Raw genomic sequence first — 71,114 nt, 5'->3', positions numbered from 1 at the left:
TCATGGATTAATTTTTCGAATAATTTGATTGTTCGTTCCAGTTGATTCACTCTTTCGTGGTTCTTATGCTAATGGTTTTACTTGGGCGAATTGATTAGGGGAAAAACAAGAAAAGGAAAAGGCCGCGAAGAAGCTTCAGGCAAAGAAGAATAAGATGAAAGTAAATCTCTCTCTCTATTAAATCTAGAAAAAGTAGAATTTTCTGCTTCGTTGATTAACAAATTTTGAAGTTAGTGGAAGAGATTGATTATTGTCTCTATTCGGTTTACACTTTTTAGTAATTTGGAAAATTTGGAAGAGATCGATTATTGTTTCTATTCGGTTTACATTTTAGTAATTTGAAAATTTTATCATACGAGTAATGTTCTAGTTTTCACACATACTCCATTAACAAAACCCACGAGCATTTTGTCCACTGGGATTGAGGAGTTCAATGACTTCCTACTGCATGATTTTTTGGGCAATTAGGCAATATTCGATGGATTTGAAACAAGTTATGTTTGCTTGTGTGCGTGTTCTTTTAATACCATTTGGAAGTTTCATGATTTTCGTGTAATTATGTTCTTAGGTTGATGGTAGTGGAAAGAAAAAGAAGGGTGGAGGTGGATTTCAAGTTGGGAAGAAAAAGGTGAAGACCAAGTTGACGGCTGCAGCAAAAGCAAAAGCTTCCCAGGCTATGGAGCTTGATAAATGAGGTTTGATTTGTATATTTTTTAGACCTGTATTGGTGAATTGATATATTAATTTAGTTTTTTGATTTGTAATAGAAAGAAAGTCCTCTATTCATAGTAAGATCTGATCTTCACTTACCCTCTTTTAATTTCAAATGTCTTGAGTACTGGATTCGAATCTGATTTATATGAGCTTCTTATACTGATATGCTAATCTTTAATTATCTAATACGAAATGCTAGAATGAATTTAAAGAAATTGTCCCATCATTTGAACCCGGAAGCTTGTTTCTTCTGTCTTTCTTTCTTACTTGGACATGGTCAGAAATAGCACCTCAACCCTAAAGTAGTTAAAGTTAAACTAGGTTTTCTCAACCACCAAGTTAAAAAAATTTACTATTTACTTTTTCTAATTTATGGATTGTTTTGGCCCTTTCGGGCCTTTCTCGGAGGATGTAAGTCGAGATGTTAGTAATTTTTCCAAATATTAGATAATCTATCCAAATCTAATCTTATATATTTTCAAATTTCTCCAACTTCAATTATCTTTACCAAATACTATATTTGGTGTTGGTGTAATTTTAGGCCAATTTCTGTTTCCATGATTATATGAATTTCTAAATTTTCAAATGAATTTACCAATTAGATTTTTCAGGCGATTGCATTTTGATTTTTAAATTTTGGAAAAGATTATATTTTGCCAAAAAGAAATGAAAGATATGGAAAATATATAAAATCTAGGTATTAATCTACCTGAGAATTCACCAATCTCGATGTTAATTTGCCCGAGATTTTATATATTTTCCATATTTGATCTTTTTTTGAAAAATTTTAATATAATATTTGATAAATATAATTGAATTTGGAGAAAATTTGAAAATATATAAGATTTAAGAAAATCACATAATATTTTTGAGGAAAATCATAAGAATCTTGGTGTAATCTCTTTAAGATGTGGTTCAAAAAGGTCAAAACAGTTGACTAATTTTTTTTAACTAAATTTCATGTTGATCTCGTCCGAAATGAATCTAGAAAAGCTATTTGAACGAATTTTTAAAAAGGGTATTAGTTTTGTAAGGTGAAAACGGACAATTTTCCTCCTAGGTGTACGAACAAAAAGTAAACCCATCTTCTCTAACATTGATTCATGTTACAAGTTGTTTCGAATCATTTAATTTCTTCATGGGTGTCTTCTAACGTGAATGTCTTTAGAAATTTGAATTACAATGTATTTGGTTGCCTAATTTGAACTGAAAATCATGCTTTTGTCGTTTGATTGGATGAAACTATTTTTATTAATTATCTAGAGATTGGCAATGGTGGCAGTGGCAGAATCTTCAGGGCTCCCATTAGCCCTTCAATTTGGAGAAAATCTGGTGAAATGAATTTTTCATTATTTGCACTCAAGTAATTTATCTATCGGGGATCGAACATTCTTCTAATTCTTTTAGATCAGAGTCCTTTCTTGTATTGTAATTTGGTAGAGTTCTTTTGACGGTTTTTTCTTCTTTTTGGTATGTCCTTGTACATTATTTCATTGTTTTCAATGAAAACTCGGTTTTTTTGTTAACAGAATAAATTTTTTGGATAAAGAGATCATATGCTATTGAGCTGCTTGATCTTTGCTTATTGTTAAGTCTCTTGAGCCTTATTACTTTCACTTTCCCCTTTTCCTTTCTGAAGGGCACTCTAAAATAGAGCCAAGAATTCTCATTGTCATAGGGTTGGGCATTACAAATATTTTCCTTCCCAAAATTACCCTTAACGACGAATGGAGATTAATATATTGGTTTGCCTTCAATTTGTCCACAATTTTTAATTTCAACCAATCTATTCAGTAACAAAATTCTCTCCATCGAATACTTTCAAATTATAGATGTCCTATTTCATCATCATATTTGTATTCAATTGGTACAACTCGAGTAACATATTATCTGCATATTGTATATAATAGATGTATATAAATTTTGTCGGTAGAGTTTCAGTTGGTTTTTAGCACTTGTGTATAAAAAATTGTTTGTTTCTCGAATGCCATATACGTATGAATGGTAATTCGATGTATCTCTTCTCTTAAAATTTTAAACAAAGCCATCTTCTTGCATTGCATGAATCATTTCAAAAGAACATAAAAGAAAAACAAAAACAAAAACAAAGGGTAGAAGACGTTTATGGAGTGAGCATTTAAAGGGCAAAATTTAGGCAGGTTTCTCCTCTTATTTATCTCATTAAGCTGTAGATTAGAAGGTAATGCATGAAAGGGTTATTTTGTAACAGAAATAGCGAGGTTAATGGCCAACCAAACAATAGGAAGACATGGTCAAAATAACCTTAAATATAAAATCTAAATATTGACCAAATATAGAAACAACATTAAAAGCATCAAAATCCACAACCCTTTTACGTGAAAGACATTAACTTTAGAAGGCTAGTCGGACAAGACAAAGCCTAAGGAGAGCCAAAAAAAATTTTTTTAAAAATCTCTTCATTTTCTCACAGCTCAAAACTCTCCTTCCTCTCCCAAAAAAAAAAAAAACAGAAATCTCTCTTTCTCTGTGTTTTTCATTGGAGGACATCAGAAATCAGACATTATGGTATGTTTCAAACTCTTTCTGTTTCTCTTTCTTGATTTAGTTTGTTTGTTTTTCTTTTATATTTGTTCTTAAACTGTGAAGGATGTTTTGTTTGCAATTTTGAAAGGCAAATTCATCATCAGGAATGGCAGTTCATGATGAGTGCAAGCTCAAGTTTTTGGATCTGAAGGCCAAGAGAAAATACAGGTTCATAGTCTTCAAGATTGAGGAGAAGATCCAGCAGGTCACGGTTGAGAAGGTCGGTGGTCCCGACGAAACCTACGATGATTTTACCGCTTCCATGCCTGCCAATGAGTGCCGTTATGCTGTCTATGATTTCGACTTCACGACGGATGAGAATTGCCAGAAAAGCAAGATTTACTTCATTGCCTGGTATCATCTCCACTGCATATTTATCAAACTCGTTGAATTATTAAGATACATCTACATATTTATCATATTCGCTGAATCGTTAAGGTCTTGTTTGATAATTTATTTTTTAGTTTTGAAAAACTAACTCACATAATTTTCATAAAAGAAAATAACAAACAAACGATTATCAAATTGACTCTAAATTTAATTTCCCTACAAAGATTCAGATTGGCTCGCTAAAACTTATGGAAAAAAAAAACGCAAATGCAACTAGGTAGGAAAAAATTAAAATTACAAGTTTATATTTGGTCTTTTGGAAGAACTTTCAATTTTGTGCATGAAAAATTTCTGTACTTTAGATTATTTCTAATAAGTCATTTATATATTCTTTTTTTTCCCAAAAATATTAATTGTTGATTAATCAGATGTAAATTTTAATTTTTGGTCTAATTGAACTTTACAATTTTATGTTGGGAAGATACGTGAATTTTCTATACTCGGACTTATTGAATATAAAATTAAAAACTTAAATTTATTGGTCATAAAAGTGAAAGTTTAAAGATCTATTTAGACACTTTTGAATGTTTAATAAGGAAATAGACATAAACTTGAAAATTTAAATGGATTATTTAACCAAAAAATTATTTTGTAAGGTTAAATTATAAGTTTAGCTGATAGGCTTTCATCTTTGTATTATATATGTTTTGAAATAAACTTCTTTTTTTTTTATTTAATAGGTTCTTATCATAAAAATGCATGTGTCCTTAAAACTTTCTAGGTCCTTCATTCAACATTTTTTATAAGAACTTACAAATCTATTGAATACAAATTTGGAATAATCAAATTATAAATTAACTTCATCAACTTTGAAATTTGTGTCAATTTAGTTCTTAGAATTTTAAAATTACAAGTTCATTCTTTCAATTCATAGATCTACTAGACATTGAAATTTAAGGCTCCATTAGACATAAAACATAAATTTATATCTGATAATCAATCAATTAATTTTTTTTTTTAATTTTCTAAGAATTCGTTAGACACGATATTAAAAGTTTTGGAACTTATTAGATGCCCAATTTAATTTGCTACTTAACCTTGAAAGTTTAATCTTCCTATTAAACACGAAATCCAATTTTATTCCTAATAGTTTGCTAAATTTTAGAAATGTTAAAAGGCCACATTTGTTGACCATTTTGCTTTTAGTTTTGCCTTTGAAATTTATGCTTTTTTTTCCTTAAATTTCATACAATTGTCTTATACTTTTCGAAGAAATGAATTCTTAGTCAAATTCTAAAAGAAAAAACAATTCTTTGATAACTATTTTTTTTAATTAAAAAAAATTGCTTAATTTTTTAAAACTAAGTGGATAACAAAATGAAAAAACTTATAGAGATGGAAGGAATATTTATAAAATCAATTTTCAAAAATAAAAAACAAAAGAGAAATTTTCACAAATAGAAAAAATGTCAAACTATTTATAGAAATAGTAAAAATATACTGATAGACATTAATAGGTTTCTATTGATTTCTGCCATCGATAGACCTTGATAGACATTATTAAACTTCTATTAACTTCTATCAAAAAATATTGAAATTTTACTATTTTGTGTGAATAATTTTCCTTATTTTTCTAATTTTTGAGATTCCCAACATAAAATGGTTATCAAACCATATGCCGAGACCTATTAAACACAAATAAGGATTACTTAAACTTATGATTCTAACTTTTAACTTTACTATAATATAATTTATGGGGTTAAAGTTTTGTAATTTGTTGATGTTGTAGGTCACCAGACTCTTCAAGAATAAGAAGTAAAATGTTGTATGCCAGCTCCAAGGATAGATTCAAGAGAGAGTTAGATGGAATTCAAGTTGAATTACAGGCAACAGATCCCAGTGAGATGAGCCTTGACATCATTAAAGCAAGAGCTCTCTAAATTCATCCAAACAAAAATAAAAGAAAATTTTACTTTTTCATTTCAAACCAAAAACATTCATTATTTTCTTTTTACCTTATATTATATTATTTTATTACCCCTTTTTATAACTAAGCTTCCATTCTCTCTCTCCTTGTTTGTCTAATTTTACACTTGTCATTTATTATCTTTTTATAATGTAGTTTATTATGCTATATAATTTCATTTCTTAATCTTTGGATGTTCGAGTCAGTTTATATGTACCTCGATTAATTTCATGGAACAACGTATCATATCCTACAATATTTCTATATGAAAGAAAATATATAATTTCTTAAACATCCAAGTTGTAGAGTGTTTTTTTCTATAGTTTTTGTAATTTTTCATTTCCATGGTTGAGCGTTTTCAATTTATATGAATTACTTTAATGGAGAGTTTGTAATGGTATATATAATGATTAATTGCAAGTTTAGTCTTTGAACTTTTAGAATTTTATCTAATAAATTTTTTAAATTTTATTTTTCTATTTAATTTTGGTTTCTTTACATTTTAGACATTTAAGAAAAATTCATTATAGATGGAAAATTGAAAGTTAAAAGATATTATTATTATTATTTATTTATTTTTAAGGTTAAGAAACTTGTGTATGGTAGTAAAAGTTGAGGGATGGATGAAAATAATGAAAGTTTATAAAGAGAAACATGTAAGATTGTTATATGACATACTTCTCATTTAAGCTATTAATTCGATTGTACGAATTATTATTTTTTTTTTTCTACTTCAACAAATGCGAATAGAGATCCAAACATTCGTTATATCTTAACTAATCAATTGATTAAAAAATTTAAAATCACAATCATAATTTGGTCATCTTCTTTAGAGGTCGATAGAAGTCTATTAATAATAAAAACTTATAGAAATCTATCATTGATACTGTGTGAAGTTTATCAATGTCTCTATCAGTCTTTTTTTTTTTTTTTTTTTTTTTCTATAAATGCTTTTACATTTTTTCTTAGTATTTGAACACTATTAAAATATCCTATTCCTATTATGCTAAAAAAAACAAAAATGGGTTCCTATTGGATTTATCATTTATATAGGCAAGTAATCCTATTGATTCTTAACAGCAATTTTCGTGATATAAACTGCCCATTACTCAACTATTGATAATAATTACTAATTCTAATTAATTTACAAGTACAGAATTGTTACCTACAAAAGGAATTAAATGGCCCATGAATGAAAGCATTGGGACTTAAATGATTTTCAAATTATTCTATTTTAGTCTTATAAGGAAAACTTATTTCTTTTAAGATAAAATACACCTAAGCTTGTGGTTGGTGTCAATTTATGAGGTTTAAAAGTGTATTTTTCTTTTCGTTTTTATTATTTTGAGAATATAAAAAAAAATAATAATCGGGCAACCCATGTCAATTACCTCTCTTGGCCATAAGGTGGGTGCTGCCGCAAATTCGGCAACGTATTTATTGTAAGAGACAAAACGCAATAAATTACACAGGAATTTAATTAATTAATTAATTAATTTTTAAATATATCTTCGAATCGCTAACATAAGCTATATTTATTTTAACTAGCGAAATTTTATTTTAGAGTAAATTGCAAAAAATATTATTTAAGTATGGTCGTAGTTGTAATTACACATTCAAACTTTTTATTGTAAAAATTGAGTCCTCAAATTTTTGTAAATATTAAAATTGAACCATCAAATTTATAATATTTGTAGAAATTAGACTTCCAAGTGATAAAAATTCAATTTTCATATTTATACAATTGTTGCAATTTCTATTATTATTTAAGTTTAAAAGTCTAATTTTAAGAACCGCACAAGTTTGTGGGTTCAATTTTTATTTGAATGTATAATTGCAACTACCACTGTACTTCTAGGATAATTTTTACCTACCTTTTATTTTATATAAAAGTGGACAATGTCTTTTCAAAATTTTACGTAAATTTTAGAATACGAAAGAATCCGTATATGTCAATTATCGTAATTTGTCCTAGTGAATTTCACCCGATAGTAATTGGCATCTCCTTGATAATAGATTCGATCTTTTATTCTCATAATTATTATATTAAAAAGGTTAGGGTAAAGTGTTATTATTTAGGTCATCATATATTTGGGGAAAAAAAAAAAAAAAAAACAAAGTAATACAGGTACATTCATTAGTTTTTTTTTGTTTTTAAATTCTCATTAAAAGATACATCTAGGGTGTAACAAAGATCTTGACAGATAATCATATATATATATATTAAAAAAAAAAAAAGAAAAAACCACTCCTTCCCACAACTTAAAGTTCTCTTAGTTTGTTGAATTCAAATAAATAAATCTCTAATATAAAGTATAAACTTAGAAACTAACTACTTAGTTCTAAACTAATATACCTAACTTTTGAAATAGATGCATGTGATCCAATGCATATAGGGAGTACCAAAAAACTTGGCCAAGAAATAACTTCCTTGCAAACACTACCTTTTTTTTCACAATTTTTTTTACTACAACTTTCTCCATCTAATTGAATCTCATATTCTATATAACTAGTGAAAAAAATTAAATTAATCCATTTGAAACCAAAAATAATAAATTAACATTTAGTATCATTTGAGTATAACTCAATAATAGTTAACATATACTATCATTATTGAAGTTAGAGATTCGCATCTTTCTATTGTTAGTAATGACTTTAGGCTTTAGCCCATAACAAAAACACACATAAAAAGGGTGAAAGGTAGTTTCTTGTCCCATGTTGGAAGATTTTGATTTGACAAAGGGTTTCTATTTCAAGATTCACAAGAGAGTTTTCAGGTGGAAGTAGAAACTTTTCCCACATACGCATGCTGCCATTGCTACTTGTTGGTCGGACCAATGAGTTTGGGTAATTGTGTGAAAAAGGAATTATATTAGACCCATCTCTTCATTTTTTAACCATTTTGTTAAAAACAAATATACAAAACATGTATTCATTTTCTTCCTCTCTTCTCTATGTTTTTATCTTGTTTTCAGGGCTTTTGTCGGTTCTAATTCGTTTTTCGACGAGTGCAATTAGAATTCGGGGGTTGTGTTAACCTTGGGAGCAATCGACTTTTAGCGATTTAGCACTAAGATTATGCCCATTTTGCTTTCGAGGTAGTGGGTTCCTCCACCGATCCACGACACAACGATCTACATTTGGTCATTCATCTATTTCATTTGTTATACTAAAAAAAATTAAATAAATAAGCAAGACATATATGTTGAAAATGACTTGTCATTGAAATGACTTATACCTTTATGTTTGTGATCGTTTTAATGTTACAACTAAAATAATGTTTTGATGGTTACAATCCTAATGTTTTAATATGCTTAATCGTTACAAATTTAAAACTAATTTTAGATCCAAAATATTTTCCTATAAGTTGAGGACAAGAATTTCGAATTGAAAACATAGATTTCTTTTACTCTCTATTTTTCTCTCTTTGATTTTCTTTAAGTTTTTTTTTTTCTTTGCTTTCATTCTTTTCTCTAACGAGTATACGTTTGAGATTTGAGATTGTATAAATTTTGAGGAACAACCGATAATTACGATTTAACACTGAAATCGTGACCGCTTTTACTTTCAATACAGTATATCATTCACAACATAACGACAATCTATATTTGAAACTTCAATCCACTACCAAAATTAACCGGATGTTTCAAGATTCATTTTTTATTATTGAATCAAAGAATAAATAAGCTATTTAATAAAAAAAATACTTCAAAAAATAAAAATGCGCAATTTTTTTAGTCTTTTTCCGGGAGATATGTTGGTCAAAAACAAAAATTTCTTTAATAATGGGCCCCGCCAGTCGGGTCGACCACGATCATTATAAATAAAGCAATTATTCCGCCTAATACAATCGTTAAACGGCGACGTTTCACGTTGCCGACACCTATACATCGAATCTAACTGACGTGGCAGAATTCCATTGATTACCACGTTTTAGCTGTCCATAAGGTACGATTAAAACGCGTAGTCGATCCCAACGGATCGCCAGAACCACCCGCCAACACTAACCGTCAGATCAAAGTTTGACCACAGTACTCAAGTAGTCAAATAAACCAACGGCTGATAGATAGGCGCTGCATCGACAATCATGGACCTCACCTGCAAAACCCACTGTCAGTTGTGAAGTTTACACCACCACCGTTTTTTTCATGAGCTCTCTGAGCTCAGAGTGTATATATATAGAGGCCCACAACGGATAGAGATTATCGTTGTTGAAAAATTTTGGAGAATTTTCCTTTTTAATTTTTTTTCCTTCTTTGTGCGGTACGAATTTTGAGGGCGATGGTTTCTGCGCCGGAAAATTCCGATTCTACTCCGGCTCCGGCTCCGGCGCCGGCGTCAGTTCCGACTGAAGTTCCAATTGACGCTTTGGAGAATAAGGAAAAAGCTATGGTTCCAGTGCCTGTCGTTAATAGTAACCTCTCTTTCTTTCTTTCTTTCTTTCTATATCTGGATATTATCTGTTCTCGTTTGTATGTGTTTTGATTGTTGCTTTGCGATTGCGACGATATCGACTTCATTCTATCTCATTTCTTTCCTTGATCGGATATTTTGATGGTGATTGATTTATTACAATATTAGATGTTGAAGTGCTTGAATTATACGCTTAGGTGATTTGTGACTGTGAGATTCCTTTTTCTTCATCGAGCGCGTACTGTGCATAAATTAGGAATTCAGGCGTTCGTATTGTTACTTTTTCTCGTTCTGTTTGGTCGTCGAGAAATGGATATAGTATACTTGAGGAATAAATTCTGTTCAAATTTCGTGTTGGAGAAAGCTTGGCTTAGTAGAGTTGCATTTTACTCTGAATTATACCAGAACGAGTAGATGAGGAACGACTGGGAACGTATGGTTTTCGATGTGATAGGCCCTAGGCAGAATCGAAACGCATGGAAAAGTAAAATGTCAATCGAACAACATTTTCCGAAGTAAATTATATATAGTAACAAATGAAACGCCAAATGTTTTTTTTTAGTGGCAAGTTCTTCAAATTTTTATGTTAAGTATGTTAAGTTATCGTCTACTACTTTTAGTTCTAGCACTTGCTATCTTGGAGAGAGATTGGCAGTGACGTTGATGTCTAAACATTTATTGCAATTCAGATTGATATGGACTCCATATCATATTGATATTGTATCTCAATCATATTATCTTCTTTCTCATGATGGCGTTGCATTGAGAAAAGTTAAATGTAAGCCCATAGACTTCACATTTATGGAAGTTTTGAATAATCCTTGTCCTCGACATTAATACACAGCAAATATTTTTTTTAAAAAATAGTATTGTTAATTGTTGGTACATTTATCTTTCGTTCATAGTTAGTACTTTTTTTGGGTTCTCTCTGTTAAGCATTTTTCTTTCACACTTCTATTGCCATTTACAGCATAATCTTACTCACGGAAAGTCTCCTTTCACATTTTTTCTGAACTTCCAGAGAGGAAGAGAAATAAGTTTCGGTGCCTCTTGAATAGTTTTTCCTCCCTTTGTTTTGTTATTAGTGAGATAATCTGTACTGGGTCCACTGGCGTTTCTTATATTCCTTAATTTTTTGTTTTCAATATGCTTAAAGTTGTAGATAAACTTTCTTAAAAAAAGTTATAGATAAATTGAAGATCATGTTTTAGCTTTTGATTACTTGCTTCCTTTACAGTAAAGGAAGATATTTTTCAAAAAGAAACTATAAACATATACTAATTATAGCTTTTTCTTGAATGATTATTGATTATTAATCAAATAGTTGTTCGGGTAAGGTGGAATCAGGCTCTTTGTGACTTTGTCCTTATTATATACTTTTAAAGATGCTAATGATGCATATTACAGCTGTCTGTCGTCACCTTGAAGAAAGACATCTCATCTCTGTTCTTTATGCCATTTGATTTCTTTTATTTCTCAAAATTGGCCAAAGAATTCTATTAAATTTGTTTAAGTTGCAACTTAACGACAGTCTACCTTATGGTTTTAACTTGCCATCTATAATCTGTGTATATTAACTTGTCATCTATTTAATTTTCCTAGTAAATATTGATAAGGTGATAGGGTTCAGGTGGGTCATATTGATCCTCTCAGTTGTCAATTCACCATTGAAGTCTCTCTGGTTTTTCAATTATCATCAAAGCATACACATCTTTATTATCAATTCAACATGAATGAACAAATGTTTCGCCATTGTGGTGCAAACTTTACATGGAAAGGAGAGCAGGGGATAAAACAAAAGTGATTTCACGCGGTTAATTTTTTACTGCGTTTATTATAAATTAATTTAGTTTATATTTCTTGTTGAACTTTTAATAATAGTAAAAGTTACTATAGCATTGCCCTTTGTCCCACCTTGACAACTTTATCTTCCAACTTCCATTATAGCTAGTGTGATTTTCCTTCTGAGTTTAATGGCTTTACATCGTCTGATACTGTTACCTTTATTGCTTTAATCAGCCTGAAAGCTTTAACAATGGGAGTTTTATCATTTAACCTTTTTTTTGCTCCCTCTATTTTCGGATCTTAACAGAAACTAAAGAAGATCCTGAACCAAAGAAGGCTTCTGGTGGGTCTATTGATAGAGGTGAGCATACAGCACTCATCTTACTCATTCTATTTCATCTAATTTTACAACAAGAAAATATTTCAAAATCATGGTGTAGATGTTACAAGATTGACCTGATCCTTGATTGTTTTACTTAGATATTGCTCTTGCGGAGGTTGAAAAGGAGAAAAGGTTCTCCTTCATCAAGGCCTGGGAAGATAGTGAAAAATCAAAGGCTGAGAACAAGTAAGGATTTGAATGGCGCAGTTTCTATTATGCTTGTCATTTGTCAAGAAGACCAGTGTCTGATATTGGGAAGCTAACTGGATTTGTTAATTCCCAACATTCCTTGCTTTTAATTCCAAACTATCATAGAATTCAACTTTTTGCTGTATCACATAACTACTGTCTATTCATGTCTGTCATGATATGAACTTAATGAGTTATGACATAAATATTTGTCTCTTCACTAATTAATAGGGCACAAAAGAAGCTCTCTTCTGTATCCGCATGGGAGAACAGCAAAAAGGCCAACCTGGAAGCCAAGTTGAAAAAAATTGAGGTAACCATTTTATTACTTCTAGAGGTTTAACAAGTAATATTTAAATTGACTAGATAAAAAAAATGTCATTTTTATTTAAACTCTTTTGATTAAAAAAAACTTTTTAAATAAACTTCCAAAGTTACTTTGAATAATTGTCAAAACACTTTTTTAAAATTACTTATTTTCAAAATTGAATACTTGAAAAACAAAACGCATCCTTAATCGAGAAGCAAAATCTCAAATTAGGGGAACCAACCTCTCATAATAAGTGAGTTGGTCTTAGGTTCCTCGTTTCCGTCATGCCTCGATTAATAGTTAAACTCTGTTCTTGAGTCAATCTTCCAAGTCTTTTTTGTCTCGAAAATTACAGGAAGACTTGGAGAAGAAAAAAGCTGAATATGCAGAAAAAATGAAGAACAAAGTGGCTTTGATTCACAAAGAAGCAGAAGAAAAAAAGGCAACAGTGGAAGCACAAAGGTCAGAGGAACTGCTAAAGGCAGAGGAAACGGCAGCCAAATTCCGAGCAACTGGAACCATTCCAAAGAAATTTTTGGGGTGTTTTTGAAAGGTTTTATTTATGAATGCTCTGTTACGTATCTATTTATTATTCATATAAGTAACTAGTAATGTGAATTTTCTTCTTCTTCTTCTCTTTTTTTTTTTTTTTTTTTTTTTTTCTTTTTTGGAAATCTTCATGATGCTTGGTCGTGGCCTGTGGGTGGGGTTCTTCTTTGTAGTGTTTTGGCCGAATTGTCAACTGTTTATTGTTTTTGTTTTTGTTTTTGTTTTGTTTGTATAAAATGTGAGAGAGAGTGTGGTCCTTTGGCATTTTGTCTTTCTTAGTTCTTCCCCTCTTCCTATGGTTCGATGGTCAAAATTCAAAATTGTTTTCAAAAGGAATTAAGAAGTATTTTGTCACGAAATGAATACAGTTTCTTTATGCTTTGGAACTGTTTGGGTGTTTGGGAGGTTGGAATATAATAAGTATTACCAGGAATTAGAAAAATGTCGAAATGCGTAAAAAATCAAGAGAGGAGCAGAAATGAGAATGTGAAAGATAAAAAAGTGAAAAAGAGAATTGGATTAAAAATTGTGGGAATAAAATGAGTTTTGTATACAAATTGAGATCAAAATACTAATCTAAATATGGGTTTTAGATTACATTATAAGTTCGTTTTATTATGAGTCTTCAAACAGTTTCTTTTAGATTTTACACTTGATTTTTTAACAATATATCAAAATTTTCCTATGAAAGAAAAAAAAGGAACATTATACCAATTATACCAATTACCTATCATGAGAGTGTATTCAAAAGATAACTTTTAAATAAAGTTGTGTTAAATTCATGAAAAAAAATTTACTCATCCCTAAAATTAGAGATCGATATTCAATTTTTGTTGATCATGACCTCTTGTGAAGAGTATATGTGTTGACATTAGAATACATGGTTAGGAAAATGAAACGTTACAAGACAGGTTGTTTTGTTCTCAGGAAGAAAATAGCTTTCAAAGTATCAATTTTAAGTTGAGATGTTTATATTTACATATCAATAATGAGATAACTATGAAGCCAGGTTAAAATTCTCTTAATTTTTTTTTTTTATATTTTAAACGAAGATTTTCACTTTTTTTTTAAGTTTATGATCATGATATTGAATTTTCGTCAATATGTGGATAGTATCATATTTATAATAGGTTCAAATATGCAACAAAATGTCAAATATAATATAAATAATTAATATAATAAATTGTAAAAAAAACATTTATTTATTTATTAAAATACTCTCTTGACTTTTTCCTTTTTTTTCTTTTTTTTTCAATAATCTTGAAACTATGCATCAAGATGATATTGATCTTATCAAAATTTTCATAAAATTGATTTGGTTAAAAAGGAAGAATCTTCGGAATAATCTTCTCTCTTTTATTTTGGATGACTTTGATGATCCAATTGAATAGGCTTTAGTGATTCTAAAATCTCCACGTATGTTATAAACCTGGAAATTACTCGAGGAATAAAATAGGAAGAGACAACTCGTAAAAATAGTAAAAGAAAATTAGAATAGAGGTGTAAAATACTCACATCAATCAGTGTATCATAAGACCCTGAAATCAAAACCATATACTATGCTATCTACATACTGAACATTTAGTGCTAACTAGAAATCCAAATCCAAATCCCCTTTTCAATTGCTTTTATAAGTAGCAATGAAGATACAACCGCTTTCTCCTAATACAGCTTCCAATTTAAAGCACAAAAAATGGTTACCTTACCAAATAGTTTTGCTAACAAACCACAAAACTTGGGACCTAAACTACCAGAGAAACTTAATTCATGGTCCCATCAAGGAAGGACAATGAAATAAGGCTCTTGATCTAATGAAGATGCTGCGGCATATTTATGTTGTTTTCTTCCAAGAAGCTCATGTCATTGTCAATGGGGAAGTCGAGAAGCAGTCCTAATGCACTATCCGATGACTCCTCGAACTCGTTTGCACTGGATGAATCAGATTTGGACATCACAACGTCATCCATGGATTGGAAGTTTTTGTATTCTGTTTCTTCATTTTCATTGCTTTCCATGGCTGAGGAACCGGTGTAATCAACTCTGTTGTGAGTCGCAACGATGAAAAGCGATTCACATTTAATCAATGAGGATAAGGGACTTTGGCTTTGGCATGTGGTTTTGTCTTCCCTGCACCTACGAAATGATTCGCCAACTTCGGAGTTCCATATTTGAAGAAAAAAGTCGGAATCATTTGATCTTTCCATTAGAAGTGGGGCGAAGAGTGATGACTCCCTTGAAAGTCGCGCTTCGGCTTCGAGCCGAGCACTCTCCCACTGTGCCATGTGGCGGGTGGCTGGAGACGCTGGTGCTGTAGAGGTTGAACAGCGAGAGTTGAAAGGTTCGTGTGTCTGTGGATCAATGCCAATGCAAAGAAGACGTTTCTTGAGGTGGGTGTTCCATAAGTTCTTGATTTCGTTATCTGTCCTTCCTGGCAGTTGAGATGCAATGGCAGCCCACCTGCAAGGATTTGATGAGTAAAACTCCATCAAACAACATCCATAATGCACCAAATAGTTGAAGAGAAACAATCTCCCCATTCCATCCTAAAACATGTTGAAGGAGTATATGAGCCCGGAAATGTTGATTTCTCTTGTATTTTTCAAAAATTCTTCAAACCTCAGATAAAGCAAAAAACCAATTAGTATGATTGGCATCCAGGTTCTACAAACTTCATTCAGAGTCGAGACGTAGACTTGACTTTTCTTGACAGTGGTTCCAATGGCCAAACACGAGCTAAATATCTTTCTCCAGAGCCGAAAGTCAGAAAGAAAGACCACTAACGTAGTCAGCTCCATTCAAATATTTAAATGTTACTCGTTTGTGTAGTACAGCATAAAAATATAGCAAAATATCAGATGATTAAACAAAAGGAGCCATAAACATAATTTGAATAAATAGTTCAGAGGCGATTAAACAAAAGATGTCATAAATTTAACCAGACAAATCTACAATAACACTCGGGAAGAAACAATGAAGCATCACCTGTTTCCAAGAATTCCATGAAGTTGAATAACAAGCTTCTCTTCCTCTGGGGTAAAGGGGCCACGTTTGATATCAGGTCTTAGATAGTTTGTCCACCTTAAACGGCAGCTTTTTCCACACCGTAGAAGACCTATAATAAAAAGATCGCGCAGTCAGTCCATCCCATCCAATGTAAGAGACAAATTAAAAAAAAAGGTAGAACGTATGACAAAAACGTTCCCTCCCGATTGTGCATGAAATTTTTTGCAGCTTCCATGTGCTCTACTAGGATATTGAACAGAGTAAGTTTGAGTATAAAAATGTCCAGTCCAGGTGACCAAACGCGGAACCCCATGGATTACACTGGAGGTGAAATAGGAAACTAAAGATAGACCAAAAGACCAACTACTCTTATTTTGAAGGATAATCGAGGCAGGCAGGCGTTCCTTGACAGGAGAATGTCTTATGTTAAGCACCATTTACTAGGCAACACAGAACATTTATGCAGAAAAAAAATACCAGAACGAAAGATTCAAATTGATGCTAAAACCATTTTCTGCACATTGTTTGGTAACAAAGCACGAAACAGAGCTGTCCTTAAATCATGAGATCGGAGAAAGGAGAATGGTGGGATATTGGGGAAGTGAAAAGGAAAATGCCAAGGTAAAGGTCTAAACTACTCAAGCTTCTTTTTCGTCTTCCTTCTTTTTCCTTTTTCTTTAATCACTCCAGTTACAATAAATTTCGAAGTTATGAAGGAAGGAATATGTTCTAGAAGTAATAGTAATAAACAGAGACTGCAGAATGAGAGACGACAAGTTCAAACAAGCGAAAAATTTGGATCACTAAACCTGCAAGCTTGGGGAGCGATCTCCAACTACCATGGCCATTGTTTTCCTTAATATAGTTAATAAGGAGTTCATCTTCTTCTGATGTCCACGGCCCTTTTTTTAGCCCCTTCTTATCACAACAAGGCGTCCTTCCCATCTCACAACTTTCACTACCAGAGGCAGAGACACCCCCTCAAGTGACCAAGAGCGAAAAAAAACAAAATCCAGCTCCTTCCTTAGAGCTTCAACTTTTCAGAGCGAATTACGAAGGGAGGAGGGAAGCCATGAAAAAGGGGTTGTCTCAATGAACTGAAATGAAAAGAGGGAAATTAATGGCTTTGTGACTCTGAAGGGGAAGGACAAGAATCAGCTAGTTTCAAGCTGGTTCTTGCAATAAATACTGACATGGTTGAGCATAGTAAGAATTGAATCATCATTGAAAGTAAAATTTGTCCAAAAAAAAAAGTGAGAGAGTTAATGCAGAGGTTTCTTATTCTGAGGTTTTACAATTACGCACAACTGATATAAGAAATAAGCGAATAAGGAGAAGAATTTATTGCGGATTCTCACAATGCAGACGAGCATTTATTGAACAGAGAGAGATTTGAGACGCATTTACTATGATGAAAATGACATACAGAGTACGGGACATACCATGACAAGACCAGGCTTCACCACTGTTCCCTTGTGGGTCTTTCAAAACTTCCTCTTCCCTCTTCCCTCTTCCCTCTTCCTATCTGATTGCTAAACAAGAAACAAAACAAACTTATTTCTTCAACTAGAATTTCATAATCAGTAAAGTTTCCTGCTTAACTTTAGTATGAAACTCTAAATTGTGAGAAACCTTCCCTTGATTAAGATAATGTTAAATTAGAAAACATGTGTATGTGTGCTTATCTAAAGAAAAAACATGTGTATGTGTGCCTAAAATAAACAAATACATCGACCAATACCTTTTTCCTATCTGAAATTGGACAAATTTCGTTTGTGCATATGCTATTTAAGATCAGATTAAATCTTAATAATAGGAATTGTTCACTGATAGTATCCCCCACAATAAACAGAAGACAATAATTCACACGATTTCAACAATAATCGAGGTCAAAATGAGTCTAAACTAAAATAGATAAATACTGAAACAAAACAGAGTTAGCTTTATCTCACTGAGCAATTGAAAGTTGTGATAATAAATGCCTCGGAAAGAGAGAGAAAGACAAAACAAAATGTCATAATACTATTACTCCTTTTAGAAATTAGGTAAAGGAGTTGAAAAATGAAATTGAACAAAGCAGAGAACGGGGTAAAGAGCCAGAAAGCTGAGATTCGAGGGCATCAGTTTCAAACTCTGCGAGCATCGGACTGGTGAATCGAAAAGAAACCAAAAATTGAAAGAAAACAAACGAAGTCTTTTCCTTTTTGTATGGATTTGCGAAATAAGAATGCAGAAATTTGACTCACCACCAAAACGGGACGATGAGGAAGAAGACGATACGATCGAGCCCTAAGCCATTGAAAGCTACAAGCACGAGTAGCTCTTGCGATTGCTGGTTCGAATTTGGCGCCATAAAACCCTAACCGGAAATTGGGTTTCTTTGTTTGTATCTTCTTTTTTGCTTTCCTCATTTAATAGGCTAAATATACAATTCTCTTCTTAATTAAAATAATTAAGTTACCCTTGATTAACCATTTCGTTTTTTAATTTTTGTTTTTAAATATATATTTTCTCTTCTGATTTGCATCTTACTATAATTGTTAAATTCAGCCAAATTCAAAAGATAAAAATAAGTTTTTAAAAGTTATGACCTCGTTTGGTAACTATTTGATTTTTGTTTTTATTTTTAATATTAAACCTATTTCATCCATATTTCTACAATGATTGGATTTTTAACTAAATTCTAAAAGTAAAAACTGCTCTTTTTAGTTTTCAAAATTTAACTTGATTTTTTAAATACCAGAGATGACAAATTAATAGATTTGAATTTGGAAGTAGTGTCTATATCTCAATTTTAAAAAACAAAAACAAAATATAAAATAGTTACTAAACGAGACCTAATTTTTTTAGTTTTGAAAATTTTGCTTGGTTTTTAAACTATTGGTAAAAAAAATATTTAACAAATAAAGAAATTTAGAGGTGAAAGTAGTGTCCATAAACTTAATTTTCAAAAACAAAAATCAAAAACTAAGGTCTAATAACCATTTTGTTTTTTGTTTCTATTTTTTAGAATTAAGCTTATGGACACTACTTCTATCTCCAAATTTCTTATTCTGTTATTTACTTTTCACTAATTGTTTAAAAAATCAAGTCAAATTTTGAGAACTAAAAAAAGTAATTTTCAAAAAGTTGTTTTTATTTTTTGAATTTGTCTAAGAATTCATCCATTGTACTTAAATATGCAAATTATTATAAAGAATGTGGATGAAATAAATTTAATTTTCAAAAACAAAAATAAAAACTCAAATGGTTACCAAACGGAGCCTAAATGGTACCGGTGGTCTTCTTTTTTTGTTTTTTATTTTTGAAAATTAAGTCTATTTACTCCATATTTCTTACAATGATTTGTATATTTCTTGAGTATAATGGTTGAATTCTTAGTCAAATTTCAAAAATAAAAACAAGTTTTTAAAAATTATTTTTTTAGTTTTCAAATTTTGACTTCGTTTTTTTAAAACATTGTTAAAAAGAAAATAACAAATGAAGAAATCATTGTTAATTTTCAAAAACAAAAATAAAAAATAAAAAACCAAATGATTACCAAACATGGTCTAAGTAAATATATTAATGCTCTATTTGGAACCTAATAAAATTTTTGGACTAAAGTAATCCAATATTATAAGTGAATTATTTATTTAACCTTTTAAAATTCTGATTTTTCAATTAACAAATCATAATAAAAGCCAATATTAGTAAATTTTGTAACATTCTTTTCTTTTAAGATTAACCTCGAAGCACAAAAATTTAAATATATTCCTTCCATACCTCTTCACCTCCTAAATGAAGTAAAAATAAATAAATGAAACAATTTCTCGAATTTTAAGTTATAATTTAAAATTGTCTCTTCAATTTTCTTGAACCCAAAGAGAAGGTAAATCACAATTTTGTCCATAATCTCTATCGACCACAACACAATATGAGTAATGTCCATAAATTGGTAGGATACTTTTTTCTTCGAGATTGAGATTCAAATCGTCATACATCACTTTTGTTCTATTTGATCTCTCTATTTTCAAAATTCTATTTCAATTCTAGTAGTTTTGACCTTTGTCCATTTTAATCTCAAAATTTTCAAAGTGTTCATTTAACTCATTTTCATCTTTTATTTGAAATCTTAATATTAATTTAATACCCAATGAAAATCTTTCAATATAAAATTACGATAATATTCCTATGATTTTATATATATATATATATATATATATTTCTATGAAAATTATGAACTACGTTGTTATGCTAAAATTATGATGAGAGAAATTAAATGGAAAATAAGCATAGAGGCCATCTTTTCCAAGGAAAAATGAATAAATTTATTTATTTATTTTTTCTTCCTAATTTCGAAAACCAATTTTAAAATATATAGTTTACTTTTAGGCAACGAGTTTCAAAGTAAGAAAAAAGAGTAAAGCTTTTTTTAAAAAATATTTTTTTTAAAAAAAAAACAAACCATTAATATTACTTGTCAATGTTACTATTTTTTTTCAAGTCGATGTTAACATTAATATTACAAAAACAATAAACATCGATATGGACATGGACAATAAGTAGAATTAATTATAAATATATCAAGCTACAAGCCTACAGCTTTCTTTTCAAGGTCAAACTACTACAATTTACTATTTAAAAAAAAAAAAAAAAAGTAATATTCGCCTCTAATTAGGATGGACGGTGTAGAGCAAAGAGATGGTAGAATTTTGTGTGGAGCCTATTTCTTCAATGACATTTAGTTTTTATATACTATTGTTGATATTTTGAAATACATTTTCTATTATTTGACATTTAATTATCTAAGGCATAAATAAGATTAAATTTACATATTCATTTTTTTCTTTAATTTCAATTTTTTCCATTTCATCTTTTGATTTTACCAAACGATTTTATCCATAGTCCATTGATTTTTCTCCCAACTGAATCTCTAAGTAGCCACAGGCCACTATCTGTGACCATCCTAGACACACCATCATGGTCGTCAATCGAAGAAGTAACCACCAATTAGTTATCTGTGAGGTTCATATTGGCTGATTTTTTAATTTTGGAACCCTTTCTAAGATTTTGTCCTTGCTATTTGTTTTTTAGTTTTTCGTTAAGATTGTATTTTTTTTTTTCAAGAATATTTAGATACAATGTAGTTTTCAAGTTATTTTTGAAGCATTGTTTATATTACCCAATTGGTTAGTCTTTCAGATAGTTTGATCATTTACTAATTAGTATTTTTTATTATTTAAATCCTTTTTGTTATTTTTACAATTTTAAAACCTTTCTTACTGTTTTTCAAATGAAACTTTAAAATTTCTATTTCTCTTATCAACCCTAAAAGTATAAGTAGAGTTTAAATTGTACTTGGGTCGCCCAATAATTACTAATTATATATATATATATATATATATATATAATTAACGGTTATTATATTTTAGTGATTAATATTTTTTATTTTATTTTATTTTCAAAATTTTAGGTGTTTTGTAATGTTTTTACTCAATAAAATTATTGGTATTATGAATTCTCATTTGATTTTTTTTTTTTTTTTTTTTAAGAAAAAATCTTTTTCTTTTATTAATTTTTAACATTTTTTCAAGTTTTTTATAAACCAAGAACCATAATATCTAGATTATAAAGAACAATGTTTAAAAAAATCTAAACATTTTGCTTTTAAAATATATAGAATATAGTGTGTATATGTATATAGGTTGACCAAATGGTAAATTCATTAGGCCGAACGAGCCAAGCAAATATAAACTGCACAAATAACCGACTCATAGGCCAACTCACTCTCCAAAAAGGGTAAAATGCTATATCATATATCGATGATGAATAGAAATTCATTCCAATCTAACGGATTCAAAGGATAAAGAAGACGAATTTTTCACGTAATTTAAATTTTGAATTGGTTGTTTAATATCATATTTGATTTGATATAACCGCTTTTCGAAAATATTTCGAATCAATCAGTCTCTAATTTGTTTATCATCTTTTTATTTTAATTTATACTAGATTTTTAGATTTTACATTATCTTATTATTTTTTTATTATTTTAAATTCGGATTAATAGATTTGTTTCCGATTAAGATTTTACTCATTACTCTATACATATTATCATCAAACAAACGGTATATTTCATTCTAATTTTATCATTTTTTGTATTTTTAATTATCTTTTATTCATTATCATCTTATTATATTATTATACCATTAATATGTCTTTTTGACAAACAAATAAGTGTTCATTTTTGCAATCTTGTTGTTTTGCTATGCCTCTACAACAAGTTATGTTTCTTGTTATTTTTTCCTTTATGGGTTCATAGGTCTTGTGGTCAATGGATTATAAATGCTGAATAATTATTGAAGCGGAAACAATCTCCCTTCCAGATTTTTCTCCGCCGAATTATATCTAAATTTATATTTTGTTATCAAATTAGATTTTATCTAACTATTTTTCGAATTAATCACAATAAATAAAAATTTCTTGATTTTTTTTCTTTAATTTATATTCGAATTTATCTTTTATTATCAAATTCGATTTCATCTAACCAACTTTTGATTTGTTTAAATGTTTGTGACAGATTCAACTGTATCTAAATCTTTTCATTATTTTATACATATCGTTACCAGTTAATTTGATTTTTTTTTCTTCATATTTTTAATGTTTTCAACCTTTCATATAAAAACATATAAAATTGGCTTGTTGTACTTGAAAAAAACATATAAATGGAAATTAAATTTTAAATGTTGGAAACACATATGTGTGGTATATATTATTATTATTATTATTATTATTATTATTATTATTATTATTACTACTACTAAAACTCTGAAGATTGAAGCACTTAGTGAAGGCCAAAGATCTTAAGCTCTCGAGTGCTAAAGACTGAAACTTTTCAAGTTCCAAAGACTAACGCACTCAAGTTCTAAAGAATTGAAGATCGAAACTATTAGAAGCTTCAAAGGTTATAAGACTTTAACAAATTGACCATATTTTCACAACCTACAAGTTGAAAACTCAATCTCCTTAAACTCAAGGAAAAGCTCACAAGCACATCAGCTAGCCAGAGGTCGATCCAAGCTAAACAACAAGCCAGAAGTCGATCCAAGTCGATCAATAAGCCAGATGTCGATCCAAGCCGATCGACAGACCAGAGGCTGATCCAAGCCGATCAACAAGCCAGAGGCTAATCCAAGTTGATCAACAGGCCACGGACGGATACAGGCTAATCAACAAGTCCAAAAGCTATACAAAGTTAATCAACAACTCCAAAGGTTGATCCTCCAAGAAAATCATCAAGCCCAAAGGCTGATCATCCAAGAAGATCAATAAGTTTAAGTATTAAAGTTCAAAGGTTGCTCCAAGCTAATCGATAAGTCCAAAGAGCGATACTCCAAGAAGATCAACAAGTTAAAGGATTAAAGTTTACTTTTCGAGAGAAATAATCAAAAGATCAAACATTAGAGATCATACTCACTACATTATATTGAAATTAATACAAATGCAAAGTTCAAATTTTACGAACTAAATTTATCTAAAAATTTCATCGAACACCAACCATTTATAGTTAAACCATCCTTACAAAGAGATCGAAGGACTATCATGTCACATAAGCTTCTCACTTCTCGTCATACATCACATGGGAGTGACTATTTGAAAACCATTTAGTCTTTTATCTTCAGTTTTTTAGAATTATACTTGCTTTCTTATAACTTATTATAATAGTTATCATCTTTTCTAAATACATACTGTTGGGGTTGATGCCCTAAAATCTCGTATCCTGTAGTTTGTAAACAGTTTGTACCAATACTTGTGATGTATAATATATGATATTTTACTTCACTTGTTGATTTTGCTCAATTGAATATTTTATTTGTTTTGCCACAAACCAATAAATTAAAATCCCTGATTATCTTTATGTAACTTAAGCATGTATGTGAAGTGGATCACGTCTTAAGTGATAACCAAAATGGTTTGTAATAAATGGATATAGGAAGGAAACCTTATCCTTGTAACGCTACGAATGTGGCCCTCTTTGTGGAATAGTTACAAGTGTTGTGACTTGTCACAGTCTGATCCTGATCATTCATGTAAGGGACATGCGAGCAGGGGCGTCCTATACAAAGAGTTTATATAAAATCGGACCACGGAGTGTTAACGTCTCGTTATATAACATCGTTCATGACAGAGACTTCACTTCACTAGGATTATCATAAGTAACATGACCTCAATCCTGAGTGAATTGGGAACTCCTGCCATTGAGGGCGATCCTTTGATTTGCATGGGTGTGAGTGACCAGTTCGCCGACTCAAACCTACCACTTTAGGGATTCGTCTGGTTGAGGAGCTGGGAACTCAGCTACACAAGATGGAATTCACATATTCCTGATGTAGGGACAAGTAGATAGATAGCTCCCTTAAGGATTGATTTCAGGGCTTGAACGATGTGGCGCCACACACCTTCTCTTGGCCCGAGAGGTGTTCACACATAGTTGGACTATGTTGTATTGTTCAATAGAACAATCCGTGGTACTTAAGGAGTGGGATATAACTACAGAGGCAAAACGATAAATTGTCCCATATGTACTTGTGAGCATCTGTGAAGGGTTATCGTACTCATGATTGGTTATATCCGATGAACACATAAATATATATGTGGTAAGAAGAGTTCAACTTTCAGTTTTTAGTGGAATGTCTGGCAGTTAACGGATGGTGGATCCCATGGCTAAAGAGTTTAGTCAACTATTCACGTATCGTTGGAGCTTTGAGCCATAGGTCCATAAAGTTCTCTTGGTAGCTTGGATAAAGTTGAGAATCAGTTTTTGGGTCAGTTTTAAATGTTCAAATTGACAAGAGGAAGTTCGATTATATATGATATAATTGAACTTGTTAATTATATATGATATGATTGACTAAATGCATGAGATACATTATTTTGGAGGAAATTGGATATAAATATGATTTATATCAAGTAGATGAGAAAACACTATAGTTGATATATGATATCAAATTACAGGTTAAGAATATAATATGATTATATTCATTAATTAATTAATTGCGCGGTTATGTGATAATTGACCGAGTTTTTTCTCTGGATTCGTGTGATAGTGGGAAGTTCGATTCAGTTCTTGTAACTGAAGAATAAAATAAAAATTGTTTTCATTTTGAAAGGGTTACAAAAAAAAGATTCGAAAAATCGCTCACGGTGTGAAAGTATATGATCGCTTAGCGTTGAGAGCCAATACGATAGTACCTATCTTCTTAAACGACCGCACACCCACATACTAAACAATTGCCCGCGATTTCTAAACGATCGTTTAGCGCACTGAGTGGAACTAAACAATTGCTTACCATTTGATAGACGATCGCTTAGCTAAACCTACATGATCGTGTACCTCGACCTAAACGACAAGCACTCGACTATACGATAGTCATCCCTTTCTCTCACTTGCTTGTTCGTTTTACACGATCACCTTTCTTCCTTCCCTCTACCAATTCCATCAAAGTCCATTATTTGGATCCTCACTCCGAGACTACCGAGGGCTTCGAGTGGTGGTGTCGTCCCTGGTTGCTGTATGTTTGTGCGTTGCTGATCGTGTAGACGACCATGGTACTGCTAAGTGACTGCTTGCTGGATGATAAGGAGCGTGAGGAGTTCGCTTTTGTTGGACCGAGTTCGATTGAAGACCATCTTCAACTGATAAGTCTCTTGGTCTTTTGTATTTATTTGTTAAAGCATGCCAATAATTAGGGTATACAATGCATATATGTATGTTAGAATGTACATGTGGTAATTCTGTCACAATGAAATCAGAAAGATTCGCTTCCGTTCATAGGCATTCTTGTTTAAGAGTTCCTTCACATATTTATATTCTTAGTCAAATTCCAAAAACAAAACAAAATCTACATTTTTTAATTTTCAAAACTTGGCTTTAGTTTTTTGAAACACTCCTAAAATGTAAATAACATAATAATAAACTAATAGGTGAAAGTAATGTTTATAAACTTAATTTTTAAAAACCAAATAGTTACTAAAGAAGCCTAAACCATTTAGTCGCACAAATATATTCCTATGATAATTAATATTATTTCATTCCCTAGATCGTATGACATCTCTACATGACATAAAACATGTTTTTTAAAACTAAAATCAAGGAGTTAATACTTGACCACATTTTATTTTCACGTGTCTACTTATGATTTCATATCCATTATGATTGTTTATTGAATTTTATAAAATAACCATCCATTAAAAAAATCCATCAATGATTAAACGCCTCAACTTATAATCTTAAATATATACATTTTTACGTCATTAAAAACTATATTTGTTTTTCTAAACATTAAAGTCATGTCATAAGTGGAAACAAAATTACAAATTTATTAGGGAAGAAAATGATTAATGAACGTGAGTATATAAGGAAATGGCAATTGTCTCTATTATTAAAAGACCTTTTGGAGTGTGAAACTAAAAACAAAATCAAGTTTATGTCTAAAGTGAATAATATCATATCAGAGATATTTGAAGGATCATTGTTAATGGCACGAATGTCATTGACATTACCAATATAAATACAGTGATTAAATTTTATCAAACTTTAAAGTATATTACCCAAAATGATATTTTGACCTAATTTTTTTAAACATTTTAGATTTGAAATATTTTTCTTCTCATATAAAAAAATTAGAAAATAAAATTAGAAAATATTAAATTAAATAGCAAAAATTCCATGAAGATTGAGGGCCTTTATTGCATGGTAGATCAAAGAATTGGAAGAGACCAACATAGCCAATAAGAACAGTCAAATGAATAAGTCAAAGCTGTCGCTTCGCATTAACTGCAAAATGCCAACGTCATCCATCTCTTTGTTTCTTTTCTTTTCTTTTCTTTTCAGTTTATTTGACCAAAAAAATAAAACATTTTAGAATAATATAAACAATAAGAAGAACATTGTTTTCCCTTCTTTCAAAATTATTAAAAAAAAAAAAAAAAAAAAGGCAAAAATTTCCATTTCAATTCATCGTAGATTAAAAAAAATAGTTATTATATATATATATTGTAAAGAAAATCATAAATTTTATATTTCATTCCAAAGTTTGCAATACTATACTGACAGCCCATTATAAATGTTTCATCACTATTATTAAAGTTTAAATTATTTAAATTTTATGAAAATAAGATACGTGATAGTAACCTATAACTGAAATTTAGATCATCATACAGTTTCAGATCTCAAATTTTATAAAATAAAAATGTCTAAATATAGTTTTGAAATATTCATAAAAGCTCAACTCTGATGTGAAACTCCAATTATATATATATATATATAGCAAACATCAACTTATACCCCTAAATTTTAGAGGTTGTATACTTTGAACTTTCGTAAATGTATCAACCTACAACATTGTCCAAATTTTGTTCGACCAATATCATGTGTAATTTGAGTCAATTAAACTCTTAAATTTTCATAAGTCAATCAATATAGACGTTTCAATATAATTACCTTCAAGAATCATCCATGCATTAATCCTCAAACATATGTAGATTTATTCAAATGTCGACTAACAAAATGAACAATTAGAGTAAATACATTGACGATTTTCAAATGAGATTTTGTCTAAAAATCTGACTTATTCATTTATGAAAAATTTTAAGTTAAACCGATATAATTATAAGTTTCCCCTGAATTTTTTTCTAATGAAATAGAATGTCTAAATTAACCTTTAGACTTTTAGAATTTTTAAAAATAATTTGATCAAGTAAGGAAACATCAAAATAAAATTTAAAAGATGATTTTTAGTTCATTAAAATTTGATCACTATCTAAAAGTCATATCAAATAGACTTTGAATCTATGAAGTTCATATTCATTCAAATGACTGATAGATTGAAAATGATGGTACAATAGGAAGGACATTGAACTACAAATTCTTTAAGTCCCATTTGATAATTATTTTTAAATTTTTTTAAAAGTAAATTAAGCCTATACATCTTCGTTTAGTTATCTATTTTCTACCAATATTTTCAAAAATCAAGCAAGATTTTAAAAACTAAAAGATTAGCTTTAAAAACTTGTTTTTATATTTTAGTTTTGGCTAAAAATTCAATTATTTTATTTAAAAATATGTAAAGTTCGGTAAGAAACGAAGAGAAAATAAATTTAATTTTAAAAAACTAAATAATTATCAAAATAGAATTGAGATGTGCATCATTAGTTTGTCGGATGTTTTCTCCAATAAAAAAAGAGTAATAATTGAAACATATATTAAAGATGAATTATATTTTTCATGTTTTGATTTAGACTTCTAGTCAAAGTCTGGTCAACATCATGATTTGATTCAAATCCAAACCTCACATTTTGTTGTACTAAAAAGAAGGTAAGGATAAATCACAAATAAATTATACATAATTTATAGAAAGTATAGTTTTTTTCCCTCAAATCTTTTGTTAAATGTCACTTTTTTTCTTAAAAATACTTTAAAAGGCATGTTAAAGACATAATAACTAGCAGTCAATATTAAGATTTTGACCCTATGGTAGATTAGGTATTTTGAAATATTGCTAATTAGTTCAACCAAAAGGTCTGCATTTCTATTCAATAAGTTTTGTAATTATTGAGATATTTTGTCAAAAATTGCAAATAATTATTAGCAAAATCACATTCAAGATGGTTTTTATTTTTTAAATAGGCGAACACAAGAGTCCTAGCTATGTTACACTACACATTAATGTTGTGCCCTAACATCCAACATCTTCATTTTCAAGGCTCACTTGCCACACATTGTGTTCGTTTTTATTTGGAAATAGATTTCAAATCACCTCTTTAAAGGGAGTCTTTCTTAAAATTAAATGTTCCATTTCTTCTATTTGAACTTTAAATTTTGATAAGTATTATAGATTATACGGTAAATTTGAAGAAATGTTGTCATTTTTACTTCATATCGAACTTTTATACGCAAAATAGATCAAAGGAAAATTGTTCTCATAAATATCTGGTTAATTATAACCAAAGATTTAAATATCGATGGTGATATCGATATCGAGATTTCAATTTTATGGATGCATCGACATATATATCGATAAAATACCGTTATCTATTTTACTTCAAAACTAAGTTATGGATATTGTGACAAAAGTCATATTCATGTTGGATTAAATAGATGACATTACTTATGTTTTACGAGGATTCATAAAAGACGTTGGAGATATCCATGATACTTGACATCGATATCGAACCCTTTGATTTACGGGCATATCAGCAAATATATCAACATATCTGCGGATATTTTCATCCTTGATTACAACTAAATAAAACTGTCTGCACTTTGTTTTCAAAGTGGGACAACAACAACATAGCTTATGATTTTAGAAGTTCAAATTTGGTCAAATCGATCAAAACGTTCTAGCCAATCTCTCACATGACAGGATTTTTTGTCAAATAGATCGTCAAGAAACATAATATATATATATATATATATGTAAGATACATGAAAAACAATCATAACTTTTAACCAGCTCTTTATTTTTTAAAATTTAAACATAAAGGAGACTATTTTAGAATCACTTACACACGTGATTAATATACCATTAATAAGTCGAGTGATGCAACTTTGAATTTTATTTTACCAACAACGAGGATTTCATAAAATTCACAAATATATGTGTGTTAAAAACACATTTTTATAAATAAGTAAAAATAAGAGAAAAACGTAGGCAAGGCTGTGGACGGCCTCAGCAATGAATTCAGCTCCCAGAATACTCTGTCGGGTAAAGGTTGCGTGAAAGAAAACGTTCAGCTTTCTTCTCGCCTTTCTGTCGGCGGCGACTCTAAACCAAAAGGCAAGGCTCCAATGCACTTAATTAAATGCCAAAAGTTATTTCCGTGTACTTTTTTTAGAAAAGAAAAAGATCATTAAATGATATATTGATTAGATTCTTCTTTTTTAAGGTGACATAGCATATTGGCAAAAGACTCTTAAGCATAAGGTTGTTTAAAAGGGCAATCTCTCGGCAAAGTGGAGATACAAAATCAAAACAAAAACAAAGTAGAGCTCGAGCCAAAGCAAAGAGCACAAAGAACAAACTTACATCCCAAGCCATTAAAAACAATCGAAGCCACAATAAATCAAACTTTGATAGGTCAAAGAGATCAGGTTAACCAAGAGTAGATTTATTTATTTATTTTATTTTTTTTGTTTCTTGTTCTTTTTTCAAAGTGTAGCGAGTAGTGACAAGATTTCGTTGTTTGTTGACATGGAAATAATACAGTAAAATTTTTCCAACTTTTCCTGTCTGAAACTTCGAACCACGTGGTCCATGGACCCATCCAACATCAATGCAAAATCTTGGATAAGCCCCTGTAACTGCACTAAAGTTCCCAAATTCCAAAAAAAAAAAAAACAAGCCTATTAAGAGTTGACTTTTTAAATGCTTAAAAATCACTTTATTAAACAAGTGAAGCCATTCCAAACCAAACCAATCCTGATTTTCAACCGATTTGAACTAGAGCAATTTAACATTATATACATGTGCTTGAAACAAAAACGTGGCCAAGGAAGGATTTAAAAGAAACTCTGACCAATGAACTTCAAGTAATCGAAACAACAGAGGGGTTTGGGAGAGAAGGTTCTAAATTTAGGATTGGAAACTGGAGTCTATAAAAGTATGCATAAAAAGACGAGGGAGAGCTGATGGGAGAGAGAGAGAGAGATTACAATACATTCGGAAAGTTGGAAGAGAGCAAACGAGGAGAAAAAACAAACAGAACAGAAACAAACATAGGTCGGTCAGTTAATAAAAATAAGGCAAATAACTGGGGACCCAGAATTCATCCGTCTGGGATTTTATAGATGAACCAGTCTACATTCTATCCTATCTCCTGCTAATGTCTTCAGGCCTATAGCTTTCTAACTAATAGAATTCCAAGCCAACACTCTGCACAACCTGAGTCTTCTTCCATCATATTGACTCAGAAAACAAGCCTCCATCGTAGCCAGATACCGATCTTCCAAGGAGCTGCATTGCCTTTAAAAAAAACCAAAATGAAAAACCCATCAATAAATTTCTATGCAAAATGATTTATTCACGATTGTAGCAGAGCAGAAATAGCTTAAAACTACATCTAAGAGTTCTGTAACTAAGCATGCTTTAATCATGTTCCAAGCTTATCACATCAATATGCTGTCATCCCCAGATGTACTATAATGCTTGGTTCAAAGTGTTGTGGGAATTCAGTCTCTTTTCATCTTTAAGTTCTTGTTATATTTTATAACAGAACTGTCTCAGGTACAACAGTTCACAAAATTCTACTCATATAGTTTAGTATGAAGGTCGGTAACGAGGAACTAGTGGTGTTTTTTTTTCTTTTTTGATATCGATGAGTGTTTGAACCAGAATGTGTAACTGATGGTTAATAAAATGATAACGACCTACCTGCCACCTAAGTGCCTAGTAACTAATAAATATCACAACCATAATAACTAAACAAGAGTGTTGGTTACAAATTAGAAGGCAACGTCATTACCACACTCAACGAACAGGGTCCCTAGATATCAAGATCCTATCAATCATCATAAGTCAATAAGAGAGCATTTCGATTGCTGAGTTGGTTATATATAGTCAATGGTTATTTATTTATTTATTTTTGATAAATAGTTGGTAGTTATTATAGGTTATGGGTTATAATAATTTGTAAGTTCAGTCTGTAATAGTCTGTGGAGTGCAGACTATTTAGTCAATAAGAAATAAAAACACTGTAACAAAGAGGAATTTGAAATAATAATATTGCAGTTAATTGTAGGTTATAATAGTTGAAAAACCAACTATTGTAACTGAATGGAGAGTGTGTTATGATAGCCCACTCCACCCACTTTTTTTTTTTCAAATAGAAACAGAACTTTTCATTAATATAATGAAAAAAGCAAAGCTCAAATTACAAAGAGACATGTAGCACCCTCATCATATCCAATACAAAACGAGATTTCAAATATTACAACCACTCCACCCACTTGAAGTTAAGGCCCAAACAACCCCTAAAGGTTTGTTTGATAGATTTATATTGTTTTGTTTTTTTTCATTCACCGAGTTCAACAAATGTGTTTGGTAGACAATATAGATTCTGTTTATGAAAACTGCTTAATTAGAATTTTGTGATCAAAATAGTTCAAATTCTAAAAATATTTCTACGTTTACAAAGTGTATTCAGATTTTAAATTTTAAAATATGAAATACAAAATTAATTTTTTAAAAAAAAATAACAATAACATGTAAAAATATAATATTTAATGTTATAAACTCAATTCTTATTTTAATTCAAATATGTATTATAAATTACACGATATTGAAAAAAATTAACATAAGAAAAGTTAAAAAATTAATTAATAATAGTTTACATTCAACTTAATATTTAGTGGGTAACTAGATGTAGTTGTATGATTTATAAATATATTATTAAACACATTTAAAAAACAACAGCTTAGATTAGAATCTAATATTTGAATTTGCTAACACATATAAGAAGCTGTTTAAATTAGAATCTAATTACTGAATTTGTTAACACATATCTGAAAACATGAAATACAACTTTGTCTTCATTGAATCCCTTGTTTTCAGTTTTTGTTTTCTGGTTTCCTACCAAACAAGCCCCAAGTAAATGACATATAAGGGTAGAACCTTTTATACTTATCCTATAGTATTATAATCAAGATGAACCCGTGTGTAACCATAAATTACCAAACAGGCAGGTTATGAAAGCTGCATAACATAGCAACAATGACTACAAATGTGAAGTATAATGAAAATTTTGATTGTTTTTGCAACCACTCACAAAATGCCCATTCATCACAAGGACTTCCAGGTAGAAACCAGATAACTATAATGATAACAAATAAAAGTACAGATAAGATACCCAAGGAGTTTGAGAAAGCTCACTCGAGTAAACTCAACCCTATCCATTCACTCCTCTCATCCTATTTATCACCACCTTCTTAGCTAATGAATAATTTGCATGAGTATTCTAATAATTAATAGCTATCACAAGAATGAGTGCGATCCCAAGTGTAGTGATCCTAGGGGTTCTCCTTTTCATTTGGTCAATATACATGCATAAGCATCATAAGCATAGGCATGTGTGTGTACGTATAATGAAGGGGGATTAGGTAGCACAGTGCGGTTCTTACCTGCCAATTGTTTACCCTAAGATCCAGTGCCCCCCACAAATTACCGGCAGTAGATTGCCTGGTCAATATGGGGTGGTATTTGTTTTATTTCTGTTCCAAGTTCTTGCTCAATCCTGTACCTGTTGTATGGAAAATCACATTTCAGTGCATCTGAATGTATGATGATGGCAGTCATCAAATAAAACATCAATAAAAAGAACATACAGATTGAAACGATCCTCATAGGTGATTAAATTCACAGCCAACCCAAGGTGTCCAAACCTTCCAGAACGTCCAACCTGCAAGTGAACAATTTTAAAATGTTCAAAAAGAAGCGAATCAAAAGATCCGATCCAATAGGAACTGAATGCAACACATACCCTGTGTAGATATGTCTCTGAATTCTTGGGGAAATCGAAGTTAATAACAACGTTTACTGCTTGAATGTCTATTCCTCTTGTAAATAAATCTGTAATTGCATCCCAGATTAAAAGAAATTAGCTCAGGACGAGTGGGATAGTTTCACGGATTTTCTTTTGCCATGCTGGGTAAAAGATATGCTTATTCAAAAAAAAAAAAGGACTAGAAATATGTAGAGTTAAACAAGATGCAATAAAGAAAGGATGCTTTAAATTTAATAAATAAATACAGGTATGCTTATCAGCTTATATATGCATTAATAATTACGCACGTACAAATAACATACCAGTACAAACAAGATTTCTACATGCACCATTTCGGAAGTCATGAAATACTCTGTTACGATGATCTTGCAGCATCTTCGCATGAATATAGAAACAAGAATAACCAAGTTCTGTTATTTTCTTGGCTAACAACTCGACTCGATTTACCGAATTGCAGAAGATAATCGATTGGTTAATTTGCAGCTGCAGATAAAACATTAACCTTGTGATTTACAAAGGAAAAGAGGCTGTGAGAGAGGAACCCAAATTAAAAAAACTAGCTCGCTTGGAATCAAACCTTGGAGAAAAGAGTATTAAGGCAGTGAACTTTTTGTCTCTCTTCAACAAATGCATAGAATTGGGTGATACCCTTTAGGGTGAGCTCGTCCATTAAGTTTATAATATAGGGCTTGTGAAGATATCTATCTTTGAAGTCCTTCACAGTTACAGGAAAGGTAGCGGAATACATAAGAATCTGCCGATTTGCAGGCAAAAAGCGGATCAGATGCTCTATTGAAGGTTGGAACTCTGGAGACAAGAGCTTGTCAGCCTGAGAAACGGAACAACAAAATGATTAGCTTTTCACAATGAGTTAACTACATAGTAACTTTCCAAACTATATTACTGAATCAATACTAGACCCTAGAGCTTATGGCACAAGAAAAGGATTAAACATAAAATAGGGAAAGTACGATCATACAAGTTTGAACTGTTTTTTGTTGTCTGAGATCATGTTAAATCACTCCTCAAACTAAAAAAACTTAAGCTACTGGTCTAAGACTGAATTAATCCATAGGTATACTTCTTTGAATGTGGTAACCATAACTTCTAGAACTACCCCAAAGATTTAAATTTACAGACATTAAGTCTTTCTTTTAGTAATAGCAACCCATGCACTACCTCTTTGAGGAAAATCAGAACTTTCGTAGAAAACAAAAACATAAAATTAGACACTACACACTACTATGCACAACGTGTATAACAGACAAGATAATGGTTCAGCATACGTAAGGGAGGGTGACAAAGGCAATGAGAGAAAATAATCACAAGCAAAAGTGAAAGCCGCCCAAGTATACCAATGAAAAAACCATTCTCAAAAAAGAAAAAAAAGGATTAAAAATATTGGTCCAATTATAAAATAGGAGAAATACTCAAACCAGTAACTCGTGATTGAAAATATTAAATGTTCTACATATCCTGAAAACAGTTGATTTTATGTGGAAAAATCAGTAGAACAGAGTAAGAAAGAAGAAATCATACTAAGTTGTATTCCTTACATTATATCTCTTCAAGTATATGAGAATAGAAATGCAATTAATATCTGTCGCCAATATCGTTGTTCAATGATCAATCTACAGTCACACAATCATTTAGCTTACATGCCCCTGCTACTTCAGTATTATAGGACAAATTTGTACTGAAAACAATACTGACAACAAAGCCACTAATTTGTAATCTCCAGAAACTGAATATAATTGCGTTCATATCTCAGGTAATTACCTCATCCATAATAAGCATAGAACAGTCTTTCAGTACACAAACACCCTTTTTAGCAAGATCTAATATTCTTCCAGGAGTTCCAACTAATAAATGAACTGGTTGATATAATCGCATAATATCATCCTTTAAACTGGTACCACCTGTCGTAACCATAACTTGAATATTCAAATTTTTCCCGAGTTCCTTACAAACTTGTGAAGTTTGAAGAGCCAACTCTCGAGTGGGAACAAGGATAACAACTGTTCACATAAAAAGGAAAAACAAATGTCAAACAAGTGAACAGAAGAAAGTGAGACAGGAATCAATATTTCCATAGAAGTGTGGCATAACAGCATTGAGAGACCATGAATAAAAAGGCAACCACTCATCCCCAGCACCTTAGTAGAAGGACAATATGATGCATGTTAAATTAAAAGTCATAGTATAAATTATTGGGGCAGATAAATAATAGTGGTTGAAAGAGGGCAAGCCCAATGCAAATATTCATATCTTTTCACTGTGAAGGTGGACATACTGAGTAGGCAGCAAAGAACTCAAGAGGCTCATCTCATCTTGTGGAAGGGTTTTTGGTGTGAAAGAATGGAATCTATCTCAAGAATTTACAGCTTGAAAATGATGTTTTTTCCTCCTTACGGACATTACTAAGATATTGTTTTCATGTCTTAGATATATTCAGAAGACCTCACATATGAAATTCAACATGAGCACCAGTTATAGAGCAGAATTAATGCTCTGGCAGAAGATGGGGACAACACAGCAAGAATATTATTGTGTAGAATTTCTAGCCAGATGAAAAAATTTGGATAAAACTACAGCACGTTGAGAATGTTTGGGATGACAATAATGCTATTTAGAATTGAATGCGGAAGGAATCTTATGGATTTGGAATTTAAAGAATGGGGCTGCTTTTAAACGTAATATAAGATCATGATGACCGGTCAAAAACAAACCTTGGATCACATTGTTATCCTGATCAATCTTTTCCAAGGCGGGAATGCAAAATGCAGCTGTCTTTCCAGTTCCATTCTTTGCTCTAGCAAGAATATCACTACCAGTTAAAGCAATTGGAATACTTTCTTCTTGAATAGGAGATGGTCTTTCAAAGCCTTTCTCATAAATTCCCATGAGTAATTCACGTTTTAAAAAATAGTCCTCGAATTCATTTCCCTTGGTAGCCGTCACATCCTGAAAATGGATAATGAGCAAGTCAGATGCTATCAAAGTTAGCATGTTCTTATACGGAGACCATGATTATTTCCAATTCTCATGAACTTTGAAAACAAACTTAAGATGAGAATATCATAATAACATTAATCTGTATGCCTGTGCAAATGGATAAATCAGCATTCAGCAGTCAATATTTTATAAACTGATCGTAAAACATTATGAAGACCATTAAATGATACCTCTGTTTTATAGCGTGTATCGGGTGGTGGAATCTTTAGCCTTGCCTTCCAATCTTGTGAACTGCACGAGCAAGAAAATCAATAAATAATAATAATCAGTTATTGTGCATGCCAAGCAATACAATACAGCTTACCAAAATTCAAAACATTTTCAGTTAGTAAGAGAAAATTGATAAGTTATAAATGTTGCATAACATAAGAACATCCGTACGTACAAAATCCTCAGTGACATGAAATATGCTCAAACCGTCACAGGTGCTGCCCAGAAAGAAAGATGAAACAAGGAGCAGACTCTACAGAAAAATTTGACTATACCCGATGCTTTCTGCGAACGGGATCCACCATAGTTACAAAATTAACTATGGTCCCCCTTCTACAGAAAAACAATTCCCAAATCACAATTCAACCTCCAGTACGAGCATACAGAGAAATTAATCCAACCATCCTATATAAATACCCATACAAAATACTGCATATACAGAGACACAGTCGTTCATGTATTTTACGAACCTCGAGTCAACAGCCTCCGACTGCACGGTCTTCTCAACCTCGTCAACGTTGGAATCGGCAGGACCGCCACCTAACTGGTTCCTTTTCAGCCACTGTTGGTGTTGTTGAAGCTGTTGGTGTTGGTGTTGGTTCTGATGGTGCTGTTGTTGATACTGCTGATTGGGCACCAAATTTCTTTGTACGTATTGCTGCTGGTGTGGCCTTGACTGAAACGAAGGGTTCGCATTCACGCCTCCGCCCCGTCCAGCGCCGATCCCAGGTGGATACCTTCCCCTGTTGTTCATCACTAGTCACACTGATCGAGACTCGATACCCTAACGACGTTCAAAAAAAAAAGCGGGAGCTAGGGTTTCCGATCGAATGATTGAATGACGACAAAAACAAAGAAGAAATCTAAAGAAAACTACCAAGATCGAAAGGAAAAATAATCGGCTACAAAAGGGTTTCGCTCAAGTTCACTAATGAAGCCTACAATTTATACATGACCAAAAATCCACCAGTTCTCGTAATCCCGGGGGTTGGATATAGGGCAAATCTGAAAACGAAAATGTAACGAAAGAAACAACAAAATAGAAGAAATTTTGTACAGATCTAGGTCAAGAAATGGCAGAAATTGCAGCAATAGAAAAAATTTACAGAGCAATGAGATAGAGATTTTGATCTAAGAAGCTGCGGCAGATTCAAACGTAGATGAGAGCGGCCGGATTTTTCTTTCGTCAATGTTGTTTTCGGTCGTTTTGCAGAGAGAGACGATGGAGTGGAAGTTGCTATCGGAGAGCTCCTAGGGCATCCGAGGAAGTGGGTCTACCATTTTGCAGAATAGTCCCTGCTATACTTTTTCTTTATATATATGGACAAAAGTTTTGTTTTTATTTCAATTTATTTCCCGTTTTGTGCCGTTGTTTATTGATTTCTTCACTTTTCAGGGGCCTTCGAAAAACCTTCGCAAATGGAAAATTAATTTTGTGTAGTTTATCAATAATTTGTAGAATTATTCCATTGTCCTTTCATTTTCCCTCCTAATTTAGTCTTCGTGTTATCCTTGGTAGATCAAATGAATAATTACGAGACTTTTGGGTAAGAAGTTAGTTATTAGAGTACTAAATAAATAGTTGGATTATAATAATTTGTGTTTAGGTATAAATTGTTTTAGTTTGGATTGTAATAATATGTTTTTGAAGTGTTAAACTATTTTAATTTGATAAATAAATAGTAAACACGGTAGCAGATAATAAAAAAAATAATGAATATAAAATAGTAAATACGGTAGTAAATAATAAAAAATAATAATAAATCTAAAATAGTAAAAATTGTAGCAAATAATAAATATCGTTGGGACGTTTGGGGCAAGGGACGGTTGCAAGATCATTGAGCATTCTAATTCATTAATCTTGGCTTCAAATTCAGTATACTTATAAATTAAAAACAAAGTTTCAACATTAACCCACGATCTTCAGCTGCAATCTCCTTTTCTTTTGGTTATGAACCACCACAAGGTCTTTCCTATACTCTTAGAGCATTATATTGAGTTGTGGGACTTAAAACAAGCTTGAACCGAAAGGAATTAGAGAGGAGGTTAATGGTTTTACACAGTGTGAAGAACACTTCTTCAAATACAAATTCTCAACAAAATTGCAATTTTTTGCATGCCTGATTTCTACTTAGAACTAAAGTTTATATTGATTGGCATTCAAGCAACAAACCTTCTGCATGAATTCATGCTCCACCTTCATTATTGAGCTGGAATTGAAGTGAAAATGCGAGTGAGGTGCTTGGTTCCAAAAGTGGGAAAACCCCACTTTTGATTTTTCATTTTTTTTTCCATTTTGAAAACTATTTTCAAAATCAAAAAAGATTTTTCAGTTTTTAATTAAAAAAAATGGAATTTTATTAATTTTACAAAAAATTAATTAAAAATTAATTTTTTCTAATAAAATTAATAATTAATAATTAATTAATTAAACAATTTAATTATTTATGTTAATTTGATATCAATATTAAATTAATTTAATACCAATTCCACATTCTTGAAACCCTATTCGTGAATTTAATATTTAAATCATATTTAAATATTAACCAATTCTCCATTTTTTTTAATTCCAAAATTAAACGTGTAATTATATCACATATAATTACTAATTCCCTTAATTCTAATTTGAACATTTCAAAACACTTATCACGCTACTCTAAGGCTAATCCGTTTGTGAGCTAGTAGGGGAACCTAGTGGACCTACAGATCATGGGCTCCAACAATCCGAGATTAATTAGCTGAACTCTTTATACTAAATTAGCCTCCATTCGTTAACTATCGGGTTACTCCACTAAAGCACGTAGTTACACTCCCTTCACAGTATATATATTGTGTCCACTCGATATGACCATGATTAGTAAGTTAACCTTTCACAGGTTGTTCGAAATAATGGTTGGGTCAAAAGGCGGTGATGTGATAGTCACGAAAATCACGCCGAAGTACAACGTTGTTGATCCCTTTATAAAGGCTCTCACGGCTAAAGTGTTCAAGGGTCAACTGGAGAGTCTGGGTCTGTAGGACATGCAACATCTTGTCTAGGGCAAGTGGGAGATGATACTGGGGTATGCCCTAGTTTATTGTATATTATACATGTATTTATCTTGTATTGTACATTAGTCTCCCGAGACATTAGGACAAGTGGGAGATTGTTGGGATTGGTGTCCTAATTCTCCTAGAGTCTCGTTATTTGTAATGTATACACATTGTTATGATTAAAATAAGAGTTATTTCATTATGACATTTACTCATATCCAATAAACAAAACTCCATGGTTATCAAATGTAAACTTAAGCATGTATAGAAGATATACAAGTGGATCATGTCTTAAGTGATAACCTAAATAGGTCAATAGTATAAGGATTAAGGTGGGATACCTGATCCTGGTGACATTATGGATACGACCCGTTTTGTAGATGTTTACAAGTGTTGTGAACTACTACAGATGGTAGATCCTGACCATTCACGTGGAGACATGCGAACGGGGGTGTCCTATACAAAGAGTTTGTATAAGACCGGACCACGAGATGATTCGTCTTTGTATATAACGTCATTGATACTTGAGACTTACATCTCACCTAAACGACCATAGGTGACATGATTTTAGTCCTAAGTATTTTGAGAACTCCTTCCTTTGAGAGCGGTCCTTTGATTAGTATGGGTGAGAGTGGCCAGATTTCCAACTCAACATGCCTACCTTTTTGGAGATTTATCTGATTTGGGAGTTGGGAACTCAGTTACACAAGATGGAATTCACTCCTTCCCCAAAGTAGGGGTAAGTAGATAAATTGCTCTCTTTAGGGCTAATTCCGAGTCTTGAACATAGTGGCCATAGCTTCTCTTTGGAAGAGAGGACTCAGTTATAGTAAGACTATGACTTATGTTCATTAGATGGATCAATGATACTTAAGGAGTTGGATGTAACTACAGAAGCATAACAGTTAATTGGCCCAACTGTACTTACGAGCGATATGTGAAGGGTTATCGCACTGTTGATTGGTTGATACGGACATAAAATATATACGTGGTAAGGAGAGTGCAATTGTCGGTCTTTAATGAAGTGTCTGGTAGTTAACGAATGGTGGATCATATGGCTAAAGAGTTTAGTCAGTTATTCACATACTGTCGGAGCTTCAAGCTATAGGTTCATAAGGTCCCCTTGGTAGCTCAATGGATTCAAGTTGAGAATTAATTATTGGTGTTGATTTTAAATGTTCAAATTGATAAGAGGAAATTTGATTATATATGATATAATCGGTGTGATGTATGAGATACATCAAGTGGAGGATTAATGTAAATATGATTTACATGAAGTACCATAAAATAGAAAAGAGTTATATGTTTTATGAGATGAAATATTAAAATTATAGGTTATAAATATAATATGGTAAGTTGGTTATCATATTTATTTATAATAATATTAATTATTGGATAATTATCTCTTTTTCTCTAATAACCAATTGAGTGGGGGTTATTGGTGGTTTTATGGTAACCGTGAGATAAAAGGAAAAATGTTTTCCTAAATTTATGAAGAGTTGCTATTTTTGGAAAGAACTCACGGAATGCTGTCAAGTGAATTGGTTTCACTAAATGATAGCTGAAAGAGAGATTAGACGATCATGAAGTGTTACTATACGATAGTTCACTCAGCTTGTCGTAGCTAAACAATCGCAGGGCATTATCTATACGATAGATTGCCGTCTTCTAAACAATTGAGCATTTGTCTATACGATAGACATTTCTCATCTCCCACTTGCTTAATCGTCTACACGATTGTTATTCCTCATGTCTCTTCCTCTAACCATGTCCATACATAGCCCACACTTTTGGATTCTCACACTGAGAATACTAAGGTAGCCATTGTGGTGGTGTCCTCACTCAACTCGACTGAGTTTGAGGTCTTGGAGGCCGTTCGTTGGGTTTGTGATCTTAGAGATCATTGAGTTCGTGTTTGCTGATTGATCGTGTTGTGTTGTAGTCATTATGTTCGAGTGTTCGTGTGTTGTTGTCTTGGAGGCTGAACGAGCATTCGTGATCAAGGGAGTTTGAAGCATGAGTCTTCAAATGTATGTATAATCTTTCCCTTGATCTCATTGTTAAGCATGTTGTAATTTTGTATTGTGCATGACTTGTAAGTTTCCTTTTCGTGACTGCAATTGTTATTGTTCAATCTCGAATGGAATTTGGAACGATCATTCCGCTGCTCATGAAAATTCTCATGTCTGATTTCCTTTAATTGGTATCAGAGCCAGGTTGTTCTGATATTCCAAATTTCACTTCTATTTTGAACTTCTTTTACAGTCATGGGGGGTTTTCTGCATTTGCGTTTAAGTGTTAAATGTGTTTGTGGATGGTGTTGATGAATGTTTACAGGTTTAATTGCCTCTATTTAAAGCTTTCTTTTGATTACAAAGTGTTAATTTGTAAGGGCCCCTGCGTTTTTTGGTATAGTTAACAAGCAATTGAGCTTGTAATTCAATGTGTTTGAGTTTGTCGAGTCATTCGTGATGAATTTCAAAGCATGGAGATGTGGTTCTCTGAGAAGAAGAAGACCAAGAGTTTATCGTATCGTGTAGTCTCAGGTAAACGATCGTTGGGATTTAGCTAAATGATCGTGTAGTTTTTCTACGCGATCGTGTAGTATTTACTAAACGATCGAGTGGGAGCATTTGATGCTCATCATTTAATAAAAGACGCATGCACTAAACAATCATGTAGTTAGCATGCCTCATCGCATAGTCACTAACTACACGATCACGCGGTATACAATACTTTGGTGCTCGCTCAACGATCATTTAGACGATTGTGCTTCACCGCATCGTTTTCATTTAGAAAATTGTTTAAGGTTTGCGTTATGCATTGCGCGTTGCACGATCTCGTACCTCATGCTTCATCGCATAGTAAAAGGTACACAATCGTTGCTAAACGATCGTTTAGCTCTAAAAGCGTTTACTCTTTCATGTAGAAGATCGCAGGGATTTTGGTACACGATCAGTGGAGACGCGAATTTCGACCGGACGGTTCAAGACCCGATTCACCTATTTGAACCGGAGACTCTTTGCTTTTGTAATAGTTAGCTTTAGTTTTGAGAATTTGAGGCTAATTATCCCAGTTCATCAATTTTTGTTTGATATACATAAGATGTATGTGGTTTATATGCCATAGTGTATGACATATAGATTTGAAACTCACCTTAGGTTGTGCAATTATTCATGCATCATGTATTATAAGTGTGGTAATATGGCATGATGAAATTACAAGAAAGCATGCACATGCATCATGAAATATAAGAGGGATATTTATGCATGCAATAAGCATATTCATGCATCATCATTATATTATAAGCATTATAGTATAAGGGTGAAGGGAAACATGTTTGCTTGGTTCGTTGCTTGTTTGTATAAGAGTTATATGAAAGTAGCAATGAATGAACAATGCATGGAGCATGACATTTAGGTTGTTTATAAAAAGTTATGAATGCCTTATATGTGTTTGCTTTACGTTGAATGATTTTGGTTGTTTTCGATTATAAGCATTATAATTGAAATTATAACTAAAATCGATAAGAAAGGGTTGCATGCGGGCTTAGGCAAACTCATGTCTTAAAATTGGATTGAGATAGACCTAAGTTCGAGGTTCTAATGGAATTATTAACCTAGTTTAATATTTTTAAATCGGTTTAATGGGATTAAATTGATTGGCATAAAAGATTAAAATTGTATTAAATTTATCTATAAGGGACCTTTTATCTAAGGCGGGTTCTGTCTAGGCTGGAGTACTTAAGCTGACGGAAATGGAACACTTCTACTTGGGAACCTACCTGGAAAGGTGAATTAGATAGATTTTCTACAAGCATGCGACAGTTGGTCAAAGACTCCGTTAAAGAGTTTAATTGAATAAAGTTATACTATTTCTTTTTCTGAGAATAAAGTGTTTATTTTAAGGAATAGAATGGAGATTGGTTTTGGCTCAATGGAAAGTAACTTATATGTACTAAGGCCGTTAGTCAACAGCCTTGTTTAATACTGAAATGTTCAGTATAGCGACAACAGCTAAAAGTCCAAAGGTTTCTCCTAAGAAAAACGCCCATATTTGGCATCTAAGGTTAGGTCACATCAACCTCAATAGGATTGAGCCGTAGGTGAAAAAGTGGACTTCTAAAGAGTTTAGAAGAAAGCTCATTGTCGGTGTGTGAATCATGCCTCGAAGGCAAGATGACCAAACGACCTTTTACTGGAAAAGGTTACAGAGTAAAGGAAGCCTTGGAGCCTGTAAATCAGATCTGACCTTTGTGGTCCAATGAGTGTTAGAGGTTGAGGTAGGTATGAATATTTCATCTCTTTCATAGATGATTATTCAAGATACGGGTATCTCTACCTAATGCAACATAAGTCCGAAGCCCTTGACAAGTTCAAAGAATATAAGGTTGAAGTTGAAAACTTGTTAGGTAAGAAGATAAAAACACTACGGTCTGATTGCGGTGGAGAGTATATGGACCTCTAATTCCAGAACTATTTGATAGAACATGGAATTACGTCCCAACTCTCAGCCCCAGGTACACCTCAGCAAAATGGTGTATCAGAAAGAAGAACACAAAGCTTTGTTGGACATGGTTCAATCTATAATGAGTTATGGTCATCTTCCAGACTCGTTTTAGGGTTTTGCAGTGGATAATGCATGCTACATTCTGAACAACGTTCCTTTGAAAAGTGTTTTTGAAACACCTTTTGAGTTGTGGAGAGACCATAAAGGTAATTTACGCCACTTCAGGATTTGGGGGTGTTCGACCCACGTGCTTGTGACTAACCCGGAGAAGTTGGAACCGCGTTTGAAAGTTTGCCTATTTGTAGGCTACCCCAGGGAAACGAGGGGTGGATACTTCTATGCTTTGAGTGAGAACAAAATGTTCGTTTCTACAAATGTTATCTTCTTGGAAGAAGACCACATCAGGGATCATAAACCACAAAGTAAGCTTGTTTTACATGAGATTTATAGTGAGATTGAGACTATTGAGGGTTCAACAAGAATTGTTGAACAGACTAACAGATCAACAAGAGTTGTTGAGGTTGGTACATCTAGTCAACCATCTCAAGAGTTGATACTGCCTCGACATAGTTAGAGGGTTATGAACCCACTGTATCATTACATGGGTTTGACTGAAGCCCAGAACGTCATTTCTAATGATGAGGTCGAGGATCCATTGCCTTATAAACAAGCAATGGAGGATGTTAACAAAGATGAGTGGATTAAAGTCATGAACCAGAAAATGGAGTCTATGTCTTCAATCAAGTCTGAGAGCTTATGAATTAGCCTGATAGGGTAAGACCTATAGGGTGTAAGTGGATCTACAAGCGAAAGTGAGGTGTAGATGGAAAGGTGAAAACCTTTAAGGCTAGACTCGTGGCAAAGGGTTATACCCAGATCGAGGGAGTTGACTATGAGGAAACTTTCTCACCTGTTGTCATGCTAAAGTCTATCAGGATATTTCTGTCCATAGCCACATTTTATGATAATAAGATATGGAAAATGGACGTCAAGACTGCCTTTCTTAATGGTAATCTTGAGGAGACCAACTATATGACTCAATCAGAGGGGTTCGTAGTTCCAGATCAAGAGCAAAGAGTTTACAAGCTTAATAGGTCTATTTATGGGCTGAAACAAGCGTTTAGATCATGGAACATTAGGTTTGATAAGACGGTCAAATCGTTTGGCTTTGATCATAACATTGATGAGCCTTATGTTTACAAGAAGATTATCAACAACTCATTAGCTTTCTTGGTACTGTATGTGGATGATATCCTACTCATTGAGAATGATGTAGGGTTTTTGACTGAGATTAAAAAGTGGCTAGTTGCCAAGTTCAAAATGAAAGATTTGGGCAAGACACAGTATGTTATAGGGATCCAGATCATTCGGGATCGTAAGAACAAGAGGTTAGCCTTGTCTTAGACATCGTACATCGATCAAATGTTGATCAAGTACAGGATGCAGGATTCCAAGAGGGGTTTATTACTCTTCAGGCATGGAATCATTTTGTCTAAGGCTCAATGTCCTAAGACACCTCAAGAAGTTGAGGAGATGAGACAGGTTTACTTTGCTTCAGCTATTGGAAGCATTGGAAGCTTAATGTATGCAATGTTGTATACCAGACCCGACATTTGCTGTGCAGTAGGGATTGCCAGTCGTTATCAGTCCAATCCAGGATTTGATCACTGGACAGCGATCAAGACGATCTTCAAGTGTCTTCAGGGAACAATGGACTACATGCTCGTGTATGGAGATAAGGATTCGATCCTTACAGGATACACAGACTCTAACTTTTAGACGGATAGAGATTCTTGTAAGTCGACATTGGGGTCAGTGTTCACTCTGAATTGAGGGGTTGTAGTGTGGCGAAGCATCAAGCAAGGATGCATTGCAGACTCCATTATAGAAGCCAAATACGTAGCCACTTGTGAAGTAGCAAAGGAGGTTGTTTGGCTGAAAAAATTCCTTATCGATTTGGAAGTTGTTCCAAATATGGTTTTTCCGATCACTCTTTATTGTGATAACAACAGGGCTATGGCAAATTTGAAGGAACCTCGGAGTCATCGTTGAGGCAAGCATATCGAACAGAAGTATCACTTGATCAGGGAGCATCACGGTTATGTGATAGTCACGAAGATTGCGTCGGAGCACAACGTTGCTGATCTATTTACAAAGGCTCTCATGACTAAAGTGTTCGAGGGTCACCTAGAGAGTCTGGGTATGCGGGACATGCGACACCTTATCTAGGGCAAGTGGGAGATGATACTGGGGTATAGAGTATGCCCTAGTTTATTGTATATTGTACTAGTCTTTATCATGTATTGTACATTAGTCTCCCGAGGCATTAGGACAATTGGAGATTGTTGGGATTGGTGTCCTAATTCTCCCGAAGTCTCGTAGTTTATAATCTATACACATTGTTATGAATAAAATAAGAGTTGTTTTATTTGACATTTACTCATATCCAATAAACAAAGCTTCATGGTTATGGTATGTAAACTTTAGCATGTATATGAGATATACAAATGGATCATGCCTTAATTGATAACCTAAATAGGTATGTAGTATAAGGATTGAGGAGGGATACTTGATCTTTGTGACACTACGAATACGACCCACTTTATAGATGTTTGCAAGTGTTGTGAACTACTACAGATGGTAGATCCTGACCATTCATGTGGAGACATGTGAGCGGGGGTGTCCTGTACAGAGAGTTTGTATAAGATCGGACCATGAGATGACTAGTCTTTGTATATAATGCCATTAATACTTGAGACTTACATCTCGCCTAAACGACTATAGGTGACACGACCTCAATCCTGAGTGTTTTGGGAACTTCTGCCTTTCAGGGCGGTCCTTTGATTAGTATAGGTGAGAGTGGCCAGATTGCCAACTCAACATACCTACCTTTTTAGGGATTTGTCTGATTTGGGAGCTAGGAACTCAGTTACACGAGATGGAATTCACTCATTCCTTGAAGTAGGGGTAAGTAGATAGATTACTCCCTTAAGGGGTGATTCCGGGTCTTGAACATAGTGGTCACAACTTCTCTTTGGAAGAGAAGTGATGCATAAAATTATGATGTGATGGTGTGAGTATGTGATGAACATGCATGTTTTTCTAATAAATCCCAAGTATAAGCCTTCTTAGGTTTTCTTGTAAGTCCAGGGTCGAACACAGGGACTGCTAAGTAGATATATGGTAGACTCTTTGATTTTATTGCGGTGGTGAAAAATGAAGTGGATAGTGTTTTGGTTTAAATTTTCCTATGCGACGGAGTTGAACGCGGAGTGATGAAAGCGTAAAGTTACAATAAGTATGCAATGAAAGGGTTGAGAAAGGGTTTAGCAAACACTTCCTAAGATTGTGTACAAGTTATGCGATCATCCTATACACAAAGATTAGTACTACGTTTCTTAATACATAATGCCACATTTCCTATTTCTAGGGCGCATGCGATGTATATGCGAAACAGTCGATAGAACTTATTCCTAAGTTTCTACTCTTGCTTATGTGATATAATCCGACTCTCTCAAGCCTAGATTCTGTCTTTAGACTACTCTCCCAAGTATGTCCAAATGATGAATGATGCACTCATAAGACATGGTGACCACATACCACTATTCCTATTTCTAGGGCGCATGCGATGTGTAAATAGCAGATAGAACTTATTCCTAAGTTTATACTCTTGCTTATGTGATCTAATTCGACTCTCCCAAGCCTAGATTATAATCCGACTCTCCCAAGCCTATATTATAGTCTGACTCTCTCAAGCCTAGATTCTATCTTTAGACTACTCTCTCAAGTACGTCCAAAGTGTGAATGATGCATACATAAGACAAGATGATCACATAAATGTAAATCTTAAGTCATGCTAGCTAAGTACTTCTCAACACATTTAGAAATTTAGCTACTCATGCATGGTATGGAGAGATTGAACTAGATTGAAATGAAAATTCCATTTTCTGAAAATAAAATAATAAATACAAAATAACAAATGGATTTGAGAGATAACAAGCCTGGTAAGCAATGTCTCGCTTCCCGTGGCCTTTTACACTGCTCTTTATCACTTCAACTCTGTTCTAGTTGTAGATTCTTGCTCTCGCAAGGGTTGGCCCTCTCTCTTTTGTATTGCTTTCCGGCAATCTCTCGATCTGTCCGGGAGCAATTTCGCTCGGCTTCGCCTCATCTCCTTGCTCTCTTCGTCCTCTATGTATATGTATAAGTATGTGCGTGAACGGATCAGATCCTTTTCTCTCTGATGGCATTCGGTATTTATAGATTTCAAGGTGAAATAACTTTTCTTGCTAATGATTGCAATGATGGGCAGCATTAAGTTCCCTACTCTATTGCGCAGTTTAAAAGTCACCGAAAGTTCAATGTACTTGCTACTGTGTGGCTTTTAACGACTTGTCAATCGAATGCGAAATTGACCGTTATTAGCTTTATGTCCCATCATGATTTATTATGATGTCGCCTTGATGCGAGTTCTTTATGCGATCACCTTTTTAAGAAACTTCTCACTATGCATGACTTGTGATCGCAACTTCAAGCGCGCTGACGCATTGTGCCTTTGAATCACAATTTTATGTGCGCCATCGCATTGTACCAACACAAAATAGGTAAATTAACTGCTTTTATGCGATGAGCACTCGCGATCGCAAATTCCTTTTAGTTTGGCGCTTTTATACATGATATTGCCTATTTTACCATCGCATTCTCTCATTGTTTTACTTATTTAAGTTGTAATAACTTGTATTTCTACTAGTTATCACACCCCCAAATTTAAAACAATGCTTGTCCTCAATTATAAACTAAAGATTTTCTTTAAAAATTCAACCGCCTTTACCCTACCTAGACTTTTCAAGGTGCCTTATTCAAATTTCATGAACCAATGCCTTCTTAGTTTCTAACCCGATCTCTTCCTAAAATATTTATAATCTTTAGGGACCGCAAGTTTAACTGTAAAATTTTTTTTTAATCATTTCCAGGGCATCACATGATTTATTTTAAACTTTCTCCAATCGGGGCGTCCAAGTGATTTTGACCCTTGCGCGATTCAGATATTATTTTTGTGATCTTGCATTGATCCGAGTGTCCAACCTTTGTTTTGGCTTGCCCCCACGGGTGTCATGCAGACATCCAACTACGAGTAAGACACTCTTTCTCAGTCAAAACTCATGCCCATTTCTTATTTGGCAGTGGAGTTGCGACCACTTGGTTTATGCGTTGATCACGATTCCTACCTTCATTTTGGCTTGCCCCCACAGGTGTCATGCAGACATCCAACTATGAGCAGGATTTGATCTCAACATGATAATTTTTTTTAATTTATTTTTTTAAATCGAATTTCTAAAAGTAACAAGGTTGAAAATAACATTACCGATACCCATAAATTTAGTACACAGCAATGTCCTCATTGCTAAGAGACGAAATAACTCATGCGATGGACTTAGGAAATTTCGTAAAAAACGTTTTGAAGGAAAGCTGGTATATCGCTAAATTTTAGAAATATTTCATGAATTGATTGTCCTAAAATTAATCTGACTCTAGTACATACGGTAAGAAACAAAGGCATAGATTTCATCATTGAAGTCATAATTGGCACGGGGTGAATGCGACAATCAAATAAAGTAATCATAAATTCAAGATTGAGTCAAACTAAAGAGGATGCGATAGTAGAATTTAGCAATATTAAATTGAAATGTGAGAAGTGCAAAATTGAAATAAGATGAGGCAAGGAAAGACACAACCCCCAAATTTGCTTTGTCGCCCGCATCATTTTTTATCGCATCCTTTCCTACGATAGGCTGAATTTTTTATTGCGATGTGTTTATTGAATTGGTCGAGTGTTTGAGGTTATCACGTTGCTCCAACGTAATCATTTGTTATGATCAGTGATAAATATCAAGAGGATAAAAAGTATGAAAGAAAGAGTTGGCAATTATAAAGAGTCGTAATCATGCAAAAAGTAAGATAAAGTCATGAAAGAAAAATGACAAAAGGATACTAAAAAAAGGATATACTTCGCCCCTAATGAATATGTTGCTTATCAACGCAAGGACTACACGTTTCCTCTTCATTCTGGATTCCTCAGGTCCACGGAGGTTTTTTCGTGTTGGAAATCTCCTCCATGATACATCTTGACTCTTTGTCCATTTACCTTAAATGCTCTGGTCCCATCTTCATTTGTCAATTCTTCCGCTTCGTGCGGGAATACTTCTTTAATTATGAATGGTTCAGACCTACGCGATTTCAATTTTCCCGGAAAGAGTCGTGGTCTAAAATTGAACAGTAAGACTTTCTAACCTGCCTGGAGATTCTTTTTACATAGTTGCTTGTCATGCGAACTCTTCGTGCATTCTTTGTAGATTTTGGCATTTTCATACGCCTGTAGTCTCCATTCGTCCAGCTTGAGTAACTGAAGTTTTCTCTCCTCCCATGCAGCCTTCAGATTAAAGTTAAGCTTCTTCACTGCCCATAGCGCCTTATGCTCTAATTCCAACAGCAGATGACAAGCCTTCCCAAACACCAACGCATACGGTGACAGACGTATGGGTGTTTTATAGGCAGTTCTATATGCCCACAAGGCATTGTCAAGCTTCATGGCCCAGTCCTTCCGTGAGGGATTCACCACCTTTTCTAAAATCAACTTGATTTCTCTGTTAGAAACCTCGGCTTGTCTGTTTGTCTAGGGGTGATATGAGGTGGCGATCTTATGATGGACATTGTATTTGATCAGCAGGGGTTCCTTCATCACTTATTATGGCACGTGGGGTGCCAAAACGAGTGAAGATGTTTCTCTATAAGAATTTGGAGACTGTTGCCATATCGCTTGCGACGTATGAAACCGTTTCAATCCACTTGGAAACATAGTCGACGACCAATATAATGTATTTATGACCATTTGATGGTGGAAATGGTCCCATGAAATATATACCCCATATGTCGAATAGTTCCAATTCCAATATGATGTTCATCGGCATCGCATTTTTCTCTGAAATGTTTCCAGTGTGTTGGCACTTATCGCATTTCATAAAATAGTCTCGTGCGTCCTTAAACAAAGTTGGCCAGTAATACCTGTTTTACAAAACTTTTGCCACTGTGCGCTGTCCCCTGAAATGTCCTCCATAGGGTGAGTCGTGACATTGAAAATATATGCGCTGAAAAGCAGTCTCTGGAACACAGAGTCTCCATATCTGGTCTAATCCCCTTTTGTAAAGATTTGTTGTTTTTTATTAAACTAATAAACTAAGGAACTACCAAGAAATTGACAAGTCCCACTAGTACTCTTACGGTCAAGTAAACTACCTGCAAAATCCGCATCGGAATATCCTACCAAATTAAATTCAACATTTCTAGGATACCATAAGCCTAAATCAATAGTACCAAGCAAATATTTAAAAATTCTTTTAACGGCATGTAAATGTGATTCCTTAGGACAAGATTGAAATCTAGCACAAAGACATATACTAAACATAATATCGAGTCTACTAGCGGTTAAATAAAGTAAAGATCCAATCATACATCTATAAGTTTTTATATCCACACACTTACCTTTTTCATCCTTGTCAAGCTTAGTGGATGTGCTCATAGGAGTTTTTGCAATTTTACCTTCATTGAATTTGAACTTTTTGAGCAAATCCCTTGTGTATTTTTCTTGACTTATGAAAATATCATCCTTGAGTTGTTTGATTTTGAGTCCAAGGAAGAAGCTAAGTTCTCCAATCATACTTATCTCAAATTCACTATGCATACACTTAGAAAACTCTTCACACAAAGATGGATTAGTAGAACAAAAAATAATATCATCCACATATATTTGTATTAAAAGCATATCATTTTCTTTAGTCTTAATAAAAAGAGTAAGTCTATCATACCAAGCTCTTGGAGCTTGTTTTAAGCCATAAAGAGCCTTTTTCAACTTATAGACATGATTAGGAAAATAAAAAATTTCAAACCCCAGAGGTTGTTCTACATATACTTCCTCCATGATATAACCATTTAAAAATGCACTTTTCACATCCATTTGATACAAAATGAAATTCTTATAAAAAGCAAAAGCAAGCAACATTCTAATAGCTTCTATTCTAGCAACGGGTGCAAAAGTTTCTTCATAATCTATTCCTTCCTCTTGACAATAACCTTGAGCTACAAGTCTAGCTTTATTTCTAATGATATTTCCATTTTCATCCATTTTATTTCTAAAGACCCATTTAGTTCCAATTATAGAAACATGAGAGGGTCTAGGGACTAACTCCCAAACTTTATTCCTTTCAAATTGATTTAATTCTTCTTGCATAGCTAAAATCCAAAATTCATCATTTTCGGCATCTTTAAAACTTTTTGGTTCAATTTGAGAAACAAAAGCAAGATTATTATACATATTAAGAGAGGAACGAGTTTTCACATCTTGTTCGGGATCACCAAGAATTAATTCTTTGGGATGGGAAGGAGCATACCTCTACTCTTTAGGCATGGATGAAGAACCAACTTCGTTCTTTTCAATTAAGCTCACCTCTTGCTTACTTGAAACAATTTCCTTGCCTTTGTCACTAACAAGTAAATCTCCAAAATTTCCTTCTAAAACATCACTATAAATAGGCTCATTAGAAATAACATTGCAAGATTCATCAAATACTACATGCATTGATTCCTCAATCACTAAAGTTCTTTTTATTGAAAACTCTATAAGCTTTGCTAGTAGAGGAATAGCCAAGGAAAATACCAACATCTGTCTTATAATCAAATTTTCCAAGTTTTTCTTTGTTATTCAAAATAAAACATTTGCAACCAAAAACTTTGAAATACCCAATATTTAGAATTTTGTTATGCCAAAGTTCATAAGGAGTTTTATCCAAAGAAGGTCTAATTAAAACTCTATTTAAAACATAACAAGCGGTGTTAACGGCTTCCGCCCAAAAGTATGTAGGTAAACCATACTCATGCAACATTGATCTAGCAAATTCTTGCAAAGTACGATTTTTTCTTTCAACTACACCGTTTTGTTGAGGAATTCTTGGAGCGGAGAAATTATGAGAAAAACCATTTTCTTCACAAAAAGTTTCAAAAGCATTGCTATCAAATTATCCTCCATGATCACTTCTAATTTTATAAATCAAAAAACTTTTTTCATCTTGAACTCTTTTTGCAAAACTAGAAAAGCTTTTCAAAGCATCATCATTATGTTTTAGCATCAAAACCGAAATAAATCTTGAAAAATCATCAACTATCACAAAGGCATAATAGTTCCCTCCAAAACTAGCAATTCTAGAAGGGCCAAATAAGTCCATGTGTAATAGTTGAAGGGGTCTAGTTGTAGAGATTATATTTTTAGATTTGCAAGAGGACTTAGTTTGCTTACCCATTTGACAAGTATCATAAACTTTGTCCTTTTCAAATTTAAATTTAGGAAGACCTCTAACCAAAGAATTCTTGGAAATTTTTGAAATTAAGTGCATGCTAGCATGTCCTAGTCTTCTATGCCATAACCAAGAATCATTATGCAAAGCCGATAAACATTTATCATTAATAGGACAATAATTCAAATCAATAGTATAAACATTTTCATCTCTATTTCCAACAAATATAACTTTTCTATCACTAGCATTTTCAATGATGCAATTCTTTTTATCAAATACAACTATAAAGCCTTTATCACACAATTGACTTATACTAAGTAAATCATGCTTCAAACCATCAACCAAAAGTACATTTTCAATTAAAATAGAAGATTCATTACCTATACTACCTTTACCAATTAATTTACCTTTCTTGTTGTCACCAAAGGTTACAAGACCTCCATCCTTTTTGGAGAGAGAGACAAACTTGGATGGGTCTCCCGTCATGTGCCTTGAGCAATCACTATCCAAGTACCACTTGTTTTTCTCATAGGCTTTCAAACAAACCTACAAACACAAATGTTCAAGTTTGATTCTTTGGTACCCACACTTGTTTGGGTCCTAGATGGTTAGCATTGACAAACTTGGGAATACATTTCATTTTTGCATAGACATTTAAGACATTGGATTTAGACAAGTAATAAGAATAAGTTGTATGTCCAAACTTGCCACATGAGAAACAAACAACATTGTGCAAAGATTTATCTCTTACAATAAATTTTTGCCTACTTTTCTTTGAGAAGTTATTCCTTGGAGCATTGTGAAACTTTGCCCTTTGAGAAAAATTTCTTCTTGGAGAAGTAGTATGAGCATATTTCAATTTAAAATACTTAGATCTAATATGGCCTTCAACACCACAATAATGACATATAGGCACAAAGTTAGATATAACATGCTTAGACACACCCTTAGGCATATTAAGCTTAGGCATATTATGAGATGCTTTAACAAAGATAGTTTTAGAACTTGAAGGAGTAGAACATTCATCAATATAGCCTATACCTATTTTATCACCAAAAGGCTTGCCTACTTCAATTATCTTGTCTAATCTTTGAGTACTTATTGTCAACTTTTTAATAGATTCTTTAACCTTATCAAGTTCTTGCAAAGCACTAAATTCCTTTTCTTTGAGTAATTTAATCAAATTATCTTTTTCACAACTATCATGCTCAAGAAATTTAACTTTGTCAAGCAAGACATTTTTCTCATCACAATAAAAACGCATGCTTGTCACAAGAGATATTCATTTCATCAATATGCATAGCATCATGCTCATTCTTTTTTAAGCAAGCAACTTCTTCAAGTAAAGACTTATTTTTACTAGATAAAACACTGTATTTCTTTTTAAGCACAACATACTTAAAACTAAGTTTTTCTAAATCATTTTGCATATTTTCAAAAGCTTCGAACAATTCATTATAAGAAAGAGGTTCTAGAGTTACCTCATCATTTTGTTCATCCTCTTTGTCACTATGAGCCATGAAGCAAAAATTGGCCACTTCTTCATTATCATTCCCACTTTTTATTTCATCGCTATCATCCCAAGTAGCTTTCACTACTTTCTTCTTGGATTTCTTGGATGACTTGAGAAAAGGACAATCGGTTCTAATATGATCTGGCTTCTTGCATTCATAGCATATTACCTCATCCTTTTTGCTCTTTTCACCTTTTGACTCTTTTTTGTTGGAGAGATGCTTCTTGAATTGCTTCTTTCTCTTGATGAAGTTCTTATACTTACGTGAAAAATAGGCAACATCATCTTCATCAAGGTCATCTTCATCTTGGGAGTCAACTTCTAAAGAGATGGTCTTTAAAGCTATACTCTTTTCTTTCTTTTTCTTCTCATCCTCCATGTTTTTCTTGATCTTTATCTCATGCGTCAACAACGAGCCCATGAGTTCATCAATGGAGAGAGATTTGAGATCCTTTGCCTCTTGGATGACGGTGACTTTAGGCTCCCATTATTTAGGCAAAGACCACAATAGCTTCTTTATCTTCTCAAGATTTGAGTACTTTTTCCCAAGTCCTTCTAAAGCATTGACAATGTTAGTAATTCTAATAAACATATCGGAAATAGCTTCATTTTCATCAATTTTAAACATTTCATATCGATGAACTAACATGTCAATTTTTGTTTCTTTTACTTGACTAGATCCTTCATAAGTAATTTCTAATTTATCCCATATCTCCTTAGTGGTTTTGCAAATAGACACTCTATTATACTCAACTTCATTCAAAGAACAAAATAAGCAATTAATAGCTTTGACATTTAAAGAGTATGCTTTCTTTTCATTTATTGATCATTTTTCCTTAGGTTTTATAGTGCTAACACCATCAACATTTTTTGTTGGAATTATAAAACCTTCCTCAACAATATCCCATAAATCATAATCAATAGAAAACAAGAAAAATCTCATTCTATTTTTCCAATAACTATAATTAGTACCATTAAAGAAAGGAGACTTTGTAATAGATTGACTATCAGTAAAAGGGATAAAACCTAAAGTTGTCATAGCTAAAAAACAATTAAGTTTATCAAGAAATAAATATTTCAAGAAGAGCAACCCGCTCTGATACCAATTGTTGGATCGATATGGCAATCCTAGAGAGGGATGAATAGAGTTTAATTAAACTTTTTTTCTAAATTAACCCAATTAAACTAATTAATACACTTTTTATAAACAATAAGAAAAATTGAATTTATGCAACAAATAAGATGACAAAAATGTGATAATTTAATTCTATCAAATTTTAACAAATAAATAAGAACAAACTAAAACATACAATAAATTACTTAAATTAATTACAAAAATAAAAGGAAAGAGTTAGAGAAGAAGATACCGTAATTTTTATAGTGGTTCGGTCAAACTCGATCTACTCCACTCCCAAGCGCCTCTTGGGAATTTGAATAAAATCTTTCCGACTCTTTCCACGGATTAGAGCCCAACCGTTACACAACCGCTCTTTTTACGGGTTCAAGAGCAAACCCGATCCTTTCCATGGTTTAGGATCAAACCGTTACAAATGTTGGAGTTTTTGAAAAACACAATACAACTCTCACTAGAGTGGATTTACAAGTTTAAGCACTCAACAAGTTTATCCTCACAATACAATAACATTCTCTCAAGAATAAGATGAAAAGAAAAAAATTGGGAACTTAGAGAGAGTAACAATGGAATTTTTGAGTTTTGGAGGATTATGAAATGTAAAATTTGTTTGTTTAAAATTTGGAGAGAAATATGATTTATATAGAGATGGAAAAATTTTTAGAAACCACAATTAATTTGGACCATTGGATTTTGGAAAAGAAAAATCAATGGTGGAAATTTTAAACTAAACTAGTCGTTAGATACAAACAAAATATAATATTAAATTTCTTTTCTTTTGAAATTCTTTTTCTTTTTAAAATTAATCCAAAAAATAAAAAACATACCATGTATCAAAAACTAGCCGTTACACACAAACATAAAATAATATTAAATTCATTTTCCTTTTAATTCATTTTCTTTTTAAATTCATTCTTTTTAAAGTCAATCCAAAAATAAAAAACATACCATGTGTAAAAAACTAGCCGTTAGGTACAAACATAAAATAATATTAAATTTATTTTCCTTTTAAATTTCTTTTTAATTTCAATTTTTTTAAAAAAATTTTAAATCAATCCAAAAATCAAAAGTCCATCAGATGTTAATCTCCTAATGATCCACCATTCAACCAATATGTTGCCACATGTTTACATGCTAATGGTCTGGTTATGCCACGTTATCCACCACAGTATTTTCTTTATAGACTTGTTTCGGTCATATCGTCTTCGTTTTAGCTCCGATTTGAGTGATTTAAGAGATGTTGGAATCTTCCGAGCTCTACGCTATGGATATATTAAAACACTAAGATTTTCAGTAATTAAAAATTGAGTTTGTTATCATCAAAACGTTGATAAATTAATTAATTAATTAAAATTAATTAATTTGAGATTAAGGGCACAAAAGCCAACAGTTAACTACTACAGATGATAGATTCTAACCATTCATGTGGAGACATGCGAGCAGAGGTGTAACAACCCTACTTTCTAGGACTACTAAAAAGGGGATCACTACTGCATGCATGCATAAGTATTCTCATTGAAGAAAATAAAATAAATTAAAGAAAATAATAATAATCTTAAACTGCATTAAGTCTATAAAAAAATGTTCTAACATATCTAAAAATCTTAAATTGTTGAACCCAGGCATCCTTTTTGACAAGAAACAATTTATAAAAAAAATGAATAAATAAATAGATAAATTAATTAATTAAATTATGATAAATCCATGCATGGATAAAAACAAAACATGCGAAAATATAAACAGTCAAATACGAAAGCGAATTATGGTTCCTTTGGCACTGTCACGGATTCCTCTTGTCAATCGTCCGAATGTCCTTGCCCTTACCTGAAAAAAAAATAAAGATAAAGGTTGAGTATAAAATACTCTGTAAGTGATCCCATTACCGGGATCAGACTATGCATCCACGAGCAAAGAAAAAAAAATAACCCGTGGCTCATACAGTTACATCGGTTTTTTATGATGAAAGGAAAACCAAAAGACGTACTATCTTGCCTTGAAATGCATGTCTAGCGGCCCGTAGGCATACCGTCAAACATGATAATAACATGAACGTGAACCCGTTGACCCACGCATGTCTAGTGGCCCGTAGGCACACCATCAAACATAATAATAACAGGAACGTTAACCTATCGGTTCACGCATGTCTAGCGGCACGTAGGCACACGGTCAAAACATGAAACATGAAAATAAAAGTAACATGAACGTAAACCTATCGGCTCACACATGTTTAGCGGCCTGTAGGCACACCATCAAATATGATAATAACATGAATGTTAACCTGTCGGTTCACACATGTTTGGCGGCCCGTAGGCACACCGTTAAACATAATAATAACACGCGTCAAGGCAAGACAATAAACCGCTCTACTGGTCTATTCATGCATCACATACATAATATCAGTACTGATTAGAAGTTTTAACATGCTCATAATACTTGTAACAACCATGCAACTAGCAAAACATATTGTCAAACAAAAATCATGGACCAGAGTTAACTAAGTAACTTGATAGGTCTAATCTAGATCGCCTGGCACGAAGGCACCAGTAATAGTATCACTTACCTTAACTTGGTCACAAAAGTCCACACAAATAATTCCTTAAAACCTTTGGAAAACTTGAATCAACCCAAAGTTGTGGCTTGATCCAAGACAAATTCCAAAACTTGATTCAAGCAGCCAATCTGATCAAGAATTAATTCCAAAATCAATAACTTATTTTTTTCCCACTATTAATCTCAATCCAAAAGAATAACCAACCAACTTACACAAAACTTACCAAAACTGAAACTCTTCGATGAAGAGAATGGTCATTTCTTTGTTAGCAACGCCTTGAAATCCAAATCCTGAAAGTCGACACAATGGGTAACACTAAAATCGTTTCCAACACCAAGAGGCACTTTAAAAAGACTCAACACCAAACCTTGCCCAAAATAATCCAATTTTTACCCAATCTCAAAAAGGCAGAGGCGACGAACGGAACGACAAGGAGGCAGTGCTGCTTGCAGTGGCGAGGAGCTCATAGCACGGCTGGAACTCACAACGGCAGTGATGGAACAGCGAGGCATTGCTTGCGGTGGCGCTGGCGAGGAGATCCAGCGAGGTGAGGCTGCTTGCAGCGGCACTGGCGAGGAGATCCGGTGATGTTGCTTGCGGCGACACCGGAACGGCAAGGCTGGCGGCGGGTGGAAGGTGCTGGCGGCTAGGGCTGGAAGGAAAAGAAGAAGAAGAAGGGAAGGAAAAAGGGTTACGTGCGTGTGGGTTGGGGAGAGAAAAAGGTAAATTTAATTTTCTTTTTTTTTTTTTCTTTTTTTTCCATTCCTTTAACCCTTTCCATAAATATATATAACCAAATTAAACTCTTCCTTCTCCCTTAAAAAAACAAATTCCTTAATTATCTCCCAAAATATATATACTTATATATATATTTTCCTTTTCCTTTAAAAAAAGAATCTAATATACACATTTAATTATCTCCATAGATAACCAAATCTCCCAAATATAAGCCAAAATAAAACTCAATTAATTCCAAATAATTAAATCATATTTTAGCTTAGCCCAAAGACATAAATCTCATATAATTTATCCAAGTAGCCAACAATAAAAAAAAAAAACTTAATTACAAAATAAAAATCAAGATGTTACAAGAGGTGTCCTATACAAAGAGTTTATATAAGACTGGACCACAAGATGATTCGTCTCTTTATATAACGTCATTGATACTTGAGACTTACATCTCACCTAAACGACCATAGGTGGCATGATCTTAATCCTGAGTGTTTTGGGAACTCTTGCCTTTGAGGGCGGTCCTTTGATTAGTATGCGTGAGAGTGGCTAGATTGCCAACTCAACATAGTTACTTTTTTGGGGATTTATCTAATGTGGGAGCTGGGAACTTAGTTACACATTATGGAATTCACTCCTTCCCCGAACCAGGGATAAGTAGATAGATTGCTCCCTTAAAGGTTAATTCTAGGTCTTGAACATAGTGGCCACAACTTCTTTTTGGAAGAAAGGACTCAGTCATAGTAGGATTATGACTTATGTTCATTAGAGGGATCAGTGGTACTTAAGAAGTTAGATGTAACTAGAGAGACATAACGGTTAATTGGCCCAACTGTACTTGAGCGATCTGTAAAGCATTATCGCACTGTTGATTGGTTGATATGGACACAAAATATAACTGTGGTAAGGAGAGTGTAGCTGTCGATCTTTAGTGGAATGTCTGACAGTTAACGGATAGTGGATCCCGTGACTAAAGAGTTTAGTCAGTTATTCACATATCGTTGGAGATTCAAGCTACAGGTCCATAAGGTCCCCTTGGTAGCTCAATAGATTTAAGTTGAGAATCAGTTCTTGGTGTTGATTTGAAATGTTCAAATTGACAAGAGAAAATTTGATTATATATGATATAATCGGTGTGATGTATGAGATACTTAAAGTGGAGGATTAATGTAAATGTGATTTATATTAAGTACCATAATATAGAAAAAGAGTTATGGTTTATATATTTCATGAGATAAAATGTTAAAACTATAGGTTATAAATATAATATGGTAAGTTGGTTATCATATTTATTTATAATAATATTAATTATTGGATAATTATATCTTTTTCTATAACAACCAATTGAGCGAAAGGTTTTTGGTGGTTTTATGGTAACCGTGAGATAAAAGGAAAAATGTTTTCCTAAATTTATGAAGAGTTGCAATTCTCGAAAAAAACTTACGGAATGCTGTCAAGTGAGTTAGTTTCACTAAACAATAGCTGAAAGAGAGATTAGACGATCGTGGAGTGTTACTATACGATAGTTCATTCAGCTTGTCGTAGCTAAAAGATCGCAGGGCATTATCTATACGATTGGTTGCCGTCTTCTAAACGATTGAGCATTCGTTTATACGATAGGCATTTCTCATTTCCCACTTGCTCAATCGTTTACACGATTGTTATTCCTCTGGTTTCTTCCTCTAATCAAGTCTACACAGAGCCCACACTTCTAGATTCTCACACTGAGAATACCAAGGTAGCTATTGTGCTGATGTCCTCACTCAACTTGACTGAGTTCAAGGTTTATGAGGTCGTTCGTTGGGTTCATGATCCTGGAGATCGTTGAGTTCGTGTTTGCTGATTGATCGTATTGTGTTGCGGTCGTTGTGTTCGAGCGTTCGTGTGTTTCTGTCTTGGAGACTGGACCAACGTTCGTGATTGAAGGAATTTGAATCATGAGTCTTCAAAGGTATATATAATCTTTCCCTTGATCTCATTGTTAGTAATTTTGTGACTGTAATTTCGTATGTTATAATCAAATAAATCTTATATGTGCATACAGTATGCCATGTAGATTAAAATCCTACCGTAGGAAACATGTTACATGCATTGAAAGTATGTTATGAAATGTTATAATATATAGTATGCATGTTAGGGTTTCTTTTATTTAATATAATAGTTATATTGGATATTGAATGCGTTTGTTGTTTGTCGTGGATATTTAGCATGTCTAAAATTTTGTAAGCTGTTATAAAATTGGGTTAGACGTTTAAAGTCCATAACAAAGAATAGTTGCATGTTCACTTAGGTTAACCACTTATTTTAATAGTTAAAATAGGTCGTTAAACTTATAAAACTAGGGTTACAAACTCAACCGGTATATAATGCTGTCGAAGGCTGGGGGTACTTAAGTTGACGGTCTATGGAAAACCTCCTACTTGGGGATTATGGCCAAATTATTGAGCGTTGGTTACCGGTTTATGAGCATACGTGAATGGTGTGAGGTAATAAAAATAGTTTATCACCTAGACATCGTAGGTTTAAATCCATTTATAAGTGTTATACTTGGATAAACCATCTAGACTTAGGGTTTTTTTTATTAGCCGAAAAAGAACTTGAGTATAAATTTACCAAAAAATTTAGAACACTTCAGTGGGAGAATAAAAGTTATTAGCTCTCACGTCCTCAAGAGTTCACACTGTGAGATCCTTGCTCTGCTTCCTGTCGATTTTACCTCGACTGCTCCATTCAGAAAGTGTTTGTATGGGTCAATAACAAGGTGAATGAGGGAAGTCATTCATAGTAAGTGAGTGAAGGAAATGTGTCAACATTGTCCTACGGTTTCTTCCATTCGTCTAAACCGTGAGATTCCTATGTTGTACCTGCTGTCATTTTTAGGAGGCACTAGCTAGTCGTTAACCACGACGATCCCCACGGAGGGTTGTAACATAGGATTCGGAACAACCCAAGCTTCAGTAAAATGAATAGGGTCTTATAGTTCCATATTGGGTATTTTTCTTCTATTTCAGAGGCATACTCGTATCGTTCTATGAGATTTGAAAATGGCGAGTGTACACTTACAAGACTTACTAAGTGTTAGTAATGATCTTGATCGAAAACGATAACTAAATGATTATCGGAATATGAGTTATTCTGGAGATAGTATTTGGTCAAGAATTGTCTTGCTTTTGTGAAGGAATTCTTGACTACCCTTCAGTAGCAATTGTTCTAGATTACTTAAGTATCGTTGCAAGAATAATGATTATGGGTACATTATCACATTGCTAAAACTTGATTGGATTTAAAAACAATTCATTTATAGAATTTGTTTATAATTTCGTAATGACGAGTTTAATTATACAATTGTTGGCATCAGACAAATTGATCGAGGATAACTATGTGACATGGAAATCGAATTTGAACATGATACTTACGATAGACGATTTGAAATTTGTCTTAACAGTGAAATGTCCTCCCATTCTTATCTCTAATTCCAATCGAACTGTTCAGAAAGCTTTTGATAGATGGATCAGAGCGAATGATAAAGCCCGTGCTTATATTCTCGCTAGTTTATTTGTCGTTTTGGCGAAAAAACACGAGGATATGAGTACTGCTAAAGAGATTATGGAATCACTGAGAGGGATGTTTAGACAACTGTCCTTCACCCTGAGGCATGATGCTATTAAATACGTTTACAATAGTCGCATAAAAGAGGGGACCAATGTTCGTGAACATGTCCTGGACATGATGGTCCACTTTAATGTGGCCGAAGTAAACAACACTATGATGAACGAGAGAAGCCAAGTTGGTTTTATTCTAGAATCTCTTCTGAAGAGTTTTTTGCAATTTTGTACGAATGCATTGATGAATAAAATTGAGTGCAACTTGACAACTCTACTGAATGAGTTGCAAGCGTTTCAGACTATGTTGAGAACGAAGGGTTTGGAACTAGAAGTAAATGCTGCTTCTGTTGAGAAAAGAGAAACATCCTCTAAGCCTGATATTGCCCCCTCTTCGCAGAGTAAGAGTATTCCAACGAAGAAAGACAACGGGAAAGGGAAGAAGAAGCCTGCTAGCAAGAAAAGCAAGAAAACCGCGGTAGAGAAAGGGAAATGTTTCCACTGCAACGAGAAAAGGCACTAGAAGAGAAATTGCCTAAATATCTTGCAGAGAAGAAAGCAGTGAAAGCTAAACAGGAAACTTAGTTCCTTAATACCGCTTACACAGCTAGACCAGTGGGAGAAGTTGCTGCTGAATATGATATTACCTGCGTTTTTTTATCATGTAATGAACATATTGAACATATTTCTTTGTTTTTAATGAAATGCTCATTTTCAGATAAATATGTTTGTTCTATCTCTTAGAAACTTCTGTTGAGAATCAAATTGCTAAAATCCATTTGCAAATATTCAGATATTTAAACGAAAAGTTTAAAGATTTCTAAATCTTACTGTTAACAAGAGTTGTTAAGATAGGTCAGACGCATCTTAATCAAAGAGTTGAGAGTACCTCAATGCAGTGGAAGGAAAGTGTGCTTCCTGGTCATTATTGAGAATTATATGCATTCCCCATACATTTTAATAAAAAGTCTATTGTACACTAATATGTTTACAATGATTCTCTCAGCTAAAGTGTTTGAGAATCACCTAGTAAGACTAGAAATACTAGGTTAATAACCTAGGGCAAACGGGCCAAATATCGGGTATCAGATATCGAATGGTAAACTATGGGTATGGGATGCCATAGTTTATTGTATTTCTCTATAAAACTTAGAAACTCAGTCTTATATATGGGATACATAAGTTACCACTGAAGTTTTTGTTCAAGAGGGAGTTTGTTGGGTTTTATGTCCTAAAACTCGTGGTTTGTAAACAATAGAACTTATTCTGAAAATTCAATAAGTTGTTATTGAATATATTATTTTTTCGAAATCCAATAAGCCTAAGTCCCTTGACTATTACATACGTACTTGAAATTTATATGGAGACATACAAATGGATCAGGTTCGAGTAAATAGTCAAAATGATCTATAGTATATGAATAAGATTGAGTGCCTTATTCTGGTAACACTATGGGATGCGGCCTACTCTATAGTTGTTATATGAGGATATGAGGAGTGGAGGCGTCATGTGCAAATGAGTTTTATGCAAGATCGGACCACGAAACCAGTCACTCTTACTGTATAATGCTATTTACTATTTAAGACTGACTATTTCAAAACGATGACCTAGGTAACTTGACCTTAATCCTGAGCTAACTATGAATTTCTATTTGTTCGGGATTATCCTTTGATCTACAAACGATGAGGGTAGACCAACTACCTCTGCTCAATAAGCCTCCCATTTTGGGGATAAGATCGAATGAATAGCTGGGGACATAGAGTGCAAGACGGAATTTATTCCTTCCCGATTAGGGTTAGTAGAGAGGTTGTTACCTTCAAATGCTGATTTTGGGTTTTGAACAAGAGGTTTCACCCCCTCATTGTCCTGAGAGGGATTCAATTTGTTGATTGGATCACAAATCAATTGTTCATTAGGGGATCAGTGAGAATTTTAGGAACAAGAGGTAAATTCGGGGGTAAAACAGAGATTCGACCCAACCGTTATTACGGATAACTTGTGAAGGGTTAACTTACTAATCATGGTTATATCGAGTGAACATAATATATCTACAGTGGGGGGAGTTCAGCTCTGAGCTTTAGTAGAATCACCCATTAGTTAACGAATGGGGGTTAGTTGGGTCTAATGAGTTTAACCGATAAATCTCGGATTGTTGGAGCCCATGATCTATAGGTCCGCGAGGTCCCCTTACTAGCTCGTAAATGGATAAGCTCTAGAATAGCGTGATAAGTTAATTTGAAGTGTTCAAATTAGAATTAAATGAAACTGGATTTTTTAAATATGATTTAAATATTTGAAGATGGAATTGTGTAAAAATTAATTTAATATTTGATATCAAATTAATTAGAATTATTTAATTTGTTTAAATAATTATTTATTAATTTTATTAAGAAAATTAATTTATGAAATTAAATTTGTAAACTTAATAATATTTTCAATTTTGTTAAAAGAACTGATTTATGAAATCAATATTTGATAAATTGAAAAAGAAGGAAAAGTCACAAAATGGAAAATTGGCTTTTTCCATTGTTTTCATCAAGTAGTTCACTAACAACCCACTTCTCAAGCTTCATTAACTCCAAACATGAGCTGCATCTCATGCAGCAAATCTCTTTGCATGATGGTCTACAATATATCGAGAAGATTGGAGTGTTTTGAAGCAATGCAACTGATCAATTTTTTTTGAAAAATTTGTAAGAAGAAGGGCGTTCTTCACGTTGGGTTACTGCAGTGAGCTTGTCTCCAAATTCCCTTGATTCTAGCTTATTTTAGTCCCACTACTCAATATAAAGCACCAAGAGGAGAGTAGAGAATATCTTGGGGCGGTCTACAACAATCAGAGGAGATTTGCAGCTGGTTTCAACCTTTGAGGAAGTTCTACAAAGGTATGTCACAAAACCCATTTATTTCTTTTGAAGCTTGCTTTCATTTCTACCAAAATTAATGAATTAGAGTGCTTATGGATCTTGGTCTCTTCCACTACACGATGGTACCATTCCAACAAAATGAGGATCAGACCATCTGTAGCAAGTCACAACACTTGTAACTCTTCTACAAAGCGGGCCACATCCGTAATGTCACCAGGATAAGGTTTCCCTCCTATATCCATATACTACAAACCATTTTGGTTATCATTTAAGGCATGATCCACCTGTATGTCTCCACATACATGCTTAAGTTACAACGACAACCAGGGATCTTAGTTTATTGGTTTGTGGTAAAGCAAATAAAACATCTCATGTTTCGTAGACAACAATGAATAAAATATCATATACCATTACATCATAAGCATTTGTTCAATACAATGTTTACAAACTACAGGACCCAACGGGAGTTTAGGGCATTAATCCCAATAGTCTCCCACTTGTCCTAAAGCAAGTAGGGTGTACAATATCACTAGTACAAAACAATAAATTAGGGCACTAAGGCCAGTACAAAAATCTCCCACTTGCCCTAGTCCATCTGCAGGCGGTCCCGTAGACCCATGCTCTGAAGGTGACCCTAAAAAACTGTAGTTGTGAGAGCCTTCGTAAACGGGTCAGCAACGTTGTGCTCCGAAGCGATCTTCGTGACTATCACGTCCCCTCGTTGCACTATCTCGCGGATGAGATAATAGTTTCACTCTATATGTTTGTCGTGCTTGTGACTCTTGGGCTCCCTGGAGTTTGCCAGGGCATCACTATTGTCACAATAGAGGGTGATGGGCCCAGACATGTCTGAAAAACCTTCCAGATAAGTCAGGAACTTCCTAAGCCAAACAGCCTCCTTAGCAGCTTCACAAGCCGTTACATACTCGGCTTCCATTGTGGAGTCAGTGATGCACCCCTACTTAGTGCTTTGCCACACTACTATTCCTCAGTTAAGAGTAAACACTAACTCTGAAGTGGATTTCCTAAGAATCCTTATCAGTCTGAAAGTTATAGTCCGTGTATCCAGTAAGGATCAAATTCTTAGTTCTATTCGTGAGCATGTAGTCCCTCGTTCTCCGAAGATACTTGAGGATGTTCTTGACTGCGGTCCAGCGACCCTGCCCTAGATTAGACTGATACCTACTGACTATCCCCACAACGTAGTAGATGTTTGGTTTAGTATAGAGCATCACATACATCAAACTGCCAACGATAGATGCATAGGGGACTTGTCTAATCTCCTTAACCTCTTGAGGCGTCTTAGGACACATTTCCTTAGATAATGTAACTTCATGTCTGACAGGCAGTAGCCTCTTTTGGAGTTCTGCATCGAGTACTTGAGCAACATCTTGTCAATGCATGATGTCTGAGACAGGGCTAGCACTTTGTTCTTCCGATCCCGAAAGATTTGAATACTAAGAACAAACTGAGCCTCTCTTAAATCTTTCATTTGGAATTGGGTCGCTAACTAGTTCTTAACTACAGTCAATAGTCGTACATCATTCTCAATGAGTAGGATATCGTCTACATACAACACTAGGCAAACTACTGAATGTTGATGGAAGGCTCTTCAACATTTTGGTCAAAGCCATACGATTTGATTGCAGTATCAAACTGAATGTTCCAAGATCGAGACGTCTGTTTTAGCCCATAAATGGACCGATTCAGTTTGCAAACCTTTTGCTCTTGACCTTGGGCTATAAATCCCTCGAGCTACACCATATAAATGGTATTCTCAAGATTGCCATTCAGAAAGGCAGTTTTGATATCCATTTTCCATATCTCATAATCATAAAATGCGACAATGGACAGGAGGATGCAAATAGACTTCAACATGGCAACAGGCGAGAAAGTCTCCTCATAGTCAACTCCCTCCACCTGGGTATAACCCTTTACCACAAGTCTAGTCTTTAAGGTTTGCACCTTTGCATCAGCATCCCATTTCCTCTTGTAGATCTATTTACAACCTATAGGTTTTACCCCTTTAGGTTAATCTACAAGATCCCATACTGAGTTGAAGTACATCGACTCCATCTCGAGATTTATGGCTTTGACCAATTCATCCCGGTTAACATCCCCCATTGCCTTCTGATAAGACAACGGATCCTCAACCTCGCCATCGACTACCATAGCCAGGACTTTGGTGAAACCCATATAGCGAACAGGTGGGTTTGCAACTCTCTCACTACGTCGAGGTTCCCTCAACTCTTGAGGTGGTACTGACCTACCAGATGAACTACCATTAATAACTCTTGCTGATGAAGCAGGCCCTTCAACAACTCTTGTTGAAGTTTCAGTAGTTTCGTTGGAAAGCTCACATAACACGATCTTACGTGGACTGTGCTCCTTAATATGATCTTCTTGCAGCTGATCTTGATTGTTTCCACTAGTTTGGAGTCCTGCTGGTGCTTCTTGATGAAAACCAACCATTCTTCCCACGTCCAAAGTCAATTTTCAATTGCTTTTTGCAAACCCGCCATTGAACTTTTCATAACACTCATATGATCTCTGATGCTGTTGATAGTAGTTTCTAGATTGCCTAATGTTCGGTTGGTTATTTGACGAGAAGTGGAAAAAGATACTTCTGCATCATTAGAAGAGAGGGGGTGAAGAGTGGGGAGTTTACCAAGCCCTTTACTCGCCATGAGGTCCCTTCACGAGGTCGCTTTGATACCAAATGGTGAAGACTAAAGAGTCTTGGAGAAATCTTGGAAGAATCTTGGAGTTGAAATTTTTATTCATTGATTAAAATGGGTGATAAGTTCCCTTTAAATAGACCCGAAGAGAAAGGGCTTGTACATATCTAATTAACTAACTAACCTAACCTCCTTTAAATAGACCCAAAAGAGAAGAGTTTTGTCACACCTATTCTAAAATTAAAACTAAATTTAAAAAGAGAATACAATCTGTCATTTTACAAGAAATATCCAAAATACCTTTTTTACAAGAAATGCCCAAAATACCCTTAATATCCTTACATCACCAATCCCCTGATTCTAGAATTTGGTCTTTAGAATCATCATGCAAGTTCACTGCTAAGTCACTTTCCAAGCATTTAATTGTTTCATCTTATATGAATAAGGGCTTTTTCGGGCTTTATGGAAGTCTAAGAGCCTCAAAAGAATTAGCATTTTGGTATGGATCATGATCTACGATACCTTCAACCATGAAGCCACATAACATAAGCAAAAAAGTTATTATTTATTTCCTTCCATTTGCCCACTTTGCTTAACATCCAGTGAAAGGACCTACACCATTTATTTTTTCAATGCCCATTCTCATTTTTAGCGTGTCTTGGGTTTTTGGGAATTCTTTTTGAGATGATGTTTCGCAATTGCTGAGTGGCCCCTCAATTCCATGCAAAACCCAAGTTTTATGATCAAATGCGATTCAAGCTGTATTGTCAGAACTTTAGTTCGAACAGAATGAAAGAGTCTTTCATGACAAACCCATTGATTGGTCAGAGGGTTTTGCTTCAGCACAGATTCTAGCATCTTCATAGAGTTCACAATCCAAGTTCTTTGTTGATTACTCTACATAAGACATATGCCTCAAGTGGTGTGCATTTATTTCTTTGTTGATTACTCTACATAAGACATATGCCTCAAGTGGTGTGCATTTATTTCTAACGCTTAATTATATTGCTTATATTTTAAGTCTTTGTGATGTTTTGTTAATAACTTATATGTCCCATTTTGAGGTTATTTTGTAATAGGAAATGATGAAGGTGCTAAGATTGTGTCAACCTAGTTGAGATAATCTGGTGCATCTACTGATCCTTAGTTCTCTTGAGTTGTATGACTCTTTGTTTCCTTGTAATTTGAGCATTTGTTTCTTTTCATTATATCAATGAAAAGTTCAAAAAAAAAAAAAAATTGACCTATACAGAAATATAGGGAGAGAGAATGTAAAGGAGGGAAGAAAGAATTATAGTTGGGGTAGTGGTAAAGTACGAAGTGGTGAATGTAAAACTTTTCAAAAGAATTTTTTTTCTCCAATTAGAGATCTTTGTTGTAATCACCTATTAGTGGAGGTTTCCCTTATTTCATTCAACATTGAAATGTTTTTTATATGAGAAAACAAAAATAAAATTTTGAAGCACACGATGGACATATTATATTTACTATTTTTTTTCTTGTGAGGTTATAATTTTTATAATTTAATGTTGGTGGACTGGATCGATAATTAGTCTAGATTCTTCGTTCGTAATTTTATCCTTACTCAGGTTGTTATTATCTTCTTATACGTTCATCAATAAGGGTTCATTTTCTTTTTCTAGTTCAACATTGTAACAACGTGGGGTTTTAGGATTGATGCATGATGCATTAACTATTTGAGCACTAAGATTGGCAACAACAACACTGTTCTTATAAAATGATACTAATGCTTTTGTCTTCTCGTACAACTTAATTATTAGGTTTTGTGACCAATATTTGGATCTACAAACAAGGGCATCGATTTTCAGCCCACGACTTATGGAGGTAGAGTTTATTGCTTTTGCTATAATGGGCCTTCACTCTATTTCTCTTCATTTTTTTAGTTGGTTTTTTTGACACTCAACACAATTGATGGTGTTGGGTAGAAGTACAATAAAACCAAGCCATAAAACCACTCAAAACTTCCATTTAGAAATACTAAAATAAGAAAAGGTGTAAAAAGAAAACCATCAAAAGGATGAAAAAATACCACCCTAAAATGTTTGTTCAAAGATCTACAAATATGCATATGATGGTGTTAAAGATAGCAGAGTTTGCCTATGTGAGATGTAAGTATATTATTTGGAAAAAGATTCATTGATAAACTGATATGTAGAATGAGATAAA

At 33.2% G+C, this 71,114-nt stretch overlaps 7 protein-coding genes across 9 annotated transcripts in view; 4 read left to right on the top strand and 3 right to left on the bottom strand.

The window, feature by feature from the left end:
- Nucleotides 1-2,306, top strand: part of LOC120083623 (uncharacterized) — a 2,560-nt gene extending 254 nt beyond the window's left edge. Inside the window, exons 2-4 of one of the 2 annotated variants that reach the window (XM_039039459.2) lie at nucleotides 99-160; nucleotides 569-695; nucleotides 1,978-2,306. In XM_039039459.2, coding sequence (XP_038895387.2) covers nucleotides 99-160; nucleotides 569-694 — 188 coding nt within the window. In that variant the 3' untranslated portion in view covers nucleotide 695; nucleotides 1,978-2,306. Of the gene's footprint in view, nucleotides 1-98; nucleotides 161-568; nucleotides 878-1,977 lie in introns of those variants that run through there. The other variant, XM_090306361.1, reaches the window with a different exon arrangement.
- An 816-nt stretch (nucleotides 2,307-3,122) lies between these two features.
- On the top strand, nucleotides 3,123-5,678 carry LOC150038200 (actin-depolymerizing factor). The gene is made up of 3 exons (XM_090306357.1): nucleotides 3,123-3,261; nucleotides 3,368-3,633; nucleotides 5,399-5,678. The coding sequence occupies exons 1-3, from the start codon at nucleotides 3,259-3,261 to the stop codon at nucleotides 5,547-5,549; spliced, it is 420 nt and encodes a 139-aa protein (XP_090162483.1). The 5' UTR covers nucleotides 3,123-3,258; the 3' UTR covers nucleotides 5,550-5,678.
- Nucleotides 5,679-9,430: 3,752 nt separating this feature from the next.
- On the top strand, nucleotides 9,431-13,467 carry LOC120075553 (Remorin family protein). The gene is made up of 5 exons (XM_039029046.2): nucleotides 9,431-9,989; nucleotides 12,081-12,134; nucleotides 12,254-12,341; nucleotides 12,576-12,657; nucleotides 13,010-13,467. The coding sequence occupies exons 1-5, from the start codon at nucleotides 9,857-9,859 to the stop codon at nucleotides 13,202-13,204; spliced, it is 552 nt and encodes a 183-aa protein (XP_038884974.1). The 5' UTR covers nucleotides 9,431-9,856; the 3' UTR covers nucleotides 13,205-13,467.
- A 1,212-nt stretch (nucleotides 13,468-14,679) lies between these two features.
- On the bottom strand, nucleotides 14,680-18,612 carry MYB17 (myb domain protein 17). 2 transcript variants are annotated; one of them, XM_039029028.2, is made up of 5 exons: nucleotides 18,453-18,612; nucleotides 17,649-17,738; nucleotides 17,016-17,303; nucleotides 16,186-16,315; nucleotides 14,680-15,660 (listed from the first exon to the last, which is right to left on the bottom strand). In XM_039029028.2, the coding sequence occupies exons 3-5, from the start codon at nucleotides 17,149-17,151 to the stop codon at nucleotides 15,012-15,014; spliced, it is 915 nt and encodes a 304-aa protein (XP_038884956.1). In that variant the 5' UTR covers nucleotides 17,152-17,303; nucleotides 17,649-17,738; nucleotides 18,453-18,612; the 3' UTR covers nucleotides 14,680-15,011. The 2 variants fall into 2 exon arrangements, with proteins under 2 accessions (XP_038884956.1, XP_038884962.1); XM_039029034.2 differs by lacking the exons at nucleotides 17,649-17,738; nucleotides 18,453-18,612 and having other exon boundaries at nucleotides 17,016-17,362.
- Nucleotides 18,613-30,796: 12,184 nt separating this feature from the next.
- On the bottom strand, nucleotides 30,797-38,514 carry LOC120083228 (DEAD-box ATP-dependent RNA helicase 8). Its single transcript, XM_039038894.2, has 10 exons — nucleotides 37,440-38,514; nucleotides 36,930-36,990; nucleotides 36,474-36,708; nucleotides 35,524-35,762; nucleotides 34,322-34,573; nucleotides 34,047-34,227; nucleotides 33,721-33,809; nucleotides 33,566-33,639; nucleotides 33,362-33,480; nucleotides 30,797-31,208 (listed from the first exon to the last, which is right to left on the bottom strand). Exons 1-9 carry the CDS (start codon nucleotides 37,721-37,723, stop codon nucleotides 33,402-33,404), a joined length of 1,494 nt encoding a protein of 497 aa, XP_038894822.1. The 5' UTR covers nucleotides 37,724-38,514; the 3' UTR covers nucleotides 30,797-31,208; nucleotides 33,362-33,401.
- A 12,058-nt stretch (nucleotides 38,515-50,572) lies between these two features.
- Nucleotides 50,573-51,100, bottom strand: LOC150038199 (uncharacterized). The gene is made up of 2 exons (XM_090312463.1): nucleotides 50,803-51,100; nucleotides 50,573-50,697 (listed from the first exon to the last, which is right to left on the bottom strand). Exons 1-2 carry the CDS (start codon nucleotides 51,098-51,100, stop codon nucleotides 50,573-50,575), a joined length of 423 nt encoding a protein of 140 aa, XP_090168589.1.
- A 12,004-nt stretch (nucleotides 51,101-63,104) lies between these two features.
- Nucleotides 63,105-63,905, top strand: LOC150038198 (uncharacterized). Its single transcript, XM_090312461.1, has 2 exons — nucleotides 63,105-63,485; nucleotides 63,684-63,905. The coding sequence occupies exons 1-2, from the start codon at nucleotides 63,105-63,107 to the stop codon at nucleotides 63,903-63,905; spliced, it is 603 nt and encodes a 200-aa protein (XP_090168587.1).
- Nucleotides 63,906-71,114: the final 7,209 nt, after the last annotated feature.

Source organism: Benincasa hispida, chromosome 1, assembly GCF_027475165.1.
Source record: "Benincasa hispida cultivar pf3 chromosome 1, pf3_genome.v1.1, whole genome shotgun sequence".
NCBI classification, from domain to species: domain Eukaryota; kingdom Viridiplantae; phylum Streptophyta; class Magnoliopsida; order Cucurbitales; family Cucurbitaceae; genus Benincasa; species Benincasa hispida.
Note: the sequence above shows the minus strand (reverse complement) of the source record. Positions and strands in the feature narration are given on the sequence as shown.

What these genes read in the sequence shown, in the direction of transcription:
- LOC120083228 (XM_039038894.2), bottom strand. Translation starts at nt 37,723, where the DNA reads ATGAACAACAGGGGAAGGTATCCACCTGGGATCGGCGCTGGACGGGGC. An exon ending in TTAATACTCTTTTCTCCAAG is followed by an intron (nt 34,228 to 34,321) that starts GTTTGATTCCAA and finishes TTTTATCTGCAG; the next exon opens with CTGCAAATTAACCAATCGAT. An exon ending in TATGAGGATCGTTTCAATCT is followed by an intron (nt 33,481 to 33,565) that starts GTATGTTCTTTT and finishes TCCATACAACAG; the next exon opens with GTACAGGATTGAGCAAGAAC.
- LOC150038200 (XM_090306357.1), top strand. An exon ending in AAGATTTACTTCATTGCCTG is followed by an intron (nt 3,634 to 5,398) that starts GTATCATCTCCA and finishes TTGATGTTGTAG; the next exon opens with GTCACCAGACTCTTCAAGAA.
- LOC150038198 (XM_090312461.1), top strand. Translation starts at nt 63,105, where the DNA reads ATGACGAGTTTAATTATACAATTGTTGGCATCAGACAAATTGATCGAG. An exon ending in GCATAAAAGAGGGGACCAAT is followed by an intron (nt 63,486 to 63,683) that starts GTTCGTGAACAT and finishes CAAGCGTTTCAG; the next exon opens with ACTATGTTGAGAACGAAGGG.
- LOC120075553 (XM_039029046.2), top strand. Translation starts at nt 9,857, where the DNA reads ATGGTTTCTGCGCCGGAAAATTCCGATTCTACTCCGGCTCCGGCTCCG. An exon ending in TCCAGTGCCTGTCGTTAATA is followed by an intron (nt 9,990 to 12,080) that starts GTAACCTCTCTT and finishes GGATCTTAACAG; the next exon opens with AAACTAAAGAAGATCCTGAA. An exon ending in TGGTGGGTCTATTGATAGAG is followed by an intron (nt 12,135 to 12,253) that starts GTGAGCATACAG and finishes TGTTTTACTTAG; the next exon opens with ATATTGCTCTTGCGGAGGTT.
- MYB17 (XM_039029028.2), bottom strand. Translation starts at nt 17,151, where the DNA reads ATGGGAAGGACGCCTTGTTGTGATAAGAAGGGGCTAAAAAAAGGGCCG. An exon ending in ATCGCTCCCCAAGCTTGCAG is followed by an intron (nt 16,316 to 17,015) that starts GTTTAGTGATCC and finishes TTTTTATTATAG; the next exon opens with GTCTTCTACGGTGTGGAAAA. An exon ending in CATGGAATTCTTGGAAACAG is followed by an intron (nt 15,661 to 16,185) that starts GTGATGCTTCAT and finishes AAATCCTTGCAG; the next exon opens with GTGGGCTGCCATTGCATCTC.
- LOC150038199 (XM_090312463.1), bottom strand. Translation starts at nt 51,100, where the DNA reads ATGAAGCTTGACAATGCCTTGTGGGCATATAGAACTGCCTATAAAACA. An exon ending in TAAAAAGAATCTCCAGGCAG is followed by an intron (nt 50,698 to 50,802) that starts GTTAGAAAGTCT and finishes TCCCGCACGAAG; the next exon opens with CGGAAGAATTGACAAATGAA.